Source organism: Oncorhynchus masou, chromosome 32 (genome assembly GCF_036934945.1).
Source record: "Oncorhynchus masou masou isolate Uvic2021 chromosome 32, UVic_Omas_1.1, whole genome shotgun sequence".
Taxonomy (NCBI): domain Eukaryota; kingdom Metazoa; phylum Chordata; class Actinopteri; order Salmoniformes; family Salmonidae; genus Oncorhynchus; species Oncorhynchus masou.
In genome coordinates, this window is record NC_088243.1 from 64789553 (window position 1) to 64861641 (window position 72089).

The 72089-nt window shown below is 41.1% G+C and overlaps 2 protein-coding genes across 5 annotated transcripts; both read left to right on the forward strand.

Moving 5' to 3' along the window:
* Nucleotides 1-7218: 7218 nt before the first annotated feature.
* LOC135527074 (T-cell leukemia homeobox protein 1-like) lies at nucleotides 7219-19250 on the forward strand. 4 transcript variants are annotated; one of them, XM_064955721.1, is made up of 5 exons: nucleotides 7220-8318; nucleotides 13821-14039; nucleotides 14488-14725; nucleotides 18154-18334; nucleotides 18750-19250. In XM_064955721.1, the coding sequence occupies exons 1-5, from the start codon at nucleotides 7853-7855 to the stop codon at nucleotides 18816-18818; spliced, it is 1173 nt and encodes a 390-aa protein (XP_064811793.1). In that variant the 5' UTR covers nucleotides 7220-7852; the 3' UTR covers nucleotides 18819-19250. The 4 variants fall into 4 exon arrangements, with proteins under 4 accessions (XP_064811796.1, XP_064811793.1, XP_064811795.1 ...); XM_064955723.1 differs by having other exon boundaries at nucleotides 18896-19250; XM_064955722.1 differs by having other exon boundaries at nucleotides 14491-14725.
* A 4596-nt stretch (nucleotides 19251-23846) lies between these two features.
* On the forward strand, nucleotides 23847-45219 carry npm1b (nucleophosmin 1b). Its single transcript, XM_064954862.1, has 11 exons — nucleotides 23847-23923; nucleotides 24217-24299; nucleotides 25056-25175; nucleotides 26906-26999; nucleotides 27128-27219; nucleotides 27353-27408; nucleotides 27525-27603; nucleotides 28959-29057; nucleotides 41509-41619; nucleotides 42648-42722; nucleotides 43851-45219. The coding sequence occupies exons 1-11, from the start codon at nucleotides 23872-23874 to the stop codon at nucleotides 43902-43904; spliced, it is 915 nt and encodes a 304-aa protein (XP_064810934.1). The 5' UTR covers nucleotides 23847-23871; the 3' UTR covers nucleotides 43905-45219.
* Nucleotides 45220-72089: the final 26870 nt, after the last annotated feature.

The window sequence follows — 72089 nt, forward strand, 5'->3', positions numbered from 1 at the left end:
GTGAAATTGATATTATTAATGATAAATGTAGTCAGGGCAATATCCCCACGGCAGCAATGGTCACACTCACACTGAATCACAGGACCCTGCACCCTTATGCCTTTTATTTTCCCCTCCTTTTTCCAGCCAAACATACTGTTATCATCGATCCAGACTCAGAATGTTCTTTATGAAAAATGACTGCACCCTGTTGTATGATCCAGCTGAACTTTAAAAGGCGAGGGAGGGTAGGCATGCCTACACTGTTTGATTTGGCTACACCATGTTATATAGCACAGTACCTCAATGTTTTCGCTTAATTTGGTCTCCCCGGCATTCCACCTTTTAGTGACACATTTTAGGAAAAATGTTGTGCTTGGAAGGCTACATGTTATTTTTTATAATGATTTTATAATACTAATGAGTATTTGAGATCACTGGGTGGCAAAATACAAAACACCACATGAACAACATGTTTACTTATCATTAGAAGTGCACAACTAATTACCACTACTGTTTTAGTTAACAACTCCAGCTATTAACTGATGGGGAAGACTTTGAGCAGTCATCCATCACTCTCCATGCTCATCATCATAGACAGGGTAAGGAAAACATAAGCAATCAAATCAATTGTTTGACTCGGCTTAATACATACTTATCTTTTTTAAATAGGGACTTCTTTATAAGGAGAGAGATCGAGAGAGAGGAGCCATGCAGGTTTTGTAATAATGATGTTTTCTCGGGCCTCTGTGGCTATGATGTCTATCACTCTGCTCCATCCCACCCATTTTCCTTCGCTCTCTGAATGGAGAAACACACTGTACATTTAAGGTTCTAAAGGTTCTAACCAAATCGTCCATTGAATTTTCCAAACCACTAGCCTACACACGTTGATGACTCAAACCGTTTTGATTTTACTCAGCTTGAATGGTCATTGTTGCATTCAGCCACCCCTCGTCCAAAAGCGCTATTCTACTTGGTTGAAATCCTATTATGTATTGCATGTTAATTACATTTATGTAATTTTCGCAGCTCGGGATTTCCACCTTTCGGTTACAGGCCCAACGCTCTTAACCACTAGGCTACCTGCCGCCCTTCATCAGATCTGTATAGGCCTAAACCTCGGTCCGCTATGTTCTCCAGACATGGTCCCTCATTTAATGGGTTTTCATGGGGTTTGGGGTATTGAGTATTAAAGCTACCAGTTGCTAACACAAGGTCCCTCTCTCCAGCATGCCTCCAGGCCACACTGCTTCAACAGAGCCTGGGGTGGCGAGCTGACAGCCGGCCGGCCGGTGGCTCCTCATTGCGGCGGAGGGAATTAAATTACTGCTCATGCAGCTCAGTTTGTAAACAACACAAAGCCAATGATACGCCCAATTACACTTCAATGCAACGCATGTGTACAACCATGGACTGCCCTGAACCCAACAGGCAGCATAGCAGCCACAGCTCAACAAACACAATGAGTTTGGGATACAATTAATGAAAAGGGGATATGTCAACGTGCTCTAAAAACTAAAACACTCACTTTTCTGGCAAATGATACCTGTCGTCTGTGTGGAATTATGTTTCTGCTACACAAAATGTTTTTTTTCTCACACAAAAATATAGATAACAGCCCACTGTTATTTAGGTTATTGAGCCACAACATACATTCTCATTAAGTCCTTGTTGTAGTGTTTGTTAAAGAATAAACCCCCAAAACGATCTGCAATTAATTTCTGACCTGTATTACATCATTATTACAATGCCTATTTGGCTACAGTAAAGCTGATCATTCATTGCTAATACTTTTCTGCCGTTTTCTTTGTTTGTGTATTTCTGACCAGAAATGTGCAAATATCTTTTTGTTCATTAAAGGCCCAGTTCAGTCAAAATCATTATTACCTGTGTTTTATATACAGTATATTTCCACACCATGAGGTTGGAATAATGCTGTGAAATTGTGAAAATTATGATAATGCCGTTTTAGTGTAAGAGCTGTTTGAAAAGACTGCCTGGAATTTCAGCCTGTTTTGGTGGGATGGAGTTATGGTCTGCCTGGTGACATCACCATGTGATAAATTTGTTAATAGACCAATAAGAAAGAGAGTTCCAAACCTCTCTGCCAATAACAGCTAGTTTTCAGTTTTTCCCTCCCCACTCAGTCCACTCCCACACAGTCCTAGCAATATTCTTGCTTGAGAAATGGCACTTTGCTAAGAAGCTATTTTTTATTGTTGTAATTATTATTATTATTATTGAAAACCAATTACAGTAAGGTACTTAATTGTTACCCAAATTATTTGATATTGATATAAAAACGGCTACATTGGACCTTTAAGATTTTACAATGAAATCATCGCATTCTTCATTGAGGTAATATTATTTTAGTTGAAGTCATAACCTTTTTTATATTCAAAATAATCATTTGATCAAGTTTAAATGAGGTGAATTGCTTACCACCACTCAGACAGTAAGTAAGTAGGATGGAGAATATGTATCATGTATCTGCACACTTATGTGTCAATCACCCAATAATCTATTTGACAAACAGCAAGTAAGTTAAAGTTGATTGATTATATCATGGTTAAATTATAGGTATCTAAATATCGTGGACTCCCGAGTGGCACAGCGGTCTAAGGCTCTCCATCACAGCGCAAAAGGCGTCACTGTAGTAGCTTTTTCGAATCCAGGCTGCATCACATCCGGCTGTGATTGGGAGTTCAATTGGGCGGTGCACAATTGGCCCAGCGTCGTCCGGGTTTGCCCAGGGTAGTCTGTCATTGTAAGTAATAATTTGTTCTTAATTGACTTGCCTACTTAAATAAAAAAATAACCAAAAATTGCCCAGTCTCTAGAATTCACTTTGAAACGAAAAAGTTGAGGTTGGGAGTGAAACGGATATTTAATCGATACTAGAGGTCAATATTTCATGCATTTTGCCAAATGTAATAAATGGTTCCAGGTTTTCAGCATCTGCAATTCAATTTATAAGATGTTTATTTACTTTTAATGAATGATGCAAAAGTGGGAAATTATTTACTTTACAATGATGAACTGTTCTGATGAGGAAAACAATGTTGGTAGCTGTATTAGAAAACATCAGTAGCAATAATAATAGGCTATTATTAATATCAATGATAGCTTAATAATAAAAATATGCCTAGTAATAATATGAATACATACATTTATATAATAATAATTGAATACTTTTTAAATTAAATCATGAAATGTTAAAACAATATAACCACTACATATCCTACAGCAGTCTTCATGCAATTTGACGAGTGAAAATAATTTGCACAAAAAAAATCCTACATCCCAATATTGCTGTGGAGACAGTAACAATAGGCCATAATTATCCTCTTCTAATTAGTGAAGCAAAAGTCACCTTTTCCAGGGCCTTGTCAATTTACGTTATTCAAGATTCTTGAGCCATGCTGCTTCTTGTAGCCTACGGTCTCTCAATACTCCTGAAGAGCCTGCATCTCAGCGTTTTTCTTTTTTTTCCAGAGTGGTCCGTCGACTAAGTCCGGTTACAGTTGTCTGATCTGGGCAGGAGGCGCCAGGTTATCCCCGGGGAGCTGGGAGTCAAGGACTGTAGCTCGAAATGCAGAATAATGTAATTCTATCTGGTCTGAATTCAACCTAATTACAGCAGAAAGCAAAACAGGCAGAGAGCCTAGCGAATGCAAATGGTTCGGAATGACATGCAGGCTCATCAGCGTAATGCACGACATCCTCGAGTGGAGAGCTTTGGAACAGACGCACCAGATAGAGCGAGCCTGTCTGAGTGACAGGAGTCAATGCAGGCGCTTTTCTTCCATTTTCCTTCGCCATAACAAAGCTAAACAACATCATATTCTCTATTTTCTTGTGATTATCGAAAATAAAGGCTATAAGAATAGAGGTAACAGCAAAGTGATAATAATAACTATATAACAACATAATTATTGAGTGATAGGCTATATACATTATTATTATTAGGCTAATAATATTATACAGTCTGTGCAGGCTGTTATTGGCCTATTATTATGTTAATAGAACCTAAAGATAAACCTTTGCACTAATTATGAATATGTTGTCTGCTTTATGATGATTATTACAAATGCAATGAGTCAATGTATGAATAACCAATATCATCGAATATAGACTTCATATACGGCATCAGCAGCCATCAGTGACTGGTGCACAGCACAGAATATATACCTTTAGCTTAAAACGAGCAGACAAGTAAGTGCCTGTGCCCATACAATGATCACAAAGCCTGTTTTTGTTCCAATTTGACGATTTTTTTTCACAATATTGTTTTATTGCCCTTTCACTGCAGCATTTACATCATAATTTGACATTTTCTTAGAGGACTGACTTTCTATATGGCTCCTTTTTGTGCAAACTATCGCAGTTGTTTGCAAATCTCTTGAAGCCTTTTTCAGAAACGTTGCACACGTCAGAGGTTGGGGGGTCACTATAATATATCGGGGAACCAACTGTGACAAATTCCTTTTGTTTGTGCTTTGCTGGTACTTTATTACCCAGACGAGCAACACTGCCTGGAGATAACGATTCATCACCGGCTGCATGGAAGCCGCCATAGACATCGCCTCTGGGCAACCAGCTAAGGGCCTTCATATTGCCATTTGAGAAGGGGCTTGCACGCAGAGAGCAGCTTGCGAAGGAGGAGGGCGGGGACACACACATTTGAGGGAGAGGTTGATTCAATTGGTTTAAATCTTAATATGATGCAATCCTTGTCCAAGTTTAACAGGAATATCAGTGATTTTTTTTCTGAAGGCAAATGCTTCATCCACAGTTTCACGTGTTATTAATGTACCTTAATTCACTTACGGTTTAGGCCTATTGTTTATATATCTTGATCAAAAATGTTGGCTTTGAGTTTTATTCGTTTTTTTCGAAACTGTCATTGTTTGGTCTTATTTGTGGATTAGAAAATACAGGTTTAACTATGTTTTGCCTGCCTGATTAGTTTCATTTCAATATGAGCTGGCAATGAACGTAATGAAATGAAACACCAGTTAGGTAGGCTCACGTTGTCAGGTTCAATAACGAGAGAGCTTCTTAGGTTCAAAATAATTAGAACATATGATAAACTAGACATAATTAAAGGCTATATTATGTTGCCTCATTCGAATTTGTTTAGTATTTAACAGGTGTGCACCCCCCCCCCCGTGGGACTACAGAGCTGATTCAAATAATCACCTTATCATCAAGCTCTGATTATTTGAATCAGCTGTGTAGTGCTAGGACAAAAACCAAAACGTGCACCCGTTGAGGTCCCGAGGACCGAGTTTAGAAAACGCTGCCCTATTCTGATATGTTCGCCAATTATTGACAAAAGAGCTGATCTGATTGGACAAAAGACAAACGAGCGTGAAAAGATCAGAATTAGGCTGCCTGTGTAAACGCAGCCTTCATTAGTGACTATAACTCGCTGGCCTATAGATAAGAAACTGGACCGTCAATGAACACCGTTCGGCTCTTTGAAAAATAATTTAATTGAAGTCAATAACAGGGCAAAGAAATGATGCAGTTATGAATGCTTTTCACATACTCTTCTCAATGAGTCCCTCCTCGATAATAAACGCGTCCAGGAGGGTAGAATGTAACAGATGAATCTATAATTGAGATAAGTCAATCAGACTACAGTGTTCTGTTACAATACATATGAGCCAAGACAACATCAATTATTGGCATGATCAATTAGCCTATAAGACAATGACGTGTCCAATTCCCATACAATTAGCCTATTTTAGTCAATCAAAATCGTTGTCAAGGTTTATCATAGACCTGCATTACGCTCATTCCGCTAATTCACACTATGCTGCATGTGGGTAGATTTAGCTGTCGCAGGGTAAAATGCCACTTGACTATGACCTTAGGGCTCGCGCAGATACAGCGAGACATCATCCTTTTGCTCTCGAGGTTTCATTGTGAAGAACGAAAGAGAGAGCCTCTCCAATAACCATTATGTCACCAATTGGATATGTTGTGTGATACATCATGGACGTTTTACACATTCATTTAGCCATAATGACGCATCCATCGCCCACATGTCCAGTGGCACAGCCTGTCGTCGCCAAGGTGATATCAACAGTTAGGCAGTTTAACAGCAATATCGTTCAATTTTACGCGCTTCCAATGATGGCTCTCCAAAATATTCGTCCCCTCTTTATTTTATTCGATCACATTTAAAAACAAACAAAGGTTTACACTACCCCCATTATTGTCGCTTCACGTGTCATCGTCCATTATTAATATAGTTTTAAATTCATACAATTGATTTTTATGATTCCCTTTAGCCAGTTTGAGCAGTTGAGAAATATCTTCATTCGCACGGAAGCTGAAATAAGTCCGTAATAAAACGATCATATAATAAATTCGTTTTCCCGGTGTTGCAGTTTTATTATGAGTCATTTTTCATGTTTATTAAATTTAGACTGGGCAATCCGTCCTCTTGCTTCAGGCAGAGAAAGGTTAAATCATTTGTGCCAATCAACACTGTGTTTTGCATTATCAAAGGCAAGCCAGTATTCTATAATGGATCTTATTGGCATAATGTTGGACTAATATCCATGCACTAGTCCATCTTCATTTATTTTATGAAACGTTCCATTGAATATGCCTTATTGCGGGACCATGTTTATGACTTTCTGAGTTGTTCATGCACAAGTGGGCAAGTGCAAGATTCCCAGTTTTCTGTCCGAGATGTGCTTTTCTACTTGCATGACGCTGATGGAAGAAGACAATCTTGTCATAATCATGATTAAACAGCCTGCCCAATACTTCAACTTTCCACCTCACTAACGGTTGTCTTCTTGATGTACAGTGTTAATGGTGTGTGATAAGGCGATTTCCATAGGCCTAATGGTAAATGAGTTGAAATTCTGAGTTAGGCTATTTGACTGCTATCAGGCATACAATGAAAGGGCAATAAACAGGGATATAAAATCCATAGTTACATAGCAATTAAACATAGTTCCATCATGCATGACAGTCCATATCTATTAGGCAGTTGTTCATGTCATCTTTTTATAGTGGGATTAAGGTTGGTGATAGCCTACGCAGCCTAATTAAACACATTTATACATTTGATAGACTGTAATCTATATGTCATACAGCACAGAAAAACTTGGACTGCTACTGGAAATTGGCTGCGGGTTCTTTAAGAGAAGGGAGCAGGCGAACAAAACATTGTCTAACTGGAAATGCGGGGGCCAATGGATGACCGAAAGGCACGATTTTAGGCAGAAGGGGTGTCTCAGCTGTTGAAATCACTTCAAGACGCACTGTAATAGAGCAATCTTTTCCAATTAATACTCATGTTTAGCACAGTTAACACTTCATTTTGCTGCATCTTTTGATACGAAGAGGTTGAGTCGCAAATGCCCTCTGCTTTTGGACATGTCTTAATAATAATGCCAGAACAGGTCACCAGTATCCTCTTCAAAGGAACTTGGGAATTTCTCAAATTGCGGATTTGGCTGTAAGTAGTCTGGCTAACTATTTTACATGACCAATAGGCTATTAATCTATATCGATTACTGTGATATGTGCTAGCAAATATGTTAAAGGACATACTACAATGTGATGGATATGCATTTTAAGATTCCCAATCTATCCCGATGGATTATTAACATTGCATTTTAGCCTACTCCGTATCTATGTCTTCGGGACAGATAATGGCAACGCTTCGGTTGGTGTGGGTCGCGCACTGCTCAAGGAAGTATATTTAGGCTAAACAACCTGAAGACAGACGTGGGTATCATTTATGCGCCTGATACTGCGACAACACGGAAAACAAATATAGAGCATACTTTAAAAAAAATCAACATATGAGTCGTTTTGAGACGCTAATATCAATACAGCAATGGAGAACACTGGGATTGAAGAGGTTAACCAGACACACCAGCAACACGAGCCCATCAGCTTTGGAATAGACCAGATACTGAACAGCACTGACCCGTCCAGCAGCTGCATGCTGCCCAACCGAACCAGCGACACGGATTACACGAACGTTTACACCAATGGCTATAACAGCGTCTATAACCCGGCCTGCTCCATGGCGGCTGGGCTCGCTGGTTCCTATAACGTGAATATGAACATGAATGTGAGCATGAACATGAACGTTAACGTAAACGGAGGGAACGCCGGTGGTGTTATCAGGGTACCAGCTCACAGACCCATGCCACCGAATCCGCCACCTCCTAGCCACCCGCCTTGCCTCGCGGCTTGCATCCCCTCAGTGACTTCAATGACAAGTATGGGAAATGCGGCCAACTTCACCTTCCCGTGGATGGAGAGCAGTAGAAGATTCGCAAAAGACAGACTCACTGGTAAGATTCACCTACATTTCTGAGCATTTATGTTTATTTAGACTTAAATTCTGTCACAAAATGGGACTATTGCTTCATGGATTTCTCCATAGACATATTAAATATTTTCCAGTGGAAAGGAGGTCCAAATTGGAATGGAATTCATAAAAAGGTCACCTTTAATTGTTGTTTGACAGTTTAACCCACATCCTTAAAAGTATGGCATATGCCTAGGAGTTTGTTTTTATCATCTTGACTTTTAAGAAGGCATGGTAGCCAATTTTGTGACAGACTCATTTATCAAACCATATGTGCGACTGGGCATATGGCACGAGGAATTCGATTCTACATCAAGTCATGTCTATATCATATTAGTTCATTTAAAAGGCAAGTGAATACTTGCAGGTATTGTTAATAGTTTATGTTATGTACATTTGTATAATTATATGGGTATAATGTCAGCCGTTAAGATTGCGGCTTTCAATCCATATGCATGGAGGGGATAACGTTGATAAATCCCCTCCCCATCCTAATCAAATGAATAGCTCACCATACAAAATGGATGACATGATTTGAAGAGACGACTGTTTTTCCAAATGCAGAACACCGGATTTATTTCTGAATATAAAATGTACCATTCAACACCATCCAAATGTGGTTTAATAATAGAAACATCAGTGTCAATAGGCTATAATAAAACATAATAGATTAACTGTTATGTCTGTGAGTATTGTTGTTGTTTATAGGCTATTATTATTGCTTATTGTAACAGTCTAATAACAATATAACAATTTAATAAAAACAATTAAAACCAACCATTTTCTAGCGTAGTGTTATCATTATTACGTTTACTTTTTGAGGCATAGTAGCTCTGTCTTAGTCATTGCGACAAATAGGCCTATAGCCTCGTCCAATAATAGGATCTAAATGTAACGATTCATTCTACAGCAAGTCATTGAGGATGCAGTCCTGCAGGTGGGCTACCTAAATAATTTTGTCTGGACTCTACTGGGCTATTTATAGGCCTATAGTTGTGTATACACCCAACTAAATAGAGAGAAGATAGCAACACCGTCACTATTAAACACCTGACAAGCATGCTATTTTTTTGTGTTTAGCATACACGGGGTTATTTGATATTTCCCTTTCCGCGTTGAATATCATGCCAATAAATGCAAAGTATCAACGCAATTCGTGTCCTAGGTCTATTGAATAAACGCTTTCTTATTTTAATAGAACTATCTTCAACACAGTGTAGAACAATTATCCTGTCTTACGTCCAGCCTAACTGAAAGAAAACAAAAAAAGGGAAAGGAATTGTGACAAATTCTTAACAAACTTTGAAGTATGACATCTAAACATTTAGCGTACGGTCGGACAGTTTATTTCGCCCATAAACCATTGAATTGACTTGTCAAGGTAAATTGGATACTATTTCAAATGCTTTACGTCAATTTGTTAACGCTTCTATATCTCTATGACATTGGCAGGTATAATTAATGATCTATATCATTTACAAAAAGAAGAAGAAGTAATCCAAGTATGGTGGCTGTGATTGTGAATATAGGACCTACTGTATAGGTCTGCAGGTCCGGAATCATTTGACCAACGTTTTTCTTGCGTTTTAGGATATTGGAAAAGTGGCAATTTCTCAAATATTAGGCCTAGCAAAAGCACGACAGATCAAAATATGTTATGCTTATGTCATAATCCTTTTTCACATAGGCTCTGGTGTTTTCGATTAGCCAATAGAAAAAGGCACAACACTAAGGGTTGCAGGGCCATAATAGGCCTATTACAGCATAGGCCTGCTGTTTCACATTTCATTTCATTTTAGTATTATAGAAAGGGGCTAGTAGTAACTTAACTGCCGTGCAAATGAAAACTTAATTCGACGGGCTGGCAGTTCGATGGCCTGTATATTTTAGGCTACGATGACCATAACCTCACCCCCACGCGGCCGAGAAATTAGTTTTCCTGGCATGACGTCAACACCATGAAGATGGAAATGAAGACCATTATGTATTGGCTCGCATTAAATATTAACAATGATGTTCTTTCCTAATTAATTATTTAAACCAGAGAACGATATGTCAACTGTAAAATATCTTATGTAAATATGCTTATCAATTGTATTCATAGTCACAACGGGCCACTTGTTTCATTTGGTTTATCTTTGGTGTTGGTGATAGCCTCATCGTCAACCATCCACCAAGATATTCCTTTTAAGTGATCACTTTTTGTTATCATTGGTGATCACCATTTGAGACAAATGCCTATGTTTTGAGATTTATTGAAAGTGTTTAAAGTAGGATATTACAGTGTAGCCATTTCTCAACATTGTTTGAGACATTTATTTTTTAAATCCCACTCCCATCGATTTTCATTTGAGTAATACTTTTTTATTGTAGCATAAGGGGCAAATTGTATTTCCACGTTTAAAAATAATAAACATTGTAATAAATATGGTATAAAATGTAACTCTTAGTTGCTGGATGGACTTAGCTCAGCAGTCAGCACTTGTCTGTTCGGTTGGCTTAACCTAAATTCATATCTGAAACCGTAAAGCGTTTCTTTGGATGCTTGAAATAGACCTCTCCTTTTTAAAATAATTCCCTCTCATATTGGATTGCAGCGCTTAATTTCACGCAAGTGTCAAAGCAAGTGAAACAGCGAACAGGCCTACGATTGGAGATTGATATTCACAACAGACCGGACATACTGTATCTGAACATATTGGAAGGCGCTGAAAGGGAATATGTTGATTGACTTCTTGGCAGTTTTCAGGTTACTGAAGCAGAGGAGTACATAAACTGATTTGTCCCCTCAAGTCAATAAACAAAGTTGTTCATATGGCTCTAAGTTCTAGAGAAATGGGCAACTAGGATACTTCAAATCGAAATGTAGGCCCAGAGGTATTTTCATTTTTACAATATCTGCATGTATTGCCATAAAAACTGGTAAAATATTGTAAAATACACACTATAATCTTAAAGTAAGGTAACTGTAATTTAATGAATGGCATCCATACCGGCAATAATCAATGTATTTTGAGAATTTAGCATTAGGACACTGATTAGTGTCTATAGTAAAAACATTATATAGCCTACCATAAAATACATTAATGCCATGTAATTACACAACCACAGATACAGTAACAGATACTACTACCGTTGTATGTACAATGTATAATAAGAAGTGATTACATTGTACCTGCTTGCTGTACCTTTGTAAGGTCCCATAATAGACATTGAGGTAAGACTATGCCTATACATCTCATTGCATTATTATAACAGTGCTTTATCTTTGTCAGAAATAATGATCTTCCCCGCAAATACATGTATTTAAAGATGGCGGCAGTATTGGTGATGTTGATGGGGAAAGCTGGACAGTTTTCTCGGGAATTTGCTTCTATTCTCAGCCAGTGTTGCATGGGCAAGTGGCTCTGTTTTGCCTCATAGTGTAATAAATAGCAATATGTTCATGTTATATTTCAATATCCCCGTTAGAATCCTTTATATATATTTATTAGATTGCTACACAGGTAATATCCGCAGTGGGGAGGAGAGGCGCTGTCACAGAAATGTGTTATTAGGTATAAGTGGTTTTATTATGGGCCCATATTCTCTAAGGTAGAATCATTTTTTTATAGCTTATGCTAAATCATATTACCCAGGCATCAGATGTAGTATTCTCCACCATTTCCGTCGTCATCCCTTAGAGCAAAATACATTAGAACAATTCCTGCAGTGTGTTCTTGAAAACGTTCTATGCAACATTCAAGTGAAAATAAAATACAACTATTGAACGAAGTGAAATACATAACAAGATTTCTCTGGTTTGTGAAATTCAGTGACCTTGAGACTTTGAGGGAAATCTGGTCTACCACTCTCTCCATATTTGGTCTTGCCCAGTTATGGGAAATTACAGTATATCTTCAATGAATAACATTATTGTGGTAATTGTCTGTGCATGCATAAACATTCGGACAACAACTTATTCATGTCCTTTGTAATATGGACTGATTATTAAACGCAATCACATCACATTATAACGACTATTACTGTGAAGAGGCTGAGGGCTAAATTGAGCTAACTGCCTTGTTCCATAAAGGGCTGCAGGTTTTGATGACAGACAGGTGTGTTCTGGGCTCTTGGCACACTGCTGCTGCATTTAGTGGGATACTACCACACACTCGGTTCTTTATTTGGAAGCTGGTCATAAATAAGGACATCACAGACAAACTCAAATAAAAACCTATGGCATGATGTATTTTGTTCTACTGTGACATGAATCAGTCAATCATCATCCATAGGAATATTGTTACATTTCATATGGTTTAATTGTTTATTCAGAAAATCTTATGTCAGAGTTCAAGTTAGGTTGAAGGTGCCCTTTAGCAAGTTTGACTGGGTGGCAGTCTGTTTGCGTGTTACTCTTCGGTTGCATGTGAACGTGCTTGTATGTGCCTGGTCCATTAGCTGGTCCACAGATGGCCTGAAATAGAAGTCTAATGTGGTATTATCTGTACCCAGACCTGCATGTTGAGCCTGGAGCAGACATGCTTACTCCAAATGTGTGACCTATTCATCTCTATCCTCAGGCAAAGAAGGGTTGGACCCTCTCTAGATTAAAAATACCTTTTCAAAAGTACTTGCAGTCAGTGTTTACAATTCAATTACAAATGTACCCAATTTACATTTTGAAATATATATATTTTTGAATCATGTGTGAATCATTTGTTATTTGCCATTGATGTTTATAACCAATCAGAGAGGTTGAGAGTGATTTGAAATGATTGTTGAGTGCATTATGTGGCTTGTGTTTCATTAGTGTTTCATCTCATCTCCAAAGTGCCTCAGTGGAAAATGAATTTAGATTGTTCACACTGAATCCAGGTTACTACATTCTCAACACAGTAGCAATGGTCCCCCAGGGCACCTATGGAGATGTTTTATATGCAGTTTGGCTGCTGGTGAGCTCTCAGACAGAACTAGACCAATAAACATACTGTAAGACAACCAGGCAAACAGCTTGTGAGGAGCAAGGAAGCCTGCTCCTGATTCCCTTCGACAGAAACGTCTGTTTTACATGTTATTGGTGGAGATGGGTATAGGACTTGAAAAGGGCTCTATATCCAACATATTATATTACATGTGTGAATGTTCTGTTTACTCATGCCTGACACAATAGACAATATGGTATAAATATTTTACCATAAAATGCTTGAGATTGGTACTTTTCTTTGGTATTAAGTTTTAATGAGTAAAAAAGTAAACAAATGTAGCTTGTACAGATCACCTAAGTTACTATGTAGAACTGGATAGGTTAGATAGCCGACTGTAATGAACTGGCATCAAACCAAATGTGATACTTTTGGCCTAACCAATCAGGTGAAGGCACTTATTGTACTAAATGACAATCCCCATCTGAGATAAAAGCAATGAGAGGGTACTTCCTGAGTACCCCCACCTGCCCCTCACAGCTCCACATGGGTCCCTGACTGTGTCTCCCTTTCTTTAGCGGAGCAGGCAGAGGACAGACAAGCAGGAGACCCCAGTGGGAGGCCAGGAGCCCCCCCGGCCCTGCCAGGCCTCTGCCCTCTCCCCAAGGGGGACATCGGCAGGGTCCCTACCTGGAGCTCTATGGAGACATTAGCCAAACACTATTACCCTGAACTCGCTCACCTGCGAGACACTGGCCCACTTGCAGACTATCCCTTTCGAAAGGGTACTTGTCCAGGTGAGTCACTTCCCTGGTCTTCTTTAAAATGTGCCTTTTATCTTGGCCTGGTTGGTTTTCTCCTGGTTTCCATCAGGGATGTTAAAATACCAAAATGCTTAGGTCCATAGGACAAAACTCTGTGTACCGTTTGTACTATATGCGATAGATATGAGGAAAACATGAATATAGGACTTTTTTTAATTTTTTTTTTTACCTTGTAATCATATTACAACGGGTAATAGCCAGAGATGAACCATTAAATGTTGGCTAATTCCTGGTAAAAAAAAAAGATACATGCAGGAATATTGAGTTGAATTAGGGAAGGACAGCAAAATCCCCCATAAAATATACACAGGTGATCATGCATACTAAATCTATGGCAAAGGTATAATATGTCAGAGAAGGTTCTTGCTTGACCACGGTTTGTCTCTGAAAAATGAACATAGTCTCTCTCTCTCTCTCTCAGCAGCCCTTTCGCCCTTCTCCGTGACCCGGCGCATCGGCCACCCCTATCAGAACCGGACACCACCCAAGAGAAAAAAGCCCCGTACCTCCTTCAGCCGAGTGCAGATCTGCGAGCTGGAGAAACGCTTTCACCGGCAGAAATACCTGGCGTCAGCGGAGCGCGCCACCCTGGCCAAGGCCCTGAAGATGACGGACGCACAGGTCAAAACCTGGTTCCAGAACAGGAGGACAAAATGGAGGTAGGGGTCCATTACAGCAACACATTACACCAACACATTACAGCAACCCATTACAGCAACAAACTTCTAGATGTTCTTCAACACTTTCAGTGGTAAAGCATTTTTAATGGTTCCTTTTATGACATTCATTATTTCAAGAAAGGAGGTATTCTTTATCAAAACTGCTGTCCATTGTACTTGCTGCATTATGATTTAAGCATTATGATGCATTAGACTGAAGCATTATAATACATTAGACTGAAGCATTATGATACATTCGACTGAAGCATTATAATACATTAGACTGAAGCATTATGATAGATTAGACTGAAGCATTATGATATATTAGACTGAAGCATTATGATACATTAGACTGAAGCATTATAATACATTAGACTGAAGCATTATGATAGATTAGACTGAAGCATTATGATACATTAGACTGAAGCATTATAATACATTAGACTGAAGCATTATAATACATTAGACTGAAGCATTATGATACATTAGACTGAAGCATTATGATACATTAGACTGAAGCATTATAATACATTAGACTGAAGCATTATAATACATTAGACTGAAGCATTATAATACATTAGACTGAAGCATTATGATAGATTAGGCTGAAGCATTATGATACATTAGACTGAAGCATTATGATACATTAGACTGAAGCATTATGATACATTAGACTGAAGCATTATGATACATTAGACTGAAACATTATGATACATTAGACTGAAACATTATGATACATTAGACTGAAGCATTATGATACATTAGACTGAAGCATTATGATACATTAGACTGAAGCATTACAATACATTAGACTGAAGCATTATGATACATTACACTGAAGCATTATGATGCATTAGACTGAAGCATTATGATACATTAGACTGAAGCATTATGATACATTAGACTGAAGCATTATGATACATTAGACTGAAGCATTATGATACATTAGACTGAAGCATTATGATACATTAGACTGAAGCATTATGATACATTAGACTGAAACATTATGATACATTAGACTGAAACATTATGATACATTAGACTGAAGCATTATGATACATTAGACTGAAGCATTATGATACATTAGACTGAAGCATTACAATACATTAGACTGAAGCATTATGATACATTACACTGAAGCATTATGATGCATTAGACTGAAGCATTATGATACATTAGACTGAAGCATTATGATACATTAGACTGAAGCATTATAATACATTAGACTGAAGCATTATGATAGATTAGACTGAAGCATTATGATACATTAGACTGAAGCATTATAATACATTAGACTGAAGCATTATAATACATTAGACTGAAGCATTATGATACATTAGACTGAAGCATTATGATACATTAGACTGAAGCATTATGATACATTAGACTGAAACATTATGATACATTAGACTGAAACATTATGATACATTAGACTGAAGCATTATGATACATTAGACTGAAGCATTATGATACATTAGACTGAAGCATTACAATACATTAGACTGAAGCATTATGATACATTACACTGAAGCATTATGATGCATTAGACTGAAGCATTATGATACATTAGACTGAAGCATTATGATACATTAGACTGAAGCATTATAATACATTAGACTGAAACATTATGATACATTAGACTGAAGCATTATGATATATTAGACTGAAGCATTATGATACATTAGACTGAAGCATTATAATACATTAGACTGAAGCATTATAATACATTAGACTGAAACATTATGATATATTAGACTGAAGCATTATGATACATTAGACTGAAGCATTATGATACATTAGACTGAAGCATTATGATACATTAGACTGAAGCATTACGATACATTAGACTGATGCGGGAAGTGACACAAAGAAACTGTGCATCCATTTAAATATGGTATGTGAATTGCTTTGCTTACGGTGAGCAAGCTTTTGTGATGTGATATATGAATATACTATATTCCTGGGTTGATATTGTTGATACTGGCCCATTTTTTTTGTTGTGACAGTGAAACACCTTTTTTTGCTTAGCTTAGCTCCTACTTGTTTTTAGAGGCCAATTCCCTTGACCAAGCACAATTAGTCCTGTTCTTAAAAGGCTTTCTGGAATGGTGCTGTCCAAAGATGGCAGCGTAGCCTAGTGGTTAGAGTGTTGGACTAGTAACTGAAAGGTTGCAACATTGAATCCCTGAGCTGAGAAGGTACAAATCTGTTGTAGTACCCCTGAACAAGGCAGTTAACCCACTGTTCCTAGGCTGTCATTGAAAATAGGAATTTGTTCTTAACTGACTTGCCTAGTTAAATAAAAGGAAAAAAAGCAATACTGACCCACTAGTCTGAATAGTTGAGTGCATTGTCCATGGCAGAAACTCTTCCCCTAATTCACTCAAACTGTTTTTTTATGGTCATATGAAATAAATGAGTGGACTATCAAATGATAATACCTTGTCTTTATTTAACCTTGATGTCAAACAAGGACCTAAAGGGAATGAATGTAGAAGTAGTTCCTGTTTATCTGAGTCATCTTGACTCATAGGCTCTGGCACACCTTGCATTAAAATGTGTCCTGTAATCCAATCTGGTGGACCTTCACCCTATATGGGAAAAGCTGGCACACGACACATTTTAATACCAGGTGTAAGAGTAAAGCCTGAGATCTTATTTCAATAGGTATTTGTATGCAAGGTGTCGACACAGGGCCATGTTTTCTATAGAAAACATCAAGATCTGTTTGAAGGACAATTAAATGTAATGGTACAGTTTGTATTTTAGTGATCAGTTGCATCTCTGTTGAATTCTGAAATTCAAAACACAGATGAAAAACAGAACGACTAGATGGCATATCATGAATAACCAGGGAATTGGCTAACTCACTTTCCTGATTTCTGAGCTAGTTTTGGTGTGATTTATGGTATTTTCCCATAGTGTGTAGATAGGATGTGCATGAAGGATGTATTTGTGGGACGGCTACGCTAGTAACAAGCATATGATCAAATGAACAGCAACGAAATCGGATTAGGATAACGTAGTTAGCAATAACGTGTGGCTAATGAAAGGAGGAGGGTGTGTATGAAACAGCATTTTAGAGGTGTTTTTCTGACCCTGTTGCACATGCAGGCCTAACAATCACATGTAAATACATACAGTATAATATCCTTGTGAGAATGACATACATCACTGTTTTCATGAAAATTAAATAATGGTAATCCAAAGGAAATAAGGGTCAAAAAGAATGAAGTAAAATAATCAGGTTATCCATTTTTTTTAATGTAGTTATTTTTAACAATACATTATCACTTTGTCGTGGACTGAATACTTGTATTTCAGGAAGTATTTGGCGTTTTGCATTTGAAAGTAGTATTTATGGTGACATACTGTATGAATATTTAGGCACTGTTTTGAAATTGCTCTTTTCCCTACTGTGGAACCAGGAGACAGACAGCCGAGGAGCGCGAGGCAGAGAGACAGCAGGCCAACCGTCTGATGCTGCAGCTCCAACAGGAGGCCTTTCAGAAGACCCTGAGCCAGCCCCTGCAGCAGGACCCCCTCTGCCTGCACAACTCCTCCTTGTACGCCTTACAGAACCTACAGCCCTGGGCGGAGGACAACAAGGTGACCTCCGTCACCTCCCTGGCATCTGTGGTCTGAATGATCGTGTGTGTGTGTTTGGGGGGGAGGTGTGTGTGTGTGTGTGTGTGTGTGTGTGTGTGTGTAATTCATAATAAGAATATAATAGTAATATTGCTGATTTTTCTAAGGGAAAATGTGGGTGGGCCATTTGTTGGGGAGTGACCACTCATATCTAGATGGATGCATATGAGGAGCCTGAGGCCTTAGCATTCAAATGTATTTTATGTAAAGACTGTTGCATTGTGGGATTGTACAGTAATATGTTTTGGATAATTAAAATTGACATTATATCCTTATTTAATCTGCATACCAACTGCCATTAAGGACAAGGACAAACCTAGAGGATATGACGTTTTGTCTATGTATTTCTTTACAAACCACGTATTCTCTTTTATAGATCATATGTGGACTTCTTGGCATGGACAGATATACGTTTAGTTCCACTGAAATGGACTATGATCAATGAGTCTACTAAGTTTTTTTCAGACCTGATTCTGTCAAGTCATTTTCCTACCTTACACTAGATTTTCACTCTCCCTTCAGCTGTCTGTCTAAACAGAGGACGAAGCGAAATCCTCACTACCAGACCACTAACAGACACATCGGTAGATGCCTACCATCAAGACTGACCTGTTGCCAACAGGGAGCACTGACTCTCAGCCATACGGCAACAAAACTGGATCCCATTCCTTTGCTTTTGACTTTGTACAATGTAGTAATGCATGTTTCAAATATTTCTGTGTGCACTTGGAATTGTCGTTGCAGTCACCAGCCTTCCAGGTGGATCCTTTCCCTGACTGCAGTTTGCAAGTGGTATCTGTTCGAGGATTACTCATAAGGTGTTTTACACCTTTTAAGGTGTTTTATATTAAATGATATCATGACTTTTTGAAAAGATGATCAACATTGGAAGCCTCTCTTTTTTGTTGTTCTTTCACCAGAAAGGATAACTGCAACATTTCACGCAATCACACAGTTTCACACGTTTTCATACCTCCTAAAATAAGTGTCCTCTAATCTATCAACATGATGTTGTTGACAATGCCACACTTATTGGAATCTTTCAGTGTTTCTCATTCATTCCAATATTCCATCCTTATGACAACTTCATCTCCACAGCCAAACCAGCAGGCCATGTTTCACATAACACCAGAAAAGGTTAAACGTTTTGCATAGAGTGCTCTTATCAGTAAAGTGAGAGGTACAATATATATGTTTTATTACAACAATGTTTTTCTGTGAGACTGCTTGGATGCTAGTGATGCACATAAAGTCCGAATCCAACAATTAACCCAACGCAGCGAATTCTCTGGGAAACGAGGCCCAGGAGGGATGTCTTCTGAACAGTTTGTTCTAAAACCCTAGACCTTGGGGGTCTGTGATCCACAAATATCCATGTCTACCTAGAGACATTGGACAGTTGTCAACTTCCATTATCATCCATGTCAAGTCAAAACAAAAATGTCCTATCTGGAAGTACAACACACTGCTAATCTAGATCGATCTCTAGGGTGGGGCATTTTATAACTGCAGTTTTCTTGTTTGTAAATGAGGCTTCACTCTCTCTACTTCGCGTAGACCACAGATGGTTGCCTACACCAGGAAGTAGTACTATTCCATTGTGTAGTGTTCCCTTGTTGTACTGTTTACAAAAAGCCCAGAAAACACTCCCTGGAACTCAACGTTAGAATCCTGGCAAAATCTCACGTTCAACCACATCCATTTTCTGGTGATATCAACAGCATCAGTCTACCCAAGTTGTAGGATCTCCATAGTTCAAAACAACTGTCTGCCACCCTTTCTGCACGGAGACTGCGTGTTTTGTCGGTTTAGAGGACGTCTCGCCTGGTTGAGATCCTGTCAATTGCAGGCAGTTGTCCAGGTGACGCCTACTCAACCCCCATTTCCTCTGCCCAGACCATGGGCCTCTTTCATCCTGCTGTCTCAGATGCCATTAAGACGTGACTTGGCCCATTTTACAAAAATACCTCATCCTTACTGTTTTCAAAATCGTGCATTGTGTTTTGCTACAGGTGCTTAAAAGTATGTTTTTTTTACCCTTTCCACTAAAGCGCCTTACCCGTATCCAATAAAATGTCACCACACTAGAACAAGAGGTTCAAAGTACATCAGGATTCCTATCAGGTCCTCTGTTCTCAATCAGGGCACCAAAACACTACTACACATCATATGTTAGAACTGCAACTACCCTTTTCTATTAATAAAGATTCCCCTTTTCCAGTTTCTTAAAGTGTATCGAAAGCAAAAAAACTATATGGTCAGTTGTGATTTTGGATCCATTTACAGTCAAAAAGCCTATATAAAATACCTCCTTTGGATACCATACCAGCATTCACCCAACCTCTTCAGCTGCCTTTGTGTGAATGAAACCTGTGACGAGTTAAATACATAAACAAGTGGTTCACACTCAAAGAGAAGTATCGAAGACCTCTACATTTTCCAATTGGTTCCAACACTCAATCGGTTGAGAGTGTGAGAAAACAAAAATGTTTTTTTTCCCCCTCTTCCTCAACCCTCAGTGGGGTCTGGCATCTTTAGTAGCATGTGTACGACTCCAAAATACTTCTGAATGAATACTTCTGAATGAATACTTCTGAATGAAGCACGGATGTTTTGTACTGAAGATTCGCTTTGGTGGGAAGAAGTCAACACACGTCAAAGATAAGCCAAAATGCTGCTGCTGATTAAATAAACCCAGTCCATAGGTCTCACAGGAGATTGGGATCTTTGTTGTTTTCCTGTTAAATAGATATAATCGGCAAAATATGTTTTATCTTGTCCTTAACTAAATTATTAAGAATAGCCACGCAATTTAGTTCTCACTCACTGAATTAAAAATGTATTTTTATTAAACAAAATTGATTTAATATTACAAGTTGGGGTCATCCTAAAGGTATATGTAGCTACTCAGGGCACGTGTACAGTAAGCGTGTTGTTGTCACCAAACCAGAGACATTCTGCTTGGAGAAATAAATAGCATTAACTTTCAGTGTTTTTACACACAATGACAAGCTAGTATAGTATGATATGTCACTTCAAGTGGAACCTGACCTGTGGAGTGGTGGAGTCGCCTTGTCATAATGACAGTAGTCTTTGTGGCCTCAGTCCAGAGCTACCTGATCATGGTGACATGAGAGTGCTCCCTCTTATGATTCACAGGGCGCCTGGAAGAAAAGTGTTGATTGAGTGCATGGGGCCATGTATCACCTGCACAAAGGGCTCTTGAGACAAGCCAGAGCAGACTTCGCTACACAAAACAAGACTTCAAACCTTAGGCTCTTTCACACATGCATGAAACACCGCCATTCCTTCTGGATAATACAGGCATCTCTTTGAGTTAAGCTATATGTGTGATATGGGTCAGTCACCTTTAATGTGTGCTCTGTTTCTATTGAGTCGTAGCATAAATGCTTTTCACCTTGAACCTGCATGAGGTTGCGACACAAAATCTCTTTTAAAACAGGACAGCTGACAAACCAACAATAAACACTTAATTGATGTAGAAGACACAAGCATTTCAAAATCCTTAATAGTAATGATGATATATTAAAATAATGTGACGCCCCAAAATTGCTCTTGTTCTTTTGACCCATTGCAACACTTTAAGTTAGGTTGGTTTTGTACCTAGTAGAGACATTTTTTTTTACACAACGCTGAATTAACATGTTGTAGATAGTATTTTTGTTTTTGCACAGCAAGTGGTTTATGTAAATGGAGAAATAGAGACAGTTCCTTATGTCAAACACTACTCCAATACTGTGCACTGACAAAAGTAGCAGTATTATTGTAGTACATCAAATAAAATTGTATTTGTCACATGCACCGAACACAACAGGTGTAGACCTTACTGTGAAATGTATACTTACAAGCCCTTAACCAACAATGCAGTTCAAGAAAGAGTTAAGAAAATATTTGCTAAATAAACTAAGCAAAAAAAAGTTACACAATAAGATAACAATAATGAAGCTATATACGGGGGCTACCGGTACCGAGTCAATGTGCAGGGGTATGGGTTCGTCGAGGTAATTGAGCTCATATCCACATGTAGGTAGGGGTAAATTGACTATGCATAGATAATAAACAGCGAGTAGCAGCAGCGTAAACTGTTCAGGAGTCTTATGGCTTGGATTTCGAAGCTGTTAAGAAGCCTTTTGGACCTAGACGCGGCGCTCCGGTACCGCTTGCCGTGTGGTAGCAGAGAGAACCGTCTATGACTTGGGTGGCTGGAGTTTTTTATAATTTTTAGGGCTTTCCTCTGACACCACCTGGTTTAGAGGTCCTGGATGGCAGGAAGCTTGGCCCCAGTGATGTATTGGGCTGTACGCACTACCCCCTGTAGCACCTTGTGTTTGGATACCGAGCTGCTGCCATACCAGGCGGTGATGCAATCAGTCAGGATCCTCTCGATGGTACAGCTGTAAAATCTTTGGAGGATCTGGGGACCCATGCAAAATCTTTTCAGTCTCCTGAGGGAGAATAGGCATTGTCGTGCCCTCTTCACAACTGTCTTGGTGTGTTTGGACCATGATGGTTTGTTTTTGATGGGGACACCAAGGAACTTGAAGCTCTCGACCTGCTCCACTACAGCCCCGTCGATGTGATTCGGGGAGTGCTCAGCCCTCCTTTTCCTGTAGTCTACAATCAGCTCATTTGTTGTGCTCAAGTTGAGGGACAGCTCCTCTTTATAGGCTGTCTCATCATTGTCGGTGATCAGGCCTACCACTATTGTGTCGTCTGCAAACATAATGATGGTGTTGGAGTCGTGCTAAACCACTCAGTCGTGGGTGAACAGGGAGTGTAGGAGGGGACTAAGCCCCCCTGAGGGACCCCCATGTTGACGATCAGCATGGCAGATGTGTTTTTGCTTACCCTTACCACCTGGGGGCGGCCCGTCAGGAAGTCCATGATCCAGTTGCAGAGGTAGGTGTTTAGTCCCAGGGTCCTTAGCTTAGTTATGAGCTTTGAGGGCACCATGGTGTTGAACGCTGAGCTGTAGTCATTCACTAGCATTATCACGTAGGTGTTCTTTTTGTCCAGGTAGGAAAGGGCAGTGTGGAGTGCAATAGAGATTGCGTCATATGTGGGGCGGTATGCGAATTGGAGTGTGTCTAGGGTTTCTGGGATGATGGTGTTGGTGTAAGCCATGACCAGCCTTTCAAAACACTTCAGGGCTACAGATGTACAGTGTTACTACACAGGTATACAAGTATACCCAGTATACCCAATATTAATGGCAAGTGTTTCACCATTACAAAACAGCAATATCATATACTACAGTAGATTTTCAAATCTCAAGTATCACAGGATTATTTATAGTTCCTTTGCAATGTCTCCATCTGCTGGACATAAACCACAGTGGGGTTCCTCCTTTTTTGTCACACCCAGGCTTTGATTCGATTGGACGAATATGATTTCCACGACTTCCTTTTAGCTATCCCATTGGGTACCTGAGCTGTCACTTGCCTTTACGGAACAGAACAATAACATTCAGGGAGAAAATGGCGGAGGATAGCGTCCCAGATTTAACCAGACCTCAAATGTATTTATTTGGTGAGCACGTCTGTACTGCCACGATAAATTCCACTGCACAGTTAGTAATAGCAGACATTTGTACTTTGTTACATAGATATGACTCTCCCAAACACACCAAATGTCTATATTAAGCTAGTAATGCATATGAGCTTCTCGCGCCAATTCAGAAATACCCTCTTTTGTTTGCAAGCTAGCTAGCAGGCTAGCTAGCTTAATTTGTTATCAATGATACTGTTACATTTCTGTTTTCAATGTGGAATGTCTACAGCTATTTGCTTAGAGTTTGCTAACCTGTGTGTTGTGAACATCAGGTTGTGCACTCAAATCGGACAAAAAGGAGTTCAAAGTCGAGGTGGAGGACGATGATGCGGATCATCAGCTGTCACTCAAAGCAGTAAGATTATGATGCCAGTTCTGAGATCGAGTTTCCATTACAGAATATCATAATATTGTAGCTAGCTAGCTACTTGCCCAACATTTCATCATGGCGTTTTAAAACAATAATAATGTATTAGGTCGTGACAACTGATGCATTTCACTATGCTACAACTAACGTTACTGTGAGGTAATTTAATTTTAATAATTCAGCTAGCTGTATGTTCTTAAATTTTCTTCATCAAGTCCATTTATTTTTACACTTTCTGCAGTATATTTGTCTTTGCACCTGTGCAGACTGGCACCCGTTAAAGAATTTCTTTTGACAAATACAATGGAAACTTGTATTTTATGTAATGGAATATCTAGTCTATTTCACCTGTTTCCCTTTTGTTGCATTACTTTTGGAAAATAACAGAAAACCCTTTGTACCAGTACACCACAATACCAAGTTCACCTTTGTCAACATAATGAGTAGAGATTTCGACTAGTCACAGTTCTTTGATGTGTATTTAAAGGAATAACATATTCATCAACAGACAAAGTTTTTCTTTGTTTTCTTTGTTTTCTGCTCCTTTTCCTACCTTTGCAAATGACCCTGTTCCTCTCCTCTAAATAGATATCCTCATTGTAACATTCTTTCAGTCACTCCCTATTTGCCACCAAGCAAATATGGTGATTGACAGACAAATGAGGGAGACTGGAGGGTATTGGCGTGTTCCAACATGGAAAAACATACAATATCATATCTGTGAAACAGCTGTTGGTGTTGCAGGTGTGCCTGGGTGCGGAGGCCGAGGATAAGTTTCATACGGTGGAGATCGAGGGCGTCACATACGACGGAAAGACCACCAAAATTCCACTGGCTGTGCTGAAGCCGTCCGTGCTGCCCTCTGTGAGTGTTTTAGAATGATGAATCGCCCTAGTTCGTGCTCTTACTCACCTTAAGCTTTAGGAATGTTCTTTTAACCCTGTCCCTTATTCCACTTTTGTAATAGCGAAAAACACTCCACTCCATTACCATGCAATTACTCAAATAACGTGTTGTTACTGTAGTAATTACAGTGTTTCTACACAGATGCTACAGGTATTTTTGGCCATGACCCAAGTCACAACACTGGGATGGATTCAATGAACCACACAACCTATTACTATCTTTCCTCACGCTACATTTGTGGCTATAGAGACGGCGACCTACGCTTCTTATTTAGTAAATATTTTCTTAACTCTATTTCTTGAACTGGATTGTTGGTTAAGGGCTTAATCATTTCACAGTAATGTCTTCGGCGCATGTGACAAATACAATTTGATTGGATTATGACAAGGCCATGCTAGTGATGGGCTAATTCTCCATGATGTCAGCCTGGTTTCTACTAAAGCAAAGATGGGCAACTTTGATGGGGGTGAGGGCCACAAAAAATTCTGAACTCATGTGGGGCCGCAGTGGCTTGGGGGTCTATGCACCCACATCTATACCCACACATCAGTCAGAGCCAGCACTAGCCTTTTGGGGACCTAAGTGACATTTTTTTGGGGGGAGCCCACCAAAACAATCTATAATAATAAAATATTGCCGTTTTAAAGCAAGTTTTCTATAATTCTTCACATGTTAACATAGGGTGGAGAAAAAGCTGTTTTATAATTAACTTCATACAATTCTACAAATTTGTCCATGGAGTGGAGAGAAAAATGTGCAGTTTTACAGCTAATTTCCTGCAATTCTCCACATTTTGCCATAGGGTGGAGAGAAATCTTTGCAGTTTTTAAAATGATATCTGAGTGAGAGTGACTAACAAAATCAATGGGGGGCCCCCAGCTAGACTAACTTACCAATAGATAAAAAGTGCTCTGTGACTGACACAAGATAAAAAAGTGATGCACAACCACATTTCAAAATTGCAGCTTGTGTATTCTAATATTCTAACTCTCAGCAGTAAGTTGAGACCCTGACTGAATTCCCCCAAAACATTTTGTTTTTTGGGGGGGATTGATCCACGATCCTAAAAAAAAGGCTGCTAGTCGCCCATCCCTGTCCTAAAATAATCCAGTTTCTGCATATTAAATGGAAAAATCTGAGTGCCGGCCTGGTCCAGAGAACACTATCGCCGTTTCTGACTTCTATTGTAACATGCTTGGCTTGTTGGCTGCTGCGTGGCTTGTGTGTGTTTTGGTTCTGATTCAGGCTTGAAAACACTCGCTGTGAGTGGATAATTGCGTTACTTTATGGAAGTTATCACTACCTGAACACTTCAACAGTAGTTACTCTAATACCTACACCTGTGTTTTGTTTGGTTACCATCACCACCAGAACAATGGCCTGGTACTTAGGAATTCACATTCACAACCGGCTGCATCCACAACTTTTATATTTAACAAGCAGATACAAGTGAATAGATGTTTTGATTTTAAAATGGTAATACATGTATAGAGCATTTGATAAGACCCTTTTGCTAGCAGATCAATGGGATTTCTTCCCCATGGGGAAAAAGCTAGTTTAATTTACATTCTCTGATGTCATTTATGACATACTTCTACGTTTGATAGTTTCAGCTGCTCATAAATGTGAAACAATTCAAAATATTGATCCTTTTGTTTCACATTTTAATGCTCTCCCCTGTTTGGCAGGTGAGTTTAGGAGGGTTTGAGATCACCCCTCCAGTAACCTTCCGTCTCCAGTCTGGCTGTGGACCAGTGTACATCAGTGGACAGCATTTTGTCAGTGAGTGACTCTTTATTTGCAGTCTGCTGGTTTAGTTGTTTGCGTACTCTCTTCGGGCTTAATATAAGGTGACATTTTGACAGTACAAGACGTCAGCGCTGAATGCGTAACCTAATCTCAACTTGTAGGTGTGAAGGACTCTGATGAGGAAGAGGAGGAAAACAACACATCACCTGTGAAGAGGCTGTCAAGCTTGACCTCAGGGAAGCGTCCTGCTCCGGTATGTTCCTCCTGCTGTGTTAACTCATGCAACAGGCACATAATGGGAGAAATATATTGTATTGTATTCAACTGCATACATCAGGCCTTGTTAACAACAGTTTTACATACATTGTGTTTATTTCCCTTTGCAGAAGAAACTGAAAATGGAGTCAGATGATGATGATGATAGCGATGAAGATGACGACGAGTATGAATGTTCTCATTTTGTATTTTTGGTTGTTTGGTGTGTCTTGTGTCATGTGCTTTTGATGGGCCACCATTAGATAGCCTGACAAATAGATGTTCTTGTTCTATTCATTGTAGTGATGATGACGACGATAGTGATGAAGATGAGAGTGAGGTGAAGGTACAGAAAGTTCCAGCCAAACCAACCATAAAGAAAGTAAGCCCTGTTATTCTCTGTTCACAAACGTAGCGACCACAAGACCTTGACTAATGACACTGGGTATAGATGATGTACCTGATATGTCCACTAGGTGTCATGTTAGACAAAGACTTGTCCATGTAGCCGAGCGCCAATAGGAGATCCAACAAGTAGTATTATGTCATCTTAGATAGCTAGGACTGTGACACATAACACCAGACCTTGGAATAGACACAGGATAAGATGTTTCACAACATAATGTAAAATGCTTTAGGCATATTTTATTGTCTTACATCAAGTCTCATTTGTTGTATTGCGTATCAGTGTCAAAGACCATTTTGTCAAATTCTTGTTATTATTGCAAGTCTGGTAAACTAGACATGTTTTTAGTGCTCTGATTTGCACTCGCTGACCGGCGGCCATTTTGCTGGAGACGAAGCGGGGGAAACTTTTTCATCTTGTTCCCTCTAGTACCCATCTGGTTTTTCGAGACTAAAACACAGGGTCTGCGGGTATAATGATTGGATTTCTCCTCTGTAATCTACCTGAACACTCACTGTTTCACCAGTATCGTGCAGAGCGAGACGCAGTAAAGACAACTTGATTAACACAGCCCACACGTCTAGGCTTGGGAATTCCCATTTCCTTAACCCCACGCCCCTGCCCCCTCTCCTCGATAACTTACCTAGGTCTACATGTCCTGTCCCTCTGTCCTCCTGCTGTCTATCTTTCGCTTTCATTCCTCACTTTATTCTCACACACCGCCCCCCTTCTCTTGTCCAACAGTTTCTCATCGCACCTGGCCTTTGTCTTAGAACAGTGTGTGTGTTTGTGTGGCTGTGTATCGTTGTGTGTGTTTGTGATTTGAACTGTGCCAGGCCGAGAGAGATGAAAGCGAGGCAGATGCACATACCTGATGTGAGCACTGATTGTAGCCCCAGGGCCAGATGACAGCTGAGCCTTTCTGTCACCTGTTGATTTATTCTGCTATCCCCTCTACAGACACATCTTTATTCTACTTCCTCTTCTTTTCTTTGCTCTCTTAACTCTTTGTCATGCTCATACTGCATTATAGTGATGAACAGTGACAGCATGGGTATTAATACGCTTCCTGGGTTGAAACACTGAGAGGATGGCGAGCATACTAATTACTGTTCCCCCAATACACTATTTTACTAATTTCCCATTTCTCTCCTTTTGAAGATCTGACTGAAGTAGTTTATATAGACAGGCAGGCAGTCTATTTTGACAACGGCAACACGTTTTTGCTGTCAACATGTCGTCATCCCAAATTAAAAGATTAGTGGAAATTGGGTTTTCTATTTTGTATGGTGCTTCCTGCATGTCTCCTAACTAGTTCTGTTGTCTCTCAGAGCCCGGAGCCTTTGGGGAAGAAGCCGAAAAGTGTGACATGGGCGCAGAATGGCTCACCAGGGAAACAATGGGGACCATCAGCTAAACCTCAAACCAAGGTAGGTCAACTCTTACACCTGTTTAGACCTCTTTAGAACAACATGAAACCAGAGTAATTACTCGCATCCAAATGAAGCACTGGTGTCTGCTCCCAAAAGTGGTCTTTTCATTTGGCTGGTAAATTGTAGAGTTTTCAATCTATGGGTAGGCTGGACACCTGACATTTTTAACAATGTTTTTTTTCTGATAAAAACTAGTTCATTGCATCCGCCGTGGAGCCCAGTTTCATAATATTACCATATGTCCCAGCTGTTTGCTGTAGTTTTGAAGTAATCACGGAATAATAGGCCTTATTTTAGGGCATTTTTCACCCTGCCAGCTCCTGTTAGTTCTATTGAGCACCAACTCGCTTTTGGAACGTTCTATTTCCAGCTTATTGTTCTACGTCACAATGTCTGCTTTGCTATTGTTGGCAATGAGACCTGCCCACGTTGCTGGTCGTTCAAATGTAAACAACAACTAAAAATTACTCATGGAATTCTGAGGTCGTCGCATTGTTTTCTATGGGTGAAATATAGGTATGTCTACCTATTTCGCCAAATATCTCGCAATGTGTATATTTTCCTTTTTAAAAATAAATTACACACCATTTTAATCATGAGAATCTCCTCTTTCTAATTATGTAAGGCTGGGTAGTGTATTCCATTGTCATCAAACGCTACACCAAAAATAGTCAGAAGTTACAATTTTTTCCTACTTCCTTGTTATGCAGACATAAGCACACTTGGCACATTCGAGGTACGGATGTTTACTTTCTACACAGGTTGTTATTTTTCAGTTTCGTCCTAAGAACAGATTGTAGTGGTAAAATAAAAAGGGATACATTTTTTTGTGCCATTTAGGCTAAATGGAATTCTAAGGTTCACTCCAGTCAAAACAGGCACTGCCAACGTTTGATTCCATTCATTTGCTTTGGGCGCGCACTAGTGTTCCAGCTTAGCCAACGCTCTTTTGAAATTTTTCAGACTTGAGTGAATTTTGACTCGTTCTATTGTCCAGCCTACTATTGGATAAGATCATGTGATTCCAAAATAGGCCTGGAGCTGAGGAGGCAAGGAGAGATTCCAAAGAGTTGTTTGTGGTTAGGCAGTTCCAAAGCAGGCAGTTTAAAGGGGCAGTCCAAAAGCAGACAGTTTAAAGGTGCATTTGTGGTCTAGGCTTCAAAATAAACTCATGGAAAACACATGTTCTCAGCCAGCTAGTTTAGAGAGAAGAATCTTAATAACAGTGTTATGCTGTTGAACATGGAAAATGGAAGATATCTTTCAGCATATAGGAGTTGTGATGTGCATAGAGCATACACATCAGCTGTTTGTTCCATGAAATTGCTGTTCATGGGGGACAGTATAGAAAATCCTGCGTGCCCTAGCCACATATATGTTAAGTTTGTCACAAGAGACCACATTTTCTGTAAATAAATCTTATTAATACCGATGTATTTACGTAGTAGTTACACAGTCACATTTGAATGTTCACAATAAGACACATGCTTATTATGTAAGAGTTGTCTGCTCATAAGACCACTGTTCCAGAAGTACTTGCCAAACCTTCAGCAAGCTGCATTTAATTAAAGAACTGCAAAAGAATGTGATTAGTCCAAGTAGCAATTAGCTCAAGACTGGTGCTTAATTACTCAGGTGGAATTTCTTGGACAGCGGCCTTACAAACCCGAGGATTGAACTCTCTCTGTGTTAAACAAACACATCTGACCCCTGAACACGTTTCCCAGGATGGGGTTTAAGACCACGACCCCTCAGCCTGACCTACCGTTTTGAGTTGCAGACCACCTTTGAAGCCATAACACCCCTCCCTCCCACCTTTGCAACCTTCTCATTTTCCACCCCTCCTTAAGAATGCCCTAATCAGCCCCTCCACCCACCCACCCACGTAGTCCCCCAAATGAGTCTAGCTTAACTTGAAACAGTAGCAGTGACCTTTTGTCGCAGTCATTTCTCTCTTGTGTTGACATAAAGTAGACTAGACTCGAACAGCTACAGGTTGTTTTTGCCTTAATCAAATTACAAATGTACTTAAATTAATGTATGTGAACCTCTCATTTAGATATTAAAAACTTCATAGCAGTGTCTCAAAAATTCAATCTCATTTTCTCTCTAACAATATGTCAGGAAGGACGCCTTCAACACTTCCTGTCATGACAAGAAATTATCAAAATCCTCACAGCACATTGTTTCGGACTGACAACTGTACCCTTTGTACGTGATGTCAGACACTAATGCGGTGAGATGAGGTGAGGTGAGACTTGCTATGCTAATCACCCGGGGTGTTGCGTAGCCCTCGGGGCAGCGTGCGGTATGGTAGAGCAAACGCTTGCTAATCTAGCTAATTCTGTAATGGTCGCTGTTCACCACGTCACGACAGCCGTTGTTAAAATGCTGGTGGGGATTAACCAACAGGCTAACCTCCGAAACCTCCGCAGTGTTTTCCCTAAGTACATGGAGTAACCAGACAAATAAAAAAAATAGCCAGCCAGGGAGTTCTGGGATGGGGGGGTTTAGTTTTCCTCCATTTCCGCTCAGCTGCCCGCAGCCCTGTTCAGTGAGCACGCAGAGTCACTCTGCTACAGAGCAGGAGGGGAGGGTCGAGGAAAGGGGACAGTGGGAGTTAGAGGCTGAAAGGGAGGAGAGTAGGGCCGAAGATGACGCATGGCCTCCTGTGTAGGGGCTGAGTGGGTATGGTTGGAGAGTTAGTATCATTAGCTTTTATAACCTTCAGTCTTTTTACTTTTATCATTTTTTGGAGAAGATTGAGGCTTTCTCCACTAGCAATTGTTCTTGCAGTGATGATTCAACATCTTCATCACATTTTTTCACAATTTATCTGCAGAAAAAAAACCAATGGTAGCGATTCAGTTCCCGGCATCACTTTGAAGACCTGTTCAAAAAGAGGCATTCGTTTGCAAACAACCCATCACTAGGCTACACTGACAAGTCACTTTAGAGATCACTGACGAGTCACTGTGGAGATCACTGACGAGTCACTTTGGAGATTACTGACGAGTCACTTTGGAGATCACTGACGAGTCACTTTGGAGATCACTGACGAGTCACTTTGGAGATCACTGACAAGTCACTTTGGAGATCACTGACGAGTCACTTTGGAGATCACTGACGAGTCACTTTGGAGATCACTGACGAGTCACTTTGGAGATCACTGACGAGTCACTTTGGAGATCACTGACGAGTCACTTTGGAGATCACTGACGAGATCACTGACGAGTCACTTTGGAGATCACTGACGAGTCACTTTGGAGATCACTGACGAGTCACTTTGGAGATCACTAACGAGTCACTTTGGAGATCACTGACGAGTCACTTTAGAGATCACTGATGAGTCATTGGCATGTCTTGACATGGGCTTCGACTCCTAGGAAAATAAAAAACAAGATCTTTGGTTTATTGTCCCGATGAGAAGCTATGGACATATAACTACGTTGTATGATTTATGAATATCAAAGAGACATAGGAGATTTCCTTTATTCAGTCAGATCGACACCTTTTATGAACTAGCCAACACTTGCTGTTCGGTCGTCAGTCAAAGCACAGTAAATAGCCTATGCACCCCGACTCCATGGCTGGCTATATGAAACACGCAAAAAAAAAAAAAAAGTTTCAAAAAACAATAATTACGTAGATTTCAACTCATCGTACACATTTACATTACATGGGACGTGTAAATTCACTCACAGTAGACGATGAAGAAGCATCATGCTCTCCCTCCTCTGTAAATTTGACTGCAACCGCAGTGTACAAAATTAACCAGTACCGAGAGGCAGGACAGACAGACAGCAGACTGACAAACCAGCAGTGTTCCCCTATCATCGCTCGCTTTGTGACTGACAGGCGCCTGTCCTGTCAGTAGCTCACTAGAACGTGCATATCATTCATTCTAGAGGGAAAAGGCTATATAAACTTTTCTGACAAGCGAATTTAATATTTTAAATGAAAAGAAGCCTAGTTAGTTTATGGAAACTAACTAGGCTTAGGGAAAACCCCGGCCTCCTGCCAGTTTAACCCCCCAGTCCCACCCTACCTAACCCCGACCCCCTTCCCTCAGCCACCCCTCCACCCCTTTCCACAGCCTCCTCACACCCCTCGCTTCCTGGACACACCTTCTCCCAATTGCTCTCATTATGAGTGTTTGATGTCAGGGGCAGCAGGCAGGTTTCTCCCAGAGGAAGCAGGCGTTTTCTTAGTGCACGTGACTGGTCATTAGGGTGGCTCGTCAGATCCTTTGCCAGTACCTTTCTCACCATATTTATTAACTCTTTGTCCCGTTGTCCACGCTTTTTGGTTCCAGGAAAATGGGTCGATATGACTGTCATTTGAGTTTGTTGGTCTGAAGTTGAGTCATCTATGGTGTGTTAGTGCTTTTGATTGATGGAAGTTGAAGCAGGCTGCCTGCTCTGTGATGATGCCTCCGAGCAGACGCCACAGTCATAAAACTGTAAGATGCTCTGCCTGGGGTTCTCCTGAGAAGACCTACATCCTCAGTTTTGGCAACTGATGGACACCCAGTTCAATTTGCATCTGTGTCTTGCCAACCTGTTAACGATTATTTTAATCACATCTCAAATTTTCCAGATTTTTCAATTGTGCTGCTTGAATAAAGTTGAGAGGGAAAAACGTTTTTTTTTTAGTCTTGGGAGTCGGAAGTTTCTCAGCGAACCGTCTTTTGTCTCCTTACCCGAGCTCCAAAGCCCTCCTACAAGACACCAAAGGGACAATTACTACCTCACTCAGACTTAGCCGGCAGAAGTGTCATCATGACCATGTGTTTGAATCGGAGGCAAGCGATTACCTGAAATGCTAGCGTGCAAGTGATTAAGTCACATGTCCCATCTGTAATCAGTGTCTGGTGCAGATTAAACAGCATGCTCTGTCTATCTATCAGCTGTTTCAGGTCCACAGCTGTCCTTTGGAAGTGGAGAGCCGCCCCCAAATAATAAATACGCCGGACTTTTCTTGGCCGGGAGCCAGTGGCATTTGGGTGTTTTTAGAGTCGGAGGTGTGAGGGTGTGTGTGTGTATTTGTGCGTTTCTTTTGTCCTCTAATTTGATACCTTTGATCTGTGCGATGAATGCCGATTTCTGCGGAGGAAAGAGAAAATTATTGCATTCTCCAAAGGGAAGAAAAAAAGAACCATGGTCTTGTTTTTTAACCTTTCGGTTCAATCTATTTCTTAAACCCGCCTCTACTTTTGTAAAGAGGTTTCTTTATTCATCCCACAATCAAGATACTGTATCTAGTGTCTGTTATTATTTCAGGTAATGATCCGTGTTTACACATTACTTTTAATATGCTTCAAATACAATGGTTTGAATTAGCAACAAGCCTCTTGTCACTGTCCGGATCCACACACTTGTTGTGGACGCACACAAACTGATGTTGCCGTGGTGAATCTGGGTGACATATAATTCAAACGTGTTAACTTTGAATATACTATCGCCATTGGCTCCCATCACCTCTTTAGCTGCTATCTTCACATCAGTTATTGTACAGTTGAAGTCGGAAGTTTACATACAGATTAGCCAAATACGTTTAAACTCAGTTCTTCACAATTCCTGACATTTAATCCTAGTAAAAATTCCCTGTCTTAGGTCAGTTAGTATCACCACTTTATTTTAAGAATGTGAAATGTCAGAATAATAGTAGAGAGAATGATTTATTTCAGATTTTATTTCTTTCATCACATTCCCAGTGGGTCAGAAGTTTAAAAACACTCAATTAATATTTGGTAGTATTGCCTTTAAATTGTTTATCTTGGGTCAAACTTTTGGGTAGCCTTCACCAAGCTTCCCACAATCAGTTGGGTGAATGTTGGCCCATTCCTCCTGACAGAGCTGGTGTAACTGAGTCAGGTTTGTAGGCCTCCTTGCTCGCACACGCTTTTTCAGTTCTGCCCACAAATTTTCTATAGGATTGAGGTCAGAGCTTTGTGATGGCTACTCCAATACCTTGACTTTGTTGTCCTTAAGCCATTTTGCCACAACTTTGGAAGTGTGCTTGGGGTCATTGTCCATTTGGAGATCCATTTGCGACCAAGCCTTAACTTCCTGACTGATGTCTTGAGATATTGCTTCAATATATCCACATACTTTTCCTACCTCATAATGTCATCAATTTTGTGAAGTGCACCAGTCCCTCCTGCAGCAAAGAACCCCCACAACATGATGCTGCCAACCCCGTGCTTCACTGTTGGGATGGTGTTCTTCGGCTTGCAAGCCTCCCCTTTTTCCTCCAAACATAACGATGGTCATTATGGCCAAAGAGTTCTATTTTTGTTTCATCAGACCAGAGGACATTTCTCCAAAAAGTACAATCTTTGTCCCCATGTGCAGTTGCAAACCGTAGTCTGGCTTTTTTATGGCGGTTTTGGAGCAGTGGCTTCTTCCTTGCTAAGCGGCCTTTCAGGTTAGGCCTTGAAATACATCCACAGGTACACCTCCAATTGACTCAAATGATGTCAATTAGCCTACAAAAGCCATGACATAATTTTCTTGAATTTTCCAAGCTGTTTAAAGGCCTTAGTGTATGTAAACTTCTGACCCACTGGAATTGTGATACAGTGAATTATAAGTGAAATAATCTGTCTGTAAACAATTGTTGGAAAAATTACTTGTGTCATGTACAAAGCAGATGTCCTAACCGACTTGCCAAAACTGTAGTTTGTTAACAAGAAATTTGTGGAGTGGTTGAAAAACGAGTTTTAATGACTCTAACCTAAGTGTATGTAAACTTCCGACTTCAACTGTATGTTTATATCGAAAATTCAAAACAACAAAGATCTTTTCAAAACCTTTTGACATCATGCACCATCATTTATTGATTTAAAAAATATATATTTTACCTTTATTTAACTAGGCAAGTCAGTTAAGAACAAATTCTTATTTTCAATGACGGCCTTGAGCACGGTTACATGTACACAATGATATGATTATTGTGCGTAGCCGGATTGATTTAATAGTTTGTTTAAAACCTTTGCATGAAGAAAGATTTCCATAAGAATCCTTTTCACATGAAAAATCTAAAATCAGGCTACTGATGGGACTTTTGATAAATGCAGAAAATGTTATTTTTGCGATACCGTTTTGATTCTCAGTTCTGACATGGAGTTTGTATGTGAAAGCTCTTTCTACGATGTGTGCTTTCAGTTTTTCCGAACTCACTTCACTCGTGCATCAGAGGGGGACGTTTGCGCTACTGGTCCTGGCACATGTGCAGATCAAATACACCGCTGGGACATTGATTTAAGCTGTTTACATGTCCTTATAATTAGAGGGATTGCTCAGAACCAGGTGTTTTAATCGGTGTATGCTTACTTTGATTATGACAGATTTAAGATAAGCAGAGTAAGGTGTTTACTTGACTACTGCCATACTCGGCCTACTGCCATAATCAATTTTATATTGAATTATTAGTCTCCATGTAAACATACTCATTAGCCTTTTACACTTGTTTGAATTGGCCTATATGAATGTTTCTAACAGAGAAAAATATGAAAAGCATATGCATGACCATCGTAGCAATTGAAAGAGAACAGCTTGGAGATCATGGGGAAATTATTAGACCAAAGTTGAGGACACAACAGTTCACTTGACAAGACTGAATCCAAACACACTGTTACACTGTTAATTGTATGTGAATTTTACATTTACTGTAATTTTCAACTCATTTGTTGATAACAAATTCTGAAAGTATTTTGGATACATTCAGTAACATGATTAGAATATGTGGAGTAGATGCAACATAGACCAACACAGGTTCATTCTATTCAGAACAACCCAGGGCATGATGCCATGTCATCTTGTAACTGTACATCAAACATAGTGATCATGAACGTTGACACTACAGTGCCTTCGGAAAGTATTCAGACCTCTTGACTTTTTCCACATTTTGTTTTACGTTACAGACTTATTCCAAAATGTAGTAAATAAATAAAAATCCTCAGCAATCGACACAGAATACCCCATAATGACAAAGCAAAACAGGTTTTTAGACATTTTTGATGATTTATTAAAATAAAAACTGAAATACCTTATTCACCTAAGTATTCAGCCCCTTTGCTATGAGACTCGAAATTGAGCTCAGGTGCATCCTGTTTCCATTGATCATCCTTGAGATGTTTCTACAACTTGATTGTAGTCCACCTGTGGTAAATTCAATTGATTGAACATGGTTTCGAAAGGCACACACCTGTCTATATAAGGTCCCACAGTTGAAAGTGCATGTCAGAGAAAAAAACAGGGAGGTGAGCAAGAACCTGATGGTCACTCTGACAGAGCTCTAGTGTTCCTCTGTGGAGATGGGAGAACCTTCCAGAAGGACAACACTCTCGAGCACTCCACCAATCAGGTCTTTATGGTAGAGTGGCCCGGCGGAAGCCACTCCTCAGTAAAAGGCACATGACAGCCCTCTTGGAGTTTGCCAAAAGGCACCTAAAGACTCTCAGACCATGAGAAACAAGATTCCCTAGTCTGATGAAACCAAGATTGTACTCTTTGGCCTGATTGCCAAGCATCACGTCTAGAGGAAACTTGGCAGCATCCCTATGGGGATGCATGGTGGTGTCAGCATCATGCTGTGGGGATGTTTTTCAGTGGCAGGTACTGGGAGACTAGTTAGGATCAAGGCAAAGATGAATGGAGCAAAGTACAGAGATATCCTTGATGATAACCTGCTCCAGAGCACTCAGGTCCTCAGACTAGGGTGAAGGTTCACCTTCCAACAGGACAATGACCCTAAGCACACAGCCAAGACATCACAGGAGTGGCTTCAGGACAAGTCTCTGAATGTCCTTGAGTGGCCTAGCCAGAGCCTGGACTTGAACCCAATTGAACATCTCTGGAGAGACCTGAAAATAGCTGTGCAGCGATGCTTCCTATCCAACCTGACAGAGCTTGAGAGGATCTGCATAGAAGAATGTGAGAAACTCCCCAAATACAGGTGTGCCAAGCTTGTAGCGTCATACTCAAGAAGACTCAATGCTGTAATCATTGCCAAAGGTGCTTCAAGAAAGTACTGAGTAAAGTGTCTGAATACTTATGTAAATGTTTTTTTATTTTCTATAATTTACCCCCAAAAATTACAAACCTGTTTTTATTTTTTCATTATGTAGTATTGTGTGTAGATTAATGAGTTGGGAAACAATTTAAACCATTTTAGAATAAGGCTGTAACGTAACAAAATGTGGCAAAAGTCAAGTGGTCTGAATACTTCCCGAAGTGACTGTATGTGACATGAGTTTTATGATATGGTAATGTAAGTGCACATTTGGACAAACGGGTGTTTGGCTTGCTTGTAAGACATCAAAACGTTATTTATTATAATCCTCTTAATTTACAGCATTTCTCTCACTCAGACAATAAAAATGTGCAAAAGTTGCCCAATTAGCAGGAGGGATGGGGGCAACTTTTTATCACTTGCGGTGCTGAAGTTCAGAACGGCTGTCAGTCAAAACCCATACAGCGCTGTGAAGCACATAGCCAGAGCTGTGATGTAATGTATAGCATTTTAATGTAGAGCCACTGCATTCCAATTTAGGCGTATGTGTAAATTAAAGGTGATTCTGATCAGTGCCCAAATCTGCAATTTTCAACCCGTACAAGTGTAAAGGGAAACCACTGTCACGTCAAGACGCTAATACGCACAACTGGAGAGGTAATATGATGCTCTTCACAAAACCCTGATAGGAGGGTGCCGGTCATTATTTTCACTGTACTACGGTGCTGGTGCGGGTAAAACATTTTTTAAGGCAACCGTCAAGTGTTCACTAGGATCAAAAATGTTAGAAAATGGTCATAATAAAAAGCACTCTTTCTTTCAGTTATTTCTTCAGTCGCCTGACAGAAAGCCTCTCCAACAAGGTCCCTCTCCCTTAGTTTCAAACACAGCTCCAGCCGTCAATGAAACCCTGCAATCACAGTGGATTCCAGCCGGTCCGGCATGTAGGAACAGGCTCCCTGCTTGTGTAACATGCAGCCGCGGCGTATGGCGTGTCAAAGTGTGTCACACTCACACACTCCTAATTGAGGACCTCTGGGGCCAAGTCCGCCCGGCTCTGGACACACCTGTAGCCCTGTTAATGCTATGTTGGCGGAGAGCTCTGTGAGGCTCACACACGCTGTATGCACACACATACACACAAAAAAAGGAAACAAGTGACATTTATGACAATCAAATGTCAGCTTACATAATTGCTATGAGGGGATAAAGTCTCTCACCACTATATAGGGCCTCTGAGTTCGTAATATTACTCAATATTACTTCTCTTCCCGTACAAAAAAAATCATGAAAAGTGTTAGTTGGCTGCTTTTCACACTAAGCCATAGCGCAAAAACATTTTGCGAAAGGCGAGCAAGCGGTCACTGCTCTTCTCATGAGATAGTGACCCGTTTCACAGTGTCAGTCTGGGGGAGTTAACCTGCCACTGAAAAACAAATCTTTTTTCTGCTCCTCTTGGCAAACAACCCTCCCCAGAGCTCTGTTGCTCAACGCTAAAGTCTGGGCTTGCCCTCGACTGCTTGGAAGCAATAAAAGGATAATTTGTACCCACCATATTTGTCAAAAGGTGGTGTAATTAGGGTAGAATGTGGTGTGTGTTTGCTTTAATCCCCTTCCAGCTGGTTGCTCTCACCCCAATAGAGGAACCTTTCTCACTCACAGTAAATAGGTCAGGATAGGGGCTGGAACCAGCGCACTGAGCACAGCCTGGGCTGGCCAATTCATGAGCTACAACCAATGACTTGATGCCAGTTGGGAATAGGGATGGGCATTTTAAATTATTTCACTATTCAAATAATGATACTTTTCCTGATATCTGTGTTGTCGTAATTTTGTATAAAAAAAAAAAAAAATTAATTGGAGACTTGCTTGCGTGACTCGAGAGAGAGCCAGCGCACTGCGCTCTGCTTGTTTCAGCAGAAGGCTGGGGGAAGGGCGAGAGAGGAGCAGTGGCCGGTGTGTGACAGTCTGTGTGGCACGGAGGAAGAGAGATAGTGAAAGCAGCCAAACTGACTTGTGCTAGGAGTTAGACAAACTTGTTGCTGCAATAGGTTATCCCATCTGTTAGTACCTGTCTTGACTGCATCAAATCGTTGTAAAGAAACTAGCTAGCTACAGTAGCCAGTTAGTTAGCCAGCTAGCTAGCCTGTTAAACTCTGAGTGGTCGTTTTGGGCCCTGTACAGAGCCCGGTGACAAAATGTTCAACAGATAATAGAAAGTGACATATCATTTGAAAATTACAGGTCTTGTCTTTTTGGAAATCAAACTCAAATCTTACTGCCAGACAGGTGATATATTTATATCAATGGATAGGTAGAGACTTCAGCTTCCACCTCATATATGTAAATCATTCCTTTACGACATTTCACAAGCCCTGCGCCTCCATTAGGTAAAAGGTCAGACATTTTTAAAATGTATTTTTTTAAATCCTTTTGGAACAGACATTGGTGACATATTTTATCTCTAACCTAGACCTTCAAATTTCTTATTCCACGGGGACAATTGGGGGACCCACCCCCCAACCCCAAATTCTCAATTAAACTAAATTTCAGGTTTTTTTGGTCTGCTCTATCCCGGGCTCTGTAGGAGTCACATTTGTTTCTGATCCATTTATCTGAATCCCACAGTTCGTACCTCTAAGACCAAAGTTACTTTATGAGGATAATATACAATATTATGCGTCGTCTATGAAATGCCACCAGTGGGAGTCAGAGTTTAACAGGCTAGGTAAAGTAGCAAGACTAATTGAGGCTATGTTGGTTGATCATTTTTGCCTACTCCTTCTCATTTAGCCAACTTAATTCCCTAATTTTAATTCCATTTTGCATTGATTAGAAATCTCCCACTTCACTTGCTACACATGGCCTCTGACTGTAGTGCCGCTGTGATTGGAGAGTAACAAAACGCTACACGTGTGAAATGTGTGTAGGCTACCGGTTGGTCTTCATTATGGGGCGCACTCATACAAACTGTCATACAACTGTTGTTTTATAAAAAATGTGAATGTAATGGTCTATCGTTGTAGGCTATGTAGCAATTTTTAAACCAAGCCTTTTCATTGTTAAAATAGGCCCATATTTTTTTTTCTGCTAAAAAATTCATACTCTCCCAAGTAATCGAATACTAATGTCCCCTTTAATTTTCAAATAACCATGCCCATCTCTCGTTGGGATCGTGCAAGTGGCCTAGATGTCACTCATAGATACATTGACGGGATATACTTGGAGGGTTTTGGCCAATGGACAGTGGTTTTCTTATAGGGCGGAGGAATACACTAAAAACCTATGTAGCCTACATTGAGACTAGTGCTTATTGACAGCCATCTAGACATAGCCTAAGTGTCAACCTTTCAGTTAGGCTGGTTAGTTACTGGAACAAGCACACCACTGAATGATACTGTGAATGATGTTGATCTTGTTTGACTTGCAGACACCAGTGGGAGGAAAAGAAAAAAGGCAGAAGGAAAAGTCTGGAGCTGGCCCATCCAATGTTCTCACCGTGCCTGAAATCAAGAGCAAGCTAGTGTCGGCAGCCAAAGAGGTAAAACAGTTGTTTTCATGCTTCCAACATAGAGCTTTGAGAAAATGCTGCTCCGTATCTTAAAGGCCCAATGCAACAGATTATCGCGATATCAAATCATTTATGGGTAACAATTAAGTACCTTAGTGTAATTGTTTTTCAGTTCAAATGCAACAAAAACTAAAAAAATCAACAACAAAAAACTATTCTTGAGCAATTGTTTTGCTAGGACTTTCTGGGAGTGGTCTGAGTGAGCACTTATAAGAGGGGCCTAATGGGAGGGATATGAACCTGAAAACCTATTGGCAGACATGTTTAGAACGCTCTTTGTTATTGGTCTATTAATTTATGCCGCTTGGTGATGTCACCAGGCAAGCCAAAACCCCACCAATGTAAAAGATGCCGATTAGAAAGTCCTGTGTAAATTGTATTTCCAACCAGCAACTATCTGGAATTAACTCTGATCACATATTTTCATACTTTTACAGTGTTAATTTCATCAGCTGTTGTACTATATTATACAAAACACAGGAAAAACAGAATTTGGACTGCACTGGGCCTATTAGCAAAAGTCCACGGGTTATCTTTATTAGTGGTTATTCCTCCCTCTGCACGGTTGCAGACATAACATGCCATAAACGCCGTAGTTGTCTTGGTAACAAAAGTATTCTCTGAAGACAATTCAGCAGTACCAATTTAGGGAAAACGGATGTCCTGTTTTTCCCCTCTGAGACTGCAGCGTGTGTGCGAATAACCTCTGACCTTGCCAATGGCCACCAGGTCTGTTGTGGGGTACTGACCACTGGCGCTCACACAGCCATGACGTCATACAGAGGGATTAGCTTATTGTCTTCTTCTCTTACAGCCACTTCAGACTGGATGGACCACACGTGTCAGCTTTACACCGCCACCTCATATTTGCCTCGTGTGAATGATACAGAATTGTAGGCTATACATGTTATGTAATATTGGTAATAATGTTGTTTTCCCTACAGTTTGATTTAATGTCTCACCCAGATTAAACATATTTACTGTCTCTTTTCCATCAGGGAAAACCTTTTCCAAAGACCGAGCAGAAGTTTGAAAACTATGCCAAAAGTGCTTTCAGGATGTCAGACAGAAAAGTAAGTATTTTTCTTGTCTTGGTAGTGAAAGTGTTTTGCATTGCAGTTGTTTAGATAACGATTGTCATTAATTGCTGAATACATTTTTAAAATATATAACACCTAGCTTAAAAACAAAAGGTTTTGCCCACTGTGTCCCAGTTATTTCAGATAGTTTTGTTGCAGTGAAATATGTTCATGTTGGGTCTTCGGTCTCTTAAGGGATAGAATGGGAGTAGACCTGCTGAGGCAAAGTCTTCCCCATTGATTTACTGCCGTAGTTCTCTACCAAGTGTCTTTTGTAGAACTAATGAACGGACCGGAGGTATGCGAATGGTACCAGTCTCTCACATGTTCAAGGTCTTTGACTAAGTGAAGGAATATTTCTCTAGATGGATTTAGGGCTACTGGACTCTAGTACTACCTGTTCTTAGAAATGCTGACGTAACGCAGGGACTCTATGTACATTTAGGATTGTTTTTACTCACGTCATTGCAGCACCTAGTTGTAGTTTACTTGGAGTATTTAAGTAAAAGAGTCCTTTTATCTTCACCACATGGTGCCAAGATGGTATTCACTAATCACCATTATATCCCAGTTTAGTTTCTGGGAACAATTGGAATTGGAATGTTTATGTCAAAAAAAAAAAAACTTTTAAATGGGAATGCGTGTGTGCGTTTATTGTGTGTGTGTGTGCTAGGAAGGGTCACAAACCAGGTTCTCTTTTTATTAATGAGGAAGCCTTTGAGATCCCACAGCCTGACATGTTAAGGCCTCCATTAAGATTGTGCTGTCAGCAGCAGCAGTTGTTTGTGCAGGTGAAAACTCTATAGACTGCAAGGTGCGGTCAGGGGGAGGCTTGATCCCAGTGTGTAGAACACATCTGTGGAAGCGATTTGGTTCCAAAGCCAAAGACTTTGAGATGTGTCAGACTCCTAGTCATTCTTTCTGGTATGTACTATTGCCCCCACCCAACCCCTTGTACCCCTAAATGCCGTCTCAGTTCATTGTTCCCCAGGCAAGGCAAGGCAAGGCGCCCACTAAAGGCATTCTGTAGTAAAAGTGAGTCATGGACTCATAACTCTCTGCTATGCAGCACGTCATTTGGATGCATTATAATTAGTCTCTCTCTCTCTCTCTGTCATACAGGTGGTTAGAGACCTCTGGAACTTTGTACAAACATTGAAAACAGAGAAGAAATAAGTAATTGTATTTCTTACAGTTACATTAGATATGTTTTGCTTTCTCTATGCTTTTATTTCCCCAATAACATTGAAGGTGCAATGTTTAAACCCATTACTAAGAGCATCAGTGAATACGTGTAACAATGTCACCCCTGCTAAAGAACTGGTTGTTAGCCTACTGTTGGTGCCCATCAGGATACCATAGGCCTTTGAACTATGGTGATGTTTTGCCAACTGTTTTATATGTTAAATATGACCCAGCCTATTAAAGGAATAGTTCATACATCATTTTCAAATTGCATAGGCTGTTGTCCGTCGACCCAGTTTTAGGTGCATATGTGGGTTATTTAGTTAATTTCACCAGCATCTGGTTAGCTCAGTTAGCTAACCAGAGCTGGTTAGCATTCTTAGCATGTCCATTAGTATCATTTGTGGCAATGCTAGGATAAACATTCCAAAGCAACCATATCACCCCAGAAGATGATCGGTAGTAATTAAGTGCATGATTTCATTACCCTTGCTTTGTGAAGTAACTGGGTTGATAGACGGAAGCCTAGGTAAGTTCGGAAATGTATGTTTTTATCATGTATTTTTAGTTAACTGTTCCTTGAAGGATTGTGTTTGTATAAATCCTGATGACATTGTTGTTTGTAAATAGTCCGTACAATTAAATGTGCTATGATGGCAGCTTCAGAATAATGTAGATCTGTGTAATTATGGTTTTTCAATCTCCTCTGGTTCTGGCTTCTGTATTTTAGTATTTCGTGTTCATTTGAACATTTCTCTCTAGTTTAGCATTGTTTTTTTGTTTTGTTTTATCCTGTAAACACGTTATGTTTTGGTCTTGTTATGTTCTAGCGAGGTTAGTTGTTAATACTGTACTGGAAAATATACTGCTAGTCAAGAGCCCTCTTAAATTTGATGTCTTGGTAAGTGTATTGACTGTGGAATGATAAGATACTGTTGTTAACCCAATTATGAGTAAAAAGTCAAGAGAATAGAAATTGTTTATTAAAGACATTTCATCACTCACTGAGAAAAACGATCAATGAACCACATGCTCCATTAACTGCAATTGGATCTTACATGTTTATTATATTTGGGCTGATTTTCAGTTGCATGGTGTGAAAGTCGACAGGAGGAAGAAAGGCATTGGACAATTTCATGAGAGTACTTGTAATTTGATTTGCTATTTGAAGGATTCTTGATACGTACGATGCATGTCAGTTCATAGTGGTTGTTTAGTTATGGCTTGTTAAGATCAACTTATCTGTCCATTTTTATCTGTCTGTTTTTTATACCTTTTACCAGAATAAACCAAATCTAACCCTGTGGCATTTGTAATACAGCTTCACTTTTAGTAGAGTAATCGGCTTTCACACTTAGGCTCATTTCACTAAATTCATACTGTAGTCTAAACTCAGTTTTTCACAATTCCTGACCTTTAATTAGAGTAAATATTCCATATTTTAGGTCAGTTAGAATCACCACAGAATAATAAAGAAAATGATTTATTTCAGCTTTTATTTTTTTCATCACATTCCCAGTGGGTCAGAAGTTTACATACACTCAATTAGTATTTGGTAGCATTGCCTTTAAATTGTTTAATTTGTGTCAAACGTTTCGGGTACCCTTCCAATACCTTGACTTTCTTGTCTTAAGCCATTTTGCCACAACTTTGGAAGTATGCTTGGGGTCATTGTCCATTTTGAGAACCATTTGTGACCAAGCTTTAACTTCCTGACTGATGTCTTGAGATGTTGCTTCAATATATCCACATAATTTTACTACCTCATGAAGCCATCTATTTTGTCTGCACCAGTCCCCCCTGCAACAAAGAACCCTCACAACATGATGCTGTTTCACAGTTGGGATGGTGTTCTTCGGCCTGCAAGCCTCCCCCTTTTTCCTCCAAACATAACGATGGTCATTATGGCCAGACAGTTCTATTTTTGTTTCATCAGACCAGAGGACATTTCTCCAAAAAGTACAATCTTTGTCCCCATGTGCAGTTGCAAACCGTAGTCTGGCTTTTTTATGGCGGTTTTGGAGCAGTGGCTTCTTCCTTGCTTAGTGGCCTTTCAGGTTATGTCGATATAGGTTATGTCGATATAGGACTCGTTTTCCTGTGGATATAGATACTTTTGTACCTGTTTCCTCCAGCATCTTCACAAGGTCCTTTGCTGTTGTTTGGGATTGATTTGCACTTTTCGCATCAAAGTATTCTCTAGGAGACAGAACGCGTCTCCATCCTGAGCTGTATGACGGCTGCGTGGTCCCAAGGTGTTTACACTTGTGTACTATTGTTTGTACAGATGAACGTGGTACCTTCAGGCATTTGGAAATTTCTCCCAAGGATGAACCAGACTTGTGGAGGTCTACAATTGTTTTGTGAGGTCTTGGCTGATTTCTTTTGATTTTCCCATGATGTCAAGCAAAGAGGCACTGAGTTTGAAGGTAGGCCTTGAAATACATCCACAGGTACACCTCCAATTGACTCAAATGATGTCAATTAGTCAATCAGAAGCTTCTAAATCCATGACATCATTTTCTGGAATTTTCCAAGCTGTTTAAAGGTACTGTCAACTTAGTGTATGTAAACTTCTGACCCACTGGAATTGTGATACAGTGAATTATAAGTGAAATAGTCTGTCTGTAAACAATTGTTGGAAAAATGACTTGTTTCATGCACAAAGTAGATGTCCTAACCGACTTGCCAAAACTGTAGTTTGGTAGCAAGAAATTTGTTGCCAAAACTAGTTTGGTAACAAGAAATTTGTGGAGTGGTTGAAAAACAAGTTTTAATGACTCCAACCTAAGTGTATGTAAAATTCCGAATTCAACTGTGCATTAAAAAAATATATATATTTTACCTTTATTTAATTAGGCAAATTCTTATTTTAAATGACGGCCTAGAAACAGTGGGTTAACTGCCTTGTTCAGGGGCAGAACGACAGATTTTTAACTTGTCAGTTCGGGCTGTCACATGACAAAGAATATAGCATTGGTTATACAGTACCAGTCAAAAGTTTGGACACACCTACTCATTTAAAAAAAAACATTTTTTATCTCCCCTTTATTTATCCAGGTAGGCTAGTTGAGAACAAGTTCTCATTTACAACTGCGACCTGGCCAAGATAAAGCAAAGCATTGCGACACAAAAAACAACACAGTTACACATGGAATAAACAAACATACAGTCAATAACACAATAGGAAAAAGGTATGCATACAGTGTGTGCAAATGAGGTAAGATAAGGGAGGTAAGGCAATAAATAGGCCATAGTGGCAAAATAATTATAATTTAGCAATTAAACACTGGAGTGATAGATGTACAGAAGATGAATGTGAAAGTAGAGATACTGGGGTGCAAAGGAGCAAAAGAAGAAAAAAATATATATAACCTTATGGGGATGAGGTAGTTGGATGGACTTTTTACAGGTGGGCTATGTGCAGGTGCAGTGATCTGCTCTGACAGCTGGTGCTTAAAGTTAGTGAGGGAGATATGTCCCCAGCTTCAGTGATTTTTGCAATTCGTTCCAGTCTTTGGCAGCAGAGAACTGGAAGTAAAGGCGGCCAAATGAGGAATTGGCTTTGGGGGTGACCAGTGAAATATACCTGTTGGAGCGCATGCTATGGTTGGGTGCTGCTATGGTGACCAGTGAGCTGAGACGGCGGGGCTTCACCACAGAAAGACTTATAGATGACCTGGAGCCGGTGGGTTTGGCGACTAATATAATGCAAGGGCCAGCCAACGAGAGCATACAGGTCGCAGTGTTGGGTAGTATATGGGGCTTTGGTGACAAAAACGGATGGCACTGTGATAGGCTGCATCCAATTTGCTGGAGGCTATTTTGTAAATGACATTGCCGGAGTCAATGATCGGTAGGATAGTCCGTTTTACGAGGGTATGTTTGGCAGCATGAGTGAAGGATGCTTTGTTGCGAAATAGGAAGCCGATTCTAGATTTAGTTTTGGATTGGAGATGCTTTTTTTTACCCCCTTTTTTCTCCCGAATTTCGTGGTATCCAATTGTTGTGGATTGGAGATGCTTAATGTGAGTCTGGAAGGAGAGTTTACAATCTAACCAGACACCTAGGTATTTTTAGTTGTCCACATATTCTAAGTCAGAACCGTCCAGAGTAGTGATGCTGGACGGGCGGGCAGCGCTCGGTTGAAGAGCATGCATTTAGTTTTACTTGCATTTAAGAGCAGATGGAGGCCACGGAAGTAGAGTTGTATGGCATTGAAGCTCTTCTGGAGGTTAGTTAACACTGTGTCCAAAGAAGGGCCAGAAGTATACAGAACGTTGTTGTTTTTTGTCGGATTTTTAAAAGTAGAAGCTCGAATTGTTTGGGCACAGACCTGGATAGTAAGACAGAACTCTGCAGGTTATCTCTGCAGTAGATTGCCACTCTGCCCCCTCTTGTTGGAAAATGTTATAGTTAGGAATGGACATTTCTGGGTTTTTGGTGGCCTTCCTAAGCCAGCAATCAGACATGACTAGGACATCTGGGTTGGCAGAGTGTGCTAAAGCAGTGAATATAACAAACTTAGGGAGGAGCCTCCTAATGTTAACATGCATGAAACCAAGGCTTTTACGGTTATAGAAGTCAACAAATGAGAGTACCTGGGGAATCAGAGTGGAGCTAGGCACTGCAGGGCCTGGATTAACCTCTACGTCACCAGAGGAACAGAGGAGGAGTGGGATATGGGTATGTCTAAAGGCTATAAGAACTGGTCGTCTAGTACATTCGGAACAGAGAGTGAAAGGAGCAGGTTTCAGTGAGCTGTATAATAGATTCAAGACAGGTCTAAATATTCCTTTTACATTGCACAACCTTCAATGTTATGTAATAATTACGTAAAATTCTTGCAAATCAGGTGGCCCAAACTGTTGCATATACAGTGGGTCAAAAAAGTATTTAATCAGCCACCAATTGTGCAAGTTCTCCCACTTAAAAAGATGTCAGAGGCCTGTAATTGTCATCATAGGTACACTTCAACTATGACAGACAAAATGATAAAAGAAATCCAGAAAATCACATTGTAGGATTTTTAATGAATTTATTTGTAAATTATGGTGGAAAATAAGTATTTGGTCACCTACAAACAAGCAAGATTTCTGGCTCTCACAGACCTGTAACTTCTTCTTTAAGAGGCTCCTCTGTCCTCCACTCGTTACCTGTATTAATGGCACCTGTTTGAACTTGTTATCAGTATAAAAGACACCTGTCTCCAACCTCAAACAGTCACACTCCAAACTCCACTATGGCCAAGACCAAAGAGATGTCAAAGGACACCGGAAACAAAATTGTAGACCTGAACCAGGCTGGGAAGACTGAATCTGTAATATGTAAGCAGCTTGGTTTGAAGAAATCAACTGTGGGAGCAATTATTAGGAAATGGAAGACATACAAGACCACTGATAATCTCCCTCGATCTGGGGCTCCACGCAAGATCTCACCCCGTGGGGTCAAAATGATCACAAGAACGGTGAGCAAAAATCACAGAACCACACGGGAGGACCTAGTGAATGACCTGCAAAGAGCTGGGACCAAAGTAACAAAGCCTACCATCAGTAACACACTACGCATCCAGGGACTCAAATCCTGCAGTGCCAGACATGTCCCCCTGCTTAAGCCAGTACATGTCCAGGCCCGTCTGAAGTTTGCTAGAGAGCATTTGGATGATCCAGAAGAAGATTGGGAGAATGTCATATGGTCAGAGGAAACCAAAATATAACTTTTTGGTAAAAACTCAACTCGTCGTGTTTGGAGGACAAAGAATGCTGAGTCCAAAGAACACCATACCTACTGTGAAGCATGGGGGTGGAAACATCATGCTTTGGGGCTGTTTTTCTGCAAAGGGACCAGGACGACTGATCCGTGTAAAGGAAAGAATGAATAAGGCCATGTATCGTGAGATTTTGAGTGAAAACCTCCTTCCACCAGCAAGGGCATTGAAGATGAAACGTGGCTTGGTCTTTCAGCATGACAATGATCCCAAACACACCGCCCGGGCAACGAAGGAGTGGCTTCGTAAGAAGCATTTCAAGGTCCTGGAGTGGCCTAGCCAGTCTCCAGATCTCAACCCCATAGAAAATCTTTGGAGGGAGTTGAAAGTCCGTGTTGCCCAGCAACAGCCCCAAAACATCACTGCCCGAGAGGAGATCTGCATTGAGGAATGGGCCAAAATACCAGCAACAGTGTGTGAAAACCTTGTGACGACTTACAGAAAACGTTTGACCTCTGTCATTGCCAACAAAGGGTATATAACAAAGTATTGAGATAAACTTTTGTTATTGACCAAATACTTATTTTCCACCATAATTTGCAAATAAATTCATTAAAAATCCTACGATGTGATTTTCTGGGGAAAAAATTCTCATTTTGTTTGTCATAGTTGAAGTGTACCTATGATGAAAATTACAGGCCTCTCTCATCTTTTTAAGTGGGAGAATTTGCACAATTGGTGGCTGACTAAATACCTTTTTGCCCCACTGTACCCTGACTCTGCATGCAATGAACGCAATAGAAGTGACACAATTTCACCTGGTTAATATTGCCTGCTAACCTGGATTTCTTTTAGCTAAATATGCAGGTTTAAAAATATATACTTCTGTGTATTAATTTTAAGAAAGGCATTGATGTTTATGGTTAGGTACACATTGAAGCAAGGACAGTCCTTTTTCGGGAATATGCACCGCATCGATTATATGTAGCGCAGGACACGCTAGATAAACTAGTAATATCATCAACCATGTGTAGTTAACTAGTGTGTCATGTTCTGACCTTTATTTCCTTTGTTTTGTCATTATTTAGTATGGTCAGGGCGTGAGTTGGGGTGGGCAGTCTATGTTTGTTTTTCTATGATTTGGGGATTTCTATGTTTCGGCCTAGTATGGTTCTCATTCAGAGGCAGATGTCATTAGTTGTCTCTGATTGAGAATCATACTTCGGTAGCCTGGGTTTCACTGTGTGTTTGTGGGTGTTTGTTTCCGTGTCTGTGTTTTCACCACACGGTACTGTTTTGGGTTTCATTCATTCCACGTTTATTGTTTTTGTATTCAGTTGTTCATATGTACTATTTCTTATTAAAAGAACCATGGACACTTACCACGCCGCATATTGGTCCTCCGATCCTTTTCACCTCTCCTCTTCGGAAGAAGTGGAGGAAATCCCTTACATAGTGATTATGATTGATTGATTGATTGATTGTTTTTTATAAGTTTAATGCTAGCTTGCAACTTACCTTGGCTTACTGCATTCGTGTAACAGGCAGGCTCCTTGTGGAGTGCAATGAGAGGCAGGTGGTTAGAGCGTTGGACTAGTTAACTGTAAGGTTGCAAGATTGAATCCCCGAGCGGACAAGGTAAAAATCTGTCGTTCTGCCGCTGAACAAGGCAGTTAACCCACCATTCCTAGGCCGTCATTGAAAATAACAATGTGTTCTTAACTGACTTGTCTAGTTAAATAAAGATTAAGTGAAGGTGTAAAAAAATACAAATAAATCCCAAAATACCGATTTCCGATTGTTGTGAAAACTTGAAATCGGCCCTAATTAATCGGCCATTCTGATTAATTGGTCGACCTCTACTAGGGACATGTCAGTCGTGAACACAAACTTTGAGGAATTGATAGGCCTGTTCCGTGTATTCAACAGCTGAGGTGGGAGCTAAGGCTTTTTTTCGTAATGTTCCTACCATCATCAGCTTCTTGTTGAGAAGCTCCTGTCCCAGCTTGTGCGAAATAAAAAAGTTAGCACATGTGATGTTTAAGCCATGAAGTCCCGGTGTCATGTCCTTTTATATTAAAACCACTCTTGTCTAGAATAGAGGACAATCTCAGAAAATGGGCTCACCTGACCTGAGACACTGTCTTAACAATTTTCTATCTACAATTATGAACTGGGTGGTTCAAACCCTGAATGCTGTTTGACATTCAGGGCTCGAATACCACAGGTATGATAAAACATGTATTTTTACTGCTCTAATTACGTTGGTAACCAATTTATAATAGCAATAAGGCACATTGGGTGTTTGTGGTACAGTATATTGCCAGCATACCACGGCTTAGGGCTGAATAACATACAGCTGACGGGTTATACACTGTATCAACAGGATAGAACAGCAGCCTCTGGTAAGATAAGGGGTGACGGTCGACAGCTGGTGCACGATATCTAAGGAAGTTTCAAGGTTTTTCTCGCCTGAGGTAGAGTATCTCATGATAAGCTGTAGACCACACTATCTACCTAGAGAGTTTTCATCTATATTCTTCGTAGCTGTCTATTTACCTCAACAAACCGATGCTTGCACTAAGACCGCACTCAATGAGCTGTATACGGCCATAAGCAGACAGGAAAATGCTCATCCAGAGGCAGCGCTCCTAGTGGCCAGCGACTTTAATGCAGGGAAATTTAAATCAGTTTTACCTAATTTCTACCAGCATGTTAAATGTGCAACCAGAGGGGAAAAAAACTCTAGACCACCTTTACTCCACACACAGAGACGCGTACAAAGCTCTCCCTCGCCCTCCATTTGGCAAATCTGACCATAATTCTATCCTCCTGATTCATGCTTACAAGCAACAATTAAAGCAGGAAGCACCAGTGACTCGGCCTATAAAAAGTGGTCAGATGAAGCAGATGCTAAGCTACAGGACTGTTTTGCTAGCACAGACTGGAATATGTTCCGGGATTCTTCCGATGGCATTGAGGAGTACACCACATCAGTCACTGGCTTCCTCAATAAGTGCATCGATGATGTCGTCCCCACAGAGACTGTACGTACATACCCCAACCAGAAACCATAAACGACAGGCAACATCCGCACTGAGCGAAAGGGTAGAGCTGCCGCTTTCAAGGAGCAGGACTCTAACCCGAAAGCTTATAAGAAATCCCGCTATGCCCTCCGACAAACCATCAAACAGGCAAAGCGTCAAGACAGGACTAAGATCGAATTGCACTACAACGGCTCCGACGCGCATTGGATGTGGCAGGGCTTGCAAACTATTACAGACTACAAAGGGAAGCACAGCTGAGAGCTTCCCAGTGACACGAGACGAGCTAAATTACTGATGAGCTAAATTACTTCTACGCTCGCTTCGAGGCAAGTGTCGTGACTGTCCTGACCAGGTCAGACCACATCCCTACAGATTATCTCTCAACCCCAATAGAGGAGGAGAGATCTAGGGGTCTGAAGATGTGGGGGTTTTATGACCCCTCACGCCTCTGGTAAATCTCAGGCCACAGACAAATTCCTTTGTCCTGTTACTATGGAGAACCAGCCTCAGTACATTAAACATGAAATAAAGTGACTTTGGAACAATGGTTTCTGTCAGCCACAATGGTGGTAATGACGATAGATGGAATATGAAAATGTATGTCATTTTTGTTTTGTTATTAAAGGTTAATAGATGACGTTATTACGAAAACATTGTAACGTGAAGAGTTTTCCTAGTATATGTTTGATGTTTATACATTGTACGTTGTGTGGAAAATGTCCAAATCAAAGGGAATGTTTTGGTAAGGATTAAATGTTAAGTTAGTTGTCTAAAATTGGATTTGAATACAATCTAGACCTTGCCTCATCAACTTGGTACGCCCAGAGAATTGCCCTAAAGGCGGTGACGCCCACTTCTGACCAAAGGGTATAAAACCTGTGAGTATAGAATTTACAGACAAGACTACGTGACCCAAGCTGCAGCCAAGGTCTAAAAAGTCAACGAACCCAAAACTTAACGCAAGTTTGAAGACAAAGAAATATTTTTCTACCCAAGCTACGGATGAGTAGCTGTGTCTAAGCGGGTGAATTCAAGTCAAACCACCTAGCCTCCATCTCCCATCGAATCGTGGCAACTACACTGTTTCATTCCAACGCTATGAGCTCTGAGCTACAGAGTTGTCTGTCCTCAGAAGACCCCTTCCAGAGCATAGGGTGAGGGAACAGACTCCTAAGCCAAAAGGACACTGACATCGGGAGGACGATCAGAGAGGTGCGCCGGAGTAGTGCATCATCGAGCAGCCTGAACGGTCTGCGCAGAGAATCCTCTGAGATCTTCCTCACGTAATTACATCATTATATTCTGACCCATAAGAGCGGCAGTTTGGGGCAAGGCTAGGGTTAGAATAGCATAGCTGACAAAAGTATATTTCTCTTGTGTACTTTATTTTTCCTCTCTCTCTTTGAAATCCCCATTTTGGGTAACACGTGCATAGCGTGTTGGCCCGTTATACTAAGTTCTAATCAATAGCCTATAATGTGTTTTGTCTATGTGTATTTTTTATCATCATTTTAGCTTTCTCATAAATAAATATTCAACTAAGATTGGTGTGGTACGAACTCATTGGTGAGACCCGGGTCCGTGCAGATTCACGGACTATACGACGTTCGGAACGAGATTGTAGAGGTAACTGGTTAATTAGCGGCTGTTGTAAAATCGATATTCTGATATTCTTTGAGTTAATTTGGGAAATAGAAACTCAATAAGAACTAGTTTTCCCATGGTGCCCCAGGTTAATGAGTTAATAATTGCTTGATTCAGTTAATCACGCAATTAGAAACTTGTAATCATTCGATGAGCAACAGTCGTCACATTAACTAATACAACGTCACAACACAAGTAACACTGAAACCTACACTGAAACCCTAGACCCACTCCAATTTGCCCCAACAGATCCACAGATTATTCAATCTCTACTGCTCTCCACACTGCCCTTTCCCACCTGGACAAAAGGGGCACCTATGTGAGAATGCTATCCATTGACTACAGCTTAGCGTTCAACACCATAGTGCCCTCATCACTAAGCTCAGGACCCTGGGACTAAACACCTCCCTCTGCAACTGGAACCTGGACTTACTGACGGGTCATCCCCAGGTGGTAAGGGTAGGTAACAACACATCCGGCACGCTGATCCTCAACACGGGGGCCCCTTAGGTGTGCATGCTCAGTCCCCTCCTGTACTCCCTGTTCACTCATGACTGCACGGCCAGGCATGACTCCAACACCATCATTAAGTTTGCCGATGACACAACTGTAGTAGGCCTGATCACCAACAACGACAAGACAGCCTAAAGGGAGGAGGTCAGAGACCTGACCGTGTGGTGCAAGAACAACAACCTCTCCCTCAATGTGATCAAGACAAAGGAGATGATTGTGGACTACAGGAAAAGGAGGACCAAGCACGCCCCCATTCTCATCAACTGTAGTGGAGCAGCTTGAGATCTTCAAGTTCCTTGGCGTCCACATCACCAACAAACTATCATGGTCCAAGCACACCAAGACAGTCATGAAGAGGGCACGACAAAACCTATTCCTCCTCAAGAGACTAAAAAGGTTCTACAGCTGCACTGTCGAGAGCATCCTGACTGGTTGCATCACTGCCTTGTATGGCGACTGCTCGGCCTCCGACTGCAAGGCACTACAGAGGGTAGTGCGTACGGCTCAGTACATCACTGGGGCCAAGCTTTCTACCATCCAGGACCTCTTTACCAGGTGGTGTCAGAGGAAGGCTCTAAAAATTGTTAAAGACTCCAGCCACCCTAGTCATAGACTGTTCTCTCTGCTACCGCACGGCAAGCGTTACCGGAGCGCCAAGTCTTGGTCCAAGAGGCTTCTCAATAGCTTCTACCCCCAAGCCATAAGACTCTTGAACATGTAATCAAATGGCTACCCAGACTATTTGCATTGCCCCCTCTTTTACACTGCTGCTACTTTCTGTTTATTATCTATGCATAGTCACTTTAATAACTCTATCTACATGTACATATTTCAATTCCCTTGACTAACCGCTGCCCCTGCACATTGACTCTGTACCGGTACCCCCTGTATATTGCCTCGCTATTGTTATTTTACTGCTGGTGTTGTTTTATTTCTTACTTTTATTTCTTGTTTTATTTAAGGTAGTTTAAAAAAAACTGCATTGCTGGTTAAGGGCTTGTAAATAAGCATTTCACTGTAAAGTCTACACATGTTGTATTCGGTGCATGTGACAAATTTGATTTATCCAGGCACTCTATCCAGTTGCCTTGTGCATAAGAACAGCCCTTAGCCGTGGTATATTGGCCATATACCACACCCCGCGGGCCTTATTGCTTAAATATGACCCATATTATTTTAAATATGGGTCATAAATCAATTCCGATTCCAATTCATCACTTTGGAACGGTCACCACTTGGTGGCAGTAATGTCCATGGCTTACTTCAAAGCATGCTTCACGTCACTATGAATTGATTGTCCTTTACCTTCACGTCACTATGAATTGATTGTCCTTTACCTGTACAGGAGCTACAACCTTCCATCTGTGAGCTATGATGATAATTTCTCCAAGTCAGTGTATCTGTCCTGTAGCTCGTAGGTAGTGAGAGACTAGAGGATGTAAGCAATATGATGATGTGTAACTTTATGGTCCGAGGAGAGACTTGGAGGCACGTGGAAATCCCCCTGCTGTGCTTGACTTGAATTCCAGGCCAGGGTTTGACTTCATTGCAGCTTGGAGATACAAAAGAAAACATGACATTATCCCGCACTCTTGTGTTATGGAACGTGACATTACTGGACACAATCTGTGAGGGGACACCATGGGCATTTGACCAGCACTGACCATCACTGTTCATATCTGAGATCTATTCTATGTGCTTTTCTGCACTACTGGATGGACTGGGTGTGGGACAGAGGATGTGTCATTTCTGCAAAACAGTAGAGTAATGAGTGGTCCTCAGCCATCTGTCCTTAGATCATTGTAGCCTAGTGGTTAGAGCATTGGGCCAGTAACGGAAAGGTTGCTAAATCGAATCCCTGAGCTGACGAGGTAAATGTCTATTGTCCTGCCCCTGAACAAGGCAGTTAACCCACTGTTCCTAGGCCGTCATTGTAAATAAGAATTTGTTCTGAACTGACATGCCTGGTTAAATAAAGGTTAAAAAAATACAAAACATGTTCTTCCATCCTGCTCCTGTGGACCTGTCGCCTCGTCCCAGCCTTGTACTAACACACCTGATTCTGATTCACGCTATCAAGGGCTTTTGTTAGTGATTGGATTAGTTGATTTGTGTGTTAGTGCAAATGCTTACACCTAGTTAAACTGTAATTGAATTGGTATTGAATTGACCTCACCTTTGCAGCCACCTCTGGCAGACTCCAGAGCCATGTACGGCACCCGAGGGCCTTATGTCAGTAGCTCACGTACGGCACCCGAGGGCTTTATGTCAGTAGCTCACGTACGGCACCCGAGGGCCTTATGTCAGTAGCTCACGTACGGCACCCGAGGGCCTTATGTCAGTAGCTCACATACGGCACCCGAGGGCCTTGTGTCAGTAGCTCACGTACGGCACCCGAGGGCCTTGTGTCAGTAGCTCACGTACGGCACCCGAGGGCCTTATGTCAGTAGCTCACGTACGGCACCCGAGGGCCTTATGTCAGTAGCTCACGTACGGCACCCGAGGACCTTATGTCAGTAGCTGAGGTCAACTAGACATTTCTTCTCTTAGAAGTATTGCTATTTCCGTACTTCGGCGACTACTGTACCCAGGCAGACTGACATAGCTTACATTTCACCTCTTACTGATTCGTATAGGCTGCATATTTCACTCAGGCTGACTTGCTCTCAGAGACATGTTCTCCTCTTCCAGCTCAGAGACATGCTATCAGCAGCCTTCTCCTCTCCCAGCTCAGAGACATGCTATCAGTAGCCTTCTCCTCTCCCAGCTCAGAGACATGCTATCAGTAGCCTTCTCGTCTCCCAGCTCAGAGACATGCTATCAGTAGCCTTCTCCTTTCCCAGCTCTGAGACATGCTATCAGTAGCCTTCTCCTCTCCCAGCTCAGAGACATGCTATCAGTAGCCTTCTTCTCTCCCAGCTCAGAGACATGCTATCAGTAGCCTTCTCCTCTCCCAGCTCAGAGACATGCTATCAGTAGCCTTCTCCTTTCCCAGCTCAGAGACATGCTATCAGTAGCCTTCTCCTCTCCCAGCTCAGAGACATGCTATCAGTTGCCTTCTCCTTTCCCAGCTCAGAGACATGCTATCAGTAGCCTTCTCCTTTCCCAGCTCAGAGACATGCTATCAGTAGCCTTCTCCTCTCCCAGCTCAGAGACATGCTATCAGTAGCCTTCTCCTTTCCCAGCTCAGAGACATGCTATCAGTAGCCTTCTCCTTTCCCAGCTCAGAGACATGCTATCAGTAGCCTTCTCCTTTCCCAGCTCAGAGACATGCTATCAGTAGCCTTCTCCTTTCCCAGCTCAGAGACATGCTATCAGTAGCCTTCTCCTTTCCCAGCTCAGAGACATGCTATCATTAGCCTTCTCCTCTCCCAGCTCAGAGACATGCTATCAGTAGCCTTCTCCTCTCCCAGCTCAGAGACATGCTATCAGTAGCCTTCTCCTCTCCCAGCTCAGAGACATGCTATCAGTAGCCTTCTCCTTTCCCAGCCCAGAGACATGCTATCAGTAGCCTTCTCCTTTCCCAGCTCAGAGACATGCTATCAGTAGCCTTCTCCTCTCCCAGCTCAGAGACATGCTATCAGTAGCCTTCTCCTTTCCCAGCTCAGAGACATGCTATCAGTAGCCTTCTCCTTTCCCAGCTCAGAGACATGCTATCAGTAGCCTTCTCCTTTCCCAGCTCAGAGACATGCTATCAGTAGCCTTCTCCTTTCCCAGCTCAGAGACATGCTATCAGTAGCCTTCTCCTCTCCCAGCTCAGAGACATGCTATCAGTTGCCTTCTCCTCTCCCAGCTCAGAGACATGCTATCAGTAGCCTTCTCCTTTCCCAGCTCAGAGACATGCTATCAGTAGCCTTCTCCTTTCCCAGCTCTGAGACATGCTATCAGTAGCCTTCTCCTTTCCCAGCTCAGAGACATGCTATCAGTAGCCTTCTCCTTTCCCAGCTCAGAGACATGCTATCAGTAGCCTTCTCCTCTCCCAGCTCAGAGACATGCTATCAGTAGCCTTCTCCTCTCCCAGCTCAGAGACATGCTATCAGTAGCCTTCTCCTCTCCCAGCTCAGAGACATGCTATCAGTAGCCTTCTCCTTTCCCAGCTCAGAGACATGCTATCAGTAGCCTTCTCCTTTCCCAGCCCAGAGACATGCTATCAGTAGCCTTCTCCTTTCCCAGCTCAGAGACATGCTATCAGTAGCCTTCTCCTCTCCCAGCTCAGAGACATGCTATCAGTAGCCTTCTCCTCTCCCAGCTCAGAGACATGCTATCAGTAGCCTTCTCCTTTCCCAGCTCAGAGACATGCTATCAGTAGCCTTCTCCTTTCCCAGCCAGCTGATATTGAATTGGACATAAAAGTATGATAGGGACCCCTGACTATAATCACGATGCTCTGACAACAATACCTCAGAACATATTTAGTGCTGCAACAATGTTAGTGGAGTGTTAGGGGTGCATCGAGGATTACAGCTCTCCTGTCATATATACAGCCAAGGTGTTGAACTTTTTGTGACTGACAGATTTGAATGTGTGTACGTTGTTGACCATATATCTGTTTCCTCAAGTTAAGGGCACACCAATGGGCTGAGTGTGGGATTCTTCTCTCCCACCCTCATTTCAGACGTGACCTTTCTTTTGAGAAAACAAGGATCTATATTCCAGTAAGTGACAGGTTGGCACATCACCTAGATACAGCTAAATAAACAAACAAGAAAGAAAATCTATGGAACATTTCAAGCATTCATGGAGAGCTTTCAAAATGGAACTGGAACAATGAGTTAGCCTCAGGGGAAAAGTGATCATGTCGGTATGTTTATATTAGACAGAAAGGAAGCCCTCATTGTCATTGTCAGGGGTGTATTTTCACAGCAACCACTTTGACAGTGCTGTCTCTTGACAATAATTCCTTGGGTATACTTGTTACCTCCACAGATATGAACGTCTTTATAGACCCGAAAGCGGACCAAATGATCTCTCAGTTCATCTTTTAGACTGCTAGATCTTGGCCAACACTACATACCCGGGAGTTCTTTGGGAGTAGGGGTTATCCAGTAGGGGTTATCCAACTTCTAAAAACAGACGTTTGGAAGAGATCTTCTGGTGGTGGTGGGGGTGGGTGGGGGGGTGTCATTGTCTCTTCCTATAAGAGTCCCGGTCCAGTAAAATACAGCGTTGGGTACAGCAGTGGGCCGTGGTTATTAATACGAGGGGAGGCGCGCTATCCTCGACAAGCGCCAACACGCGGACGCATTACCTCCCCGGCTGGCTATGGCAAAGATGTGCGCTGCATTCCTCTGCCCACAAACCCAGGCTTTTCTCTAACCAACAGAGCAGAGGAAGTAGTTGGGAGATGTCTCACTTTAGAGCAAGATAGTGAGTTCATGTGTATTTGTTGTGGACTTGTTCAGTAGTGTCTGTGCTGGCTTGTGTTTTTCTCCCTCTTTGGAGCTTGGATAGGAGTGCATGTGATGGACACATTTACCTTTAGCATGTATCCTCTGTCGTTTCATCAGCTTTTGCTCCAGACCTGCTGCTCTCTCTAGTGCTGAGCGATTAGAGCTTTTTGAGGTCGGTTTGTTTTCGGTTTCAATTGTTTTTTTCAACATTAAATCTATTATGAAATTATGACATTAAAATGATTTTAGAGGTTTATAATGGAACTTCCAAAGCCAAGAATGCTGAACATTCAATTGCCAAAACATTCAAAATATTCCAAAGTCTCTGTCATGTACACATTGGGTAGACATCAATAGAAAAATAGGAAATGACTTAGAAATAACACAATATTTCAGTTGTCCATATTACTAGTTTTTTGTTGATGACTATTCTTTTTTATTCCTTAAGCCATCATCTCCTCTCTGCTTAGGCAGTAGCAGTCAGCCAGCCAGGCCATCTACCGTTATATCTCTGTGCTCCCCATACTGTACTGGCTTTCGTCATCCTATTTAGCTAGGCTAGCCTACCGAAGTACAATATGTTGAAGAGCTATCCGACCAAAACATTTGACTAGTTTCACCGTTAGTGACACACCCCAACATGTCCACCTCAGTAGACTTTGGCACTAGAATAAGTGACCCTTCTATTGGTCATGTTGTGAATTCATGCAAATTGTTAAGAGGTTAAAAAAATGAGTAATATCATGTTGTGAGTGTTTAGAAGTACCCTACAACAGCTCTTTTGAGGATGTTATTTTGTTGTAACTGCAATCTGCATGTGGTTACATAGAGTGTCACTGTTTTCAAATGCTAAGAACTCCAACTACAGTGAACACAGGCAAAGGTGATATATGCTATGTAGAAAAGACTTCCAATTGAGAGCCCTCATTTTCCTCATAAAAGTCCCCTGTTGCTTCCTCCCATTTCAGTCCGACCCCAGCACAAGGCTGTAGATTATTTAAGCAGACATTTGGCTAACATGTCTCACTCACAGCAGTGGAGTTGAATAAAGCAATTTGTCAATCCCCAAACACTTCCAAAAATATGATTATATCTGTAATGATTGCAGCCCTCGAGGTGTGAGGCAGTTTGGCACTTCAGATGTTGTCTCACTTAAACTGTAATGGAGGAACCTGTAGTCTTCAAAGAATGATGGAAGCTTTTTTCAGCTAAAGCGTATCTGCTGTGGAAGCTCTTATCAAGATGAATTGAACCCATTTACAGCTAAACGGTGTGTGACAAGTGCTATATTTTGCTGCCTCACTTTGTGCCAATGTGATTGCTTCTGCACATTGTCTAAGGTACATGTGTCTGTCAACGCACAACCGCTGTAGTTTACATCACAAGGCAAAATATGAAAATACAGCCTATATCACACTAACAGAATCATCTGAACATGTTGAGTTGATCATTTATGCAGAGTACCGTGTTTTGAATATTCTTCTGATATCTATTTTGGAAAACACTTTTATTTAAATGGCTACATATTCATAGTATTATGTATTGTTTCGCAATATACTGTGTATGTTCAAATACATATTGTTTATTGTTATAGGCACGCAGTTTACTCCTCTTGTCCATAATCGCAAGTGTCAACATCACCTCATTAGAACATTTTGAAGTACAGCAGTTGCTTTTGCTCACAAAATCTAATCAAATCAAATGTGTCACATGCTTCGTAAACAACGGGTATAGACTAACAGTGAAATGCTTACTTACAATGCCGATTGAAAGGAAATTGAGAAAATATAGAAAAGTAATAATACATTCACAATGAGTAAGGATAACACGTCTATACACAAGGGGTGCCTGTACTGAGTCGATGTGCAGGGGCACGCGGTAATTGAAGTAGATGTACATATAACTAGGAGTAAAGTGACTAGGCAACAGGAGAGATAATAAACAGTAGCAGCAGCATTCTGAAAGTCTTCAGACCCCTTTACCTTTTTCCACATTTTGTTGCCTTACAGCCTTATTCTAAAATAGATTAAATACACATTTGTCCTCCTCAATCTACACACAATACCCCATAATACCCCACAGAAATGTATTCAAAATTAAAAACCAAAATACCTTATTTACATACGTATTCAGACCCTTTGCTATGAGACCCGAAATTGAGCTCGGGCCATGCTGTTTCCATTGATCATTTTTGAGATGTTTCTACAACTTGATTAGAGTCAGTCTGTGGTAATTTCAATTGATTGGATATGATATGGAAAGACACGCAACTTCTAGAGAAGTTCGCACAGTTGACAGTCCATGTCAGAGCAAAAACCAAGCCATGAGGTCAAAGGAATTGTCCATAGAGCTCCGAGACAGGATTGTGTCTAGGCGCAGATCTGGTGAAGGCTACCAAAACATTTCTGCAGCATTGAAGGTCCTCAAGAACACAGTGGCTTCCATCATTCTTAAATGGAAGAAGTTTGTAACCACCAAATCTCTTCCTAGAGCTGGCCACCTGGCTAAACTGAGCAATCGAGGGAGAAAGGCCTTGGTCAGGGAGGTGACTAAGAACCTGATGGTCCTTCTGACAGAGCTCCAGAGTTGCTCTGTAGAGATGGGTGAACCTTCCAGAAGGGCAACCATCTATGCAGCACTCCACCAATCAGTCATTTATGGTAGAGTGGCCATATGGAAGCTACTCCTCAGTAAAAGGCACGTGACAGCCTGCTTGGAGTTTGCCAAAAGGCACCTTAACGACTCTCAGAGAAACACCCTGAGAAACAAGATTTTCTGGTCTGATGAAACCAAAATTGAACTCTTTGGCCTGAATGCCAAGCGTCACATCTGGAGGAAACCTGGCACTATCCCTACGGTGAAGCATGGGGGTGGCAGGATCATGCTGTGGGGATGTTTTAAGAGGGAAACTAGTCAGGATCGAGGGAATTATGATAGAAGCAAAATACAGAGAGATCCTTGATGAAAACCTGCTCCAGAGTACTCAGGACCTCGGACAGGGGCGAAGGTTCACCTTCCAACAGGACAAAGGCCCTAAGCACACTGCCAAGACAACGCAGGAGTGGCTTCGGGACAAGTCTTTGAATGTCTATGAGTGGCCCAGCGAGAGCCTAGACTTGAACCCAATCGAACATCCCTGGAGAGACCTGAAAATAGCTGTGCAGCGACACTCCCCACCCAACCTGACAGAGCTTGAGAGGATATGCAGAGAAGAATGGGAGAAACTCCCCAAATACAGGTGTGCCAAGATTGTGGTTTCATACACAAGAAGACTCGAGGCTATAATTGCTGCCAAAGGTGCATCAACAAAGCACTGAGTAAAGGGTCTGAATACTTATGTAAATGTGATATTTACATTTTGGAGGGGATTGTGTGTAGATTGATGAGGGGAAAAAACAGTTTAATCCATTTTAGAATATGGCTGTAACATAACAAAATGTGGATAAAGTCAAGAGGTCTGAATACTTTCCGAATGCACTGAATGTTTATTTTATTTTATTTATTTCACCTTTATTGAACCAGTCAGGCCAGTTGAGAACAAGTTCTCATTTACAACTGCGACCTGGCCAAGATAAAGCAAAGCAGTGGGACACAAACAACACAGAGTTACACATGGAATAAACAAACGATTAGTCAATAACACAATAAAAAAGTCAATGGACAGTGTGTGCAATGGAAGTAAGATTAGGGAGATAAGGCAACAAATAGGCCATAGTGGCAAAATAATTACAATTTAGCAATTAAACACTTGAGTGATAGATGTGCAGAAGATGAATGTACAAGTAGACATACTGGGGTGCAAAGGAGCAAAAATAAATAAATAACAATATGGGGATGAGGTAGTTGGGTGGGTTATTTACAGATGGGCTATGTACAGGTGCAGTGATCTGTAAGCTGCTCTGATAGCTTATGCTTAAAGTTAGTGAGGGAGATATGAGTCTCCAGCTTCAGTGATTTTTGCAATTTGTTCCAGTCATTGGCAGCAGAGAACTGGAACAGGAAAGGCTTTGGGGGTGACCAGTGAAATATACCTGCTTGAGCGTGTGCCACAGGTGGGTGCTGCTATGGTGACCAGTGAGCTGAGATAAGGTGGGGCTTTACCTAGCTTAGACTTATAGATGACCTGGAGCCAGTGGGTTTGGCGATGAATATGAAGCAAGGGCCAGCCAAAGAGAGCATACAGGTCACAGTGGTGGGTAGTATATGGGGCTTTGGTGACAAACCGGATGGCACTGTGATAGACTGGATCTAATTTGCTGAGTCAAGTGTTGGAGGCTATTTTGTAAATGACATTGCCGAAGTCAAGGATCGGTAGGGCATGTTTGGAAGCATGAGTGAAGGATGCTTTGTTGGAATATAGGACGCCGATTCTAGATTTAATTTTGGATTGGAGATACTTAATGTGAGTCTGGAAGGAGAGTTTACAGTCTAACCAGACACCTAGGTACAGTGCCTTGCGAAAGTATTCGGCCCCACATTTCAGGCTTCAAACATAAAGATATAAAACTGTATTTTTTTGTGAAGACTCAACAACAAGTGGGACACAATCATGAAGTGGAACAACATTTATTGGATATTTCAAACTTTTTTAACAAATCGAAAAATGAAAAATTGGGCGTGGAAAATTATTCAGCACCCTTAAGTTAATACTTTGTAGCGCCACCTTTTTCTGCGATTACAGCTGTAAGTCGCTTTGGGTATGTCTCTATCAGTTTTGCACATCGAGAGACTGACATTTTTTCCCATTCCTCCTTGCAAAACAACTCGAGCTCAGTGAGGTTGGATGGAGAGCATTTGTGAACAGCAGTTTTCAGTTCTTTCCACAGATTCTCAATTGGATTCAGGTCTGGACTTTGACTTGGCCATTCTAACACCTGGATATGTTTATTTTTGAACCATTCCATTGTAGATTTTGCTTTATGTTTTGGATCATTGTCTTGTTGGAAGACAAATCTCCGTCCCAGTTTCAGGTCTTTTGCAGACTCCATCAGGTTGTCTTCCAGAATGGTCCTGTATTTGGCTCCATCCATCTTCCCATCAATTTTAACCATCTTCCCTGTCCCTGCTGAAGAAAAGCAGGCCCAAACCATGATGCTGCCACCACCATGTTTGACAGTGGGTATGGTGTATTCAGGGTGATGAGCTGTGTTGCTTTTACGCCAAACATAACGTTTTGCATTGTTGCCAAAAAGTTCAATTTTGGTTTCATCTGACCAGAGCACCTTCTTCCACGTGTTTGGTGTGTCTCCCAGGTGGCTTGTGGCAAACTTTAAACAACACTTTTTATGGATATCTTTAAGAAATGGCTTTCTTCTTGCCACTCTTCCATAAAGGCCAGATTTGTGCAATATACGACTGATTGTTGTCCTATGGACAGAGTCTCCCTCCTCAGCTGTAGATCTCTGCCGTTCATCCAGAGTGATCATGGGCCTCTTGGCTGCATCTCTGATCAGTCTTCTCCTTGTATGAGCTGAAAGTTTAGAGGGATGGCCAGGTCTTGGTAGATTTGCAGTGGTCTGATACTCCTTCCATTTCAATATTATCGCTTGCACAGTGCTCCTTGGGATGTTTAAAGCTTGGGAAATCTTTTTGTATCCAAATCCGGCTTTAAACTTCTTCACAACAGTATCTCGGACCTGCCTGGTGTGTTCCTTGTTCTTCATGATGCTCTCTGCGCTTTTAACGGACCTCTGAGACTATCACAGTGCAGGTGCATTTATACAGAGACTTGATTACACACAGGTGGATTGTATTTATCATCATTAGTCATTTAGGTCAACATTGGATCATTCAGAGATCCTCACTGAACTTCTGGAGAGAGTTTGCTGCACTGAAAGTAAAGGGGCTGAATAATTTTGCACGCCCAATTTTTCAGTTTTTGATTTGTTAAAAAAGTTTGAAATATCCAATAAATGTCGTTCCACATCATGATTGTGTCCTACTGGTTGTTGATTCTTCACAAAAAAATACAGTTTTATATCTTTATGTTTGAAGCCTGAAATGTGGCAAAAGGTCGCAAAGTTCAAGGGGGCCGAATACTTTCGCAAGGCACTGTATTTGTAGTTGTCCACATATTCTAAGTCAGAACCGTCCAGAGTAGTGATGCTGGACGTGAGGGCAGGTATGGGCAGCGATCGGTTGAAGAGAATGCATTTAGTTTTACTTGCATTTAAGTGCAGTTGGAGGCCACGGAAGGAGAGTTGTATGGCATTGAAGCTTGTCTGGGGGTGTGTTAACAGTGTTCAAAGAAGGGCCAGAAGTATACAGAATGGTGTCGTCTGCATAGAGGTGGATCAGAGAATCACCAGCAGCAAGAGCGAAATCATTGATGTATGCAGTGAAAAGAGTCGGCCCGAGAATTGAACCCTGTGGCACCCCCATAGAGACTGCCAGCGGTCCGGACAACAGGCCCTCAGATTTGACACACTGAACTCTGTCTGAGAAGTATTTGGTGAACCAGGCGAGGCAGTCATTTGAGAACCAAGGCTGTTGAGTCTGTCGATGAGATTGCGGTGTTTGACAGAGTCGAAAGTCTTGACCAGGTCGATGCTGGTTATGATATCGTTTAGGACCTTGGGCGTGGCTGAGGTGCACCCATGACAACCAGCATGTGATTAATCAAAAAGTGAAAAAGGAGTCATAACTAACTATTTAGGAGTCTTATTGCTTGGGGGTAGAAGTTGTTCAAGGTCCTGTTGGTTCCAGACTTTGTGCATCGGTACCGCTTGCCGTGCGGTAGCAGAAAGAACAGTCTATGGCTTGGGTGGCTGGAGTCTTTGACAATTTTCAGTGCCTTCCTCTGACACCGCCTGGTTTAGAGGTCCTGGATGGCAGAAAGCTTGGCCCCAGTGATGTACTGGGCTGTCCTCACTACCCTCTGTAGTGCTTTGTGGTCGAATGCCAAGCAGTTGCCATACCAAGTGGTGATGTAGCCAGTCAAGATGCTCTCTGTGGTACAGCTGTATAACTTTTTGAGGATCTGAGGGCCCATGCCAAATCTTTTCAGCCTCCTAAGGGGAATAGGCGTTGTCGTGCCCTCGACCAGCTCCACTACAGCCGGTTTTCCCAAAGTTGGTCTTGCCTCCCCCCCGGGTGGTTTTGTTTAATACCCTATCACTACACAGCTGATCCAAATAACCAACCACATGAACTGATTGTAGCATACGTGTAGCACTTTCTTTGACCAAAGGAAAGACTGTCCTCTTTATGTGTTCTGAACACTCATTAAACAATGGTTCCCCAGACAACTCATCTAGCAGAGAGAACAATTGCTGTTTGGCCCCACTTAATATAACATCTGCACCTTCACATTTTGCTAAGGTAGGAGACAATACAGATCTTCTTGCAAAGAACATTTGACATTTTGTTTATTTTTCAAACGATTGACTTATAACTGACAGCACCTAACACCCAGGTGTTCAACCTGGACTCAGGGGTAGACGTAACATAGTTAACATAAATCATTGACACGCCAATTAGTATGATATGTTATGTTTCGTATGTTATGTATTACTTTTTGGATGTCCATCATCCATTTCATATGATATGTTACAATATGTTACGAAATTTGCTAAATGTATGGTATGTTACAATTTCCAATTTGTTGTGGCAAATGTTAGCTAGGTGACTAGGCTAGGGGTTCGGGTCAAGATTAGGGTTAGGAGTTTGGTTAAAGGGTTAGCTAACATGCTACAGTGCCTTGCGAAAGTATTCGGCCCCCTTGAACTTTGCGACCTTTTGCCACATTTCAGGCTTCAAACATAAAGATATAAAACTGTATTTTTTTGTGAAGAATCAACAACAAGTGGGACACAATCATGAAGTGGAACGACATTTATTGGATATTTCAAACTTTTTTAACAAATCAAAAACTGAAAAATTGGGCGTGCAAAATTTTTCAGCCCCTTTTACTTTCAGTGCAGCAAACTCTCTCCAGAAGTTCAGTGAGGATCTCTGAATGATCCAATGTTGACCTAAATGACTAATGATGATAAATACAATCCACCTGTGTGTAATCAAGTCTCCGTATAAATGCACCTGCACTGTGATAGTCTCAGAGGTCCGTTAAAAGCGCAGAGAGCATCATGAAGAACAAGGAACACACCAGGCAGGTCCGAGATACTGTTGTGAAGAAGTTTAAAGCCGGATTTGGATACAAAAAGATTTCCCAAGCTTTAAACATCCCAAGGAGCACTGTGCAAGCGATAATATTGAAATGGAAGGAGTATCAGACCACTGCAAATCTACCAAGACTTGGCCGTCCCTCTAAACTTTCAGCTCATACAAGGAGAAGACTGATCAGAGATGCAGCCAAGAGACCCATGATCACTCTGGATGAACTGCAGAGATCTACAGCTGAGGTGGGAGACTCTGTCCATAGGACAACAATCAGTCGTATATTGCACAAATCTGGCCTTTATGGAAGAGTGGCAAGAAGAAAGCCATTTCTTAAAGATATCCATAAAAAGTGTTGTTTAAAGTTTGCCACAAGCCACCTGGGAGACACACCAAACATGTGGAAGAAGGTGCTCTGGTCAGATGAAACCAAAATTGAACTTTTTGGCAACAATGCAAAACGTTATGTTTGGCATAAAAGCAACACAGCTCATCACCCTGAACACACCATACCCACTGTCAAACATGGTGGTGGCAGCATCATGGTTTGGGCCTGCTTTTCTTCAGCAGGGACAGGGAAGATGGTTAAAATTGATGGGAAGATGGATGGAGCCAAATACAGGACCATTCTGGAAGAAAACCTGATGGAGTCTGCAAAAGACCTGAAACTGGGACGGAGATTTGTCTTCCAACAAGACAATGATCCAAAACATAAAGCAAAATCTACAATGGAATGGTTCAAAAATAAACATATCCAGGTGTTAGAATGGCCAAGTCAAAGTCCAGACCTGAATCCAATCGAGAATCTGTGGAAAGAACTGAAAACTGCTGTTTACAAATGCTCTCCATCCAACCTCACTGAGCTCGAGCTGTTTTGCAAGGAGGAATGGGAAAGAATTTCAGTCTCTCGATGTGCAAAACTGATAGAGACATACCCCAAGCGACTTACAGCTGTAATCGCAGCAAAAGGTGGCGCTACAAAGTATTAACTTAAGGGGGCTGAATAATTTTGCACGCCCAATTTTTCAGTTTTCCATTTGTTAAAAAAGTTTGAAATATCCAATAAATGTTGTTCCACTTCATGATTGTGTCCCACTTGTTGTTGATTCTTCACAAAAATATACAGTTTTATATCTTTATGTTTGAAGCCTGAAATGTGGAAAAGGTCGCAAAGTTCAATGGGGCCGAATACTTTCGTAAGGCACTGTAAGTAGTTCAAAAGTAGTACTAGTTGCAAAGTAGCTAATTAGCGAAAATGCTAAAGTTGTCCATGATGAGATTTGAACACGTAATCTTTGGGTTGCTAGACATTCATTCATGTTGTATGCCTACCCATTGCCTTAAGTAACCTTCTGTCTTATGAAACCATACCAAATGTAACATATCATGCTAATTTGTGTGTCCCGGATTTACATTTACTAAGTTACGAATAGTCTATGAGACCAGCCTAAGGTGTTATTTTACTGCCTATTTAAGCGAAGTTAATTTATCTATTGTTGCAACACTGCTGTGCATACATCTTGACATGCATGCATCACTTTGCCCATCATCGCAGTTTATATCATGATGCACATTAGTCAATATAACTAGTGTTTAGTGAGCTATCATAAAGGAAATCCATTGATGCAGATTTCACAGATAAAATGTAGGTTATAACAGTGTTTTCCCTCAAAACGAAGAAACTCAAACAACAGCAACAGAAACTCCAGAGGTGTCGACTAATCCAGTATTTTACAGTGGGTGGAGGTATCAGTCTGGACGCCTTTTTTTCATCTTCAATTCTACATCTGGAACGGAACATTTTTTCCTTCTGCAAATAACCTCTGCAGCTAAAAACCCAGACATGTAGTTAGAGCTGATTGGTCATGGATGGATTTTTCCCCTCTCTCCTTCTCTCTCTTTTCCTCTCTACAAAGCCCAGAGGCTAGTATTTCACTGATTACAGAGTCCCCCCATTTGAATGGCCGTTTGTGTATTGTCAGAACAAAGGGGTGAGGAGGCTCTAAAGAGGTGCTAGACAGGGGAATGGATTGGGCTCAACCATTAGGCTGAGTGGAGTTGCAGGTTGAGGCTAGCTGCAGGGGCACCCTCCTGCGCTGAGGGGAGGTGGGGGAGATTCCTACCTACCGTGGCTGCCGCTATCCCTAAGTAAAGCTACATGGCTAACGGGCGGTCCATCAGAAGGGGCATCTTATTGAACCCTAGTCACACAGATGACCTCGAGGAGTGAAGCGAGACTACTTTCTCAGGACCCACCATTACCTGAGGAAGTATACTCGCCCACCCCACAGTTTAATATCAATTAGTTGGGTTGATCCATTTTGTTGACAGGTTTTGACCTTTAAACACTCACTAAATACTTTTCGCCCACTGACTTGAAGGTAAGGACTTCAAATCAAAGTGTTTAACGCCTTAGGTGGGTTGACTAGGTCATGAGGTTGGAGGGCTGTGGTGTGGCATCGACACAGGGGTACAATCTCATGGAAGATTATTTTTGAATGTGTTTTTAATTTGTTGTTTAAGTTCTTAAATTGTTACGCATTTATAGAAACTTCTTTCACTGTATGCACAGCTGTATAACAATTTGTTTTAACATGCTTTCCAGTCTTCAAAACTGAAAGCTGGGAGTATGGTTTGAGTTAATGCACTCTGTCCTGGTTCTCCAAGATTTGCAGCATTGTTATCAGGGGCGCAACTTTGTTTTAAGAATTAAGGGGGACATAATTGTATATATATATATTTTTAAATCTAGTCGGATAAACACTCCAAACAGCCTACCCGACGCTCGGAGGCGTCCGCATGGTCCTTAAGCACACCGTTGCCTCATTTTGTATCACATTCCAATGATAAAACTGTGGGGGTGGGGGACAAAAATGCAATTTCAGAATGTGGGGTGGACATGTCCCCCCCATCCCCAGTGAAAGTTGCACCCTGAATGTTATGCCACATTACCAACAACCAGCTCCTTAATTTGGTAATTACAGCAACCCAACATACTATTAAGGGGTCATTTCGATGTAGAAAATCTTCAAGAGCTGACTTCAAGTTCTACACCTGCATTGGTTGCTGTTTGGGGTTTGAGACTGGGTTTCTGTACAGCACTTTGAGATATCAGCTGATGTAAGAAGGGCTATATAAATACATTTGATTTGATTTAACAACAAATCAGTCATATCACTCACCATTGGTTTGAAAGCATAAATAAGCGCCCAACATTAGCCTCTGCTGTCCAAGTGACTCTTAATATTCTGCCAAAGATACAAAATGGGTCAGAAAACTAGAAGAATGTGGCTCAAGGACCCGTATTATGAAATTATTGTTTTTACTACATCATGACACTTTTTGGCAGTTGTGTTTTTCACCATCCATTTACCTGGAGCCTGAGAGTAATTGTTCAGAATCATTAAGAGGAGTTTAGTAAGGTGTGCAAATACATCATGAAAACTATAACATGTGTTAACAACTAGTGACGAGTGAGCCATACTGTGTGTTGGTGGTTTTGGACAATTTAAGAACTCTTGTTGAACTGAGAGTGGGAAATATCATCATTAGTGTACTGAAGCTAATTAATATGTTAATATGTTCTGCATGTATCACGTTGCTCTGAGATGATTTGTCGAGGAGCAACAGTTTAATTATCACCTCACACTCACATTACCTCTTTCTCTCTCTCACACACACACACTGTGGCCCCCAACTTCAAGGCACACACACCCACACACACTATGGCCGCCAACTTCAAGGCAAAGCCTAGATGCCG

Coding starts and splice junctions, on each gene's coding strand:
- npm1b (XM_064954862.1), top strand. CDS start 23,872: ATGGCGGAGGATAGCGTCCCAGATTTAACCAGACCTCAAATGTATTTA. Junction 23,924..24,216: donor ACCTCAAATGTATTTATTTG/GTGAGCACGTCT, acceptor TGTGAACATCAG/GTTGTGCACTCAAATCGGAC. Junction 27,604..28,958: donor CCAAACCAACCATAAAGAAA/GTAAGCCCTGTT, acceptor GTTGTCTCTCAG/AGCCCGGAGCCTTTGGGGAA.
- LOC135527074 (XM_064955721.1), top strand. CDS start 7,853: ATGGAGAACACTGGGATTGAAGAGGTTAACCAGACACACCAGCAACAC. Junction 14,040..14,487: donor TCGAAAGGGTACTTGTCCAG/GTGAGTCACTTC, acceptor TCTCTCTCTCAG/CAGCCCTTTCGCCCTTCTCC. Junction 18,335..18,749: donor CCTGGGCGGAGGACAACAAG/GTGACCTCCGTC, acceptor TCTCTTTTATAG/ATCATATGTGGACTTCTTGG.